The sequence below is a fragment of the Diadema antillarum genome, unplaced genomic scaffold, assembly GCF_040938485.1.
Source record: "Diadema antillarum isolate AM-2024a unplaced genomic scaffold, OU_Dant_1.0 scf00000136, whole genome shotgun sequence".
In the NCBI taxonomy this organism is placed as follows: domain Eukaryota; kingdom Metazoa; phylum Echinodermata; class Echinoidea; order Diadematoida; family Diadematidae; genus Diadema; species Diadema antillarum.
This window is the reverse complement of record NW_027271025.1, coordinates 570,777-642,865: the sequence shown is the minus strand read 5'-3', so window position 1 is coordinate 642,865 and position 72,089 is coordinate 570,777. Positions and strand designations below refer to the sequence as shown.

The window sequence follows — 72,089 nt, the reverse complement described above, 5'->3', positions numbered from 1 at the left end:
CTACTTCACTATTGTACGTATGCAAATACGCTCATTATATGCTAATTACGGTATTTGAGACACTTATATTATTTGAAATTTAAACTTAATGTTATGAATGGATTTCTCGATAGAAAACCCCTAAAAATTGTATTTTCCATGTTTTCGGGTTTCCTGTATTAAGATTAGCAATATGTTATATATTTTATGTATGCTAATTACGTAATTATGTTAATTAGGCTAATAAAAAAAGTTGCCCAAGGTTGACCAGGTGGCAACCAAGCTAAATCTAATCCAATGCCCTTCCAGAACACGATTCAACAAAAAAACCTTGTACTTAAAAACTTTTCCAGGTCATGTTCATGGTTTATGACACCGTCTACTGGACTACTAAGTTTCATTCAAATCCGTTAACAAATTATTGAGTTATTTTGCACACGGACAAACCAACAAACAACGGCGAAGAAAACATGAACCCCCCCCCCCCCTTGGCGGAGGTAAAAATCACAACACCAATGAGTAAAATGCCACTCACTCGATAACATTTATCATACGATGTACAGTAATATGCTGGCCACTTTAACGCTGTTGCTATGAAAGAAAAAATTGTCATAATTCTGATTTTCCAATCATCAGTGAGATGAGAATGAGAGCCTGGAGAGAGAGGTGGAGGGGAGAGGTGAGAGGGAGGGAAGAAAGGGAAAAAGAAAGAGAAACCAGAAATGTATTGATAACATTATTATCTATGATGCTTGACATCCCGCTCTCAGAAGCAAAGACATGGCACACAGGTAAACGTTATATCTACCTATTTTTTATCATTATTATTTCAGCAATGAATTGAGAATTATGCATACTAATGTAAACAGTAGTATTGAATCATTGTAGATTGACAATATTGTTTCTGCATATAATATAGGTCTACGTCACAGGCTGCAACTTGCTAGAATGTGTCTTGGCTCGAGTAAATCTCGCTCATTAACACTGCCCAAACGTATCAAGAACATTTTCATTTACAGTTTGTATTAGAGATGTTTCAAACTGGTGACATGATATATTTACTCCTGAGACTATTGCTCCGGTCTTATTTTCTCCAAGGACTTAGGATTATTGGGTTAACAAGGGCGCCGGAAGCGGGGGGGGGGGGAATGCCCCCAATATATATATATATATATATATATATATATATATATATAAGTAACAGAGCTGCAACAAAGTTCATGCTGTATTCACCAACGGTTTATTTCTTCACACAAATTTTCGGGCGTCTCGCCGCCCTTTCTCAAGTGTTGATACTGAGAGAACAATAACAAAATTAAGCCATAACAATATATTGCAACCGTGTTACTAAGGATGCGCGCTTTAACGCATCCATGCTAGGCATCCTAACACCCAGCGCGCATCCTGGCAACAGTACAATGTTACGTCATAATGAAATTACAATGAGTATAAAGCATACATGAAAAAACTTGGCACGACTGATACAGAAGTAATTCCTCTGAATACGCAGCTGCGGTGGTAATGTAAAAGCAGTGCATTATTTCTTTCAAAATTCAACATACACATAAATTAACTTTAATTCTAGTGTATAGATAATCTTTACATAATCTGAAATTATCATGATCAATATAAACATTCGATTTTTTTAAATCAAACTGAATCGTCACACTGATGGTTATGCAAAATATGTGCAAGCAGTTTACCATTCCTTTCAAACTTCAGCATACACATACATTAACTTCCAAATTCTGGTGAGTAGATAGTCTTTAAATAATCTGAGACTATAGCATGAATATGAAATACGTGAAAAATCATATTTTTCTTCTTTTGATTAAATAGATACGTCACAATACGTCTCGGAGTGGAAAAAAGACTGGTTCCAAGAAATGGTTAAAAGGAGCGTCAGCATTATATCACTCAAGCAATATAATGATAAGATCTATTGCAGCGGGGTAAACGGGAGAACATACAACAATAAGCGGCGCACCTACTTGTAAAAAGTGTAGTTCGTGAGCCATGATAGATCTATGTTCATGCCCTGTCCCTGGAAGCTTCGTGTGCGGATGATTGTTTTTAGTTCTTTCACGTGTCTTTCTTCAAATGCTTCCATGTCCTTGTATAAAATGCAACATTGCAGATCTGTTAGTGTGTGATTTGGTTTGTTGAAGTGTTGTGCGACTGGATGTTGTGTTTGACTTCTAATGATTGTGCTTTTGTGATTGTTGAAACGTTGTCTAAAATTTGTTGTTTCTCCGATGTAGACAGCCAGGGGACATTGCTTGCATGTAAGGCTGTATACTACATTCTTGCTGTTGCAGTCCCCTGACGTCGGATGGAGGGTGTGGCCGGAGCCAAGTGTGATACCTGTATCTGTGATTAGGTGAGCGCATATTTGACATCGTTTGTTTCCACATTTATGATTTCCAGTAGGATTGATTGTTCTGTTGACTCGAGATCGTGTAAGCAAACTCTTCAGGTTGCGTGGCTGTCGTTGTGCATGTAAGGGACGTGCTGTTAACTCGGGAGCTACCGATTGGACTTGTTTGAGAGTAGGCCATTCTTTCCTCACTTCCTTCATGAACTGTTGTGATGTGGGATGATATGTTGTTACAAAGACTTTGCGTGTGTGTGAGTCTTTGGGTTTCAGATTATCATGATGTAGTAAGGATGAGCGTCTTTTTGCTATCGCGCGGTCCCTACCTGCTTGCACAATGTCTAACGGGTACCCCGCTGCAACGAATTTTTGCCCCAGCTTCAAAGACGCATCCAGAAATTCCTTGTGATCAGAAATGATTCGTCTGTAGCGGAGCATTTGACTGTACACAATTGACCTCTTAATATGATTAGGATGGAAGCTGTTGTACTTAAGATACGTCTGTCTGTCTGTAGGTTTGTGGTAAACAGACGTGTTCAGCTTCCCTCCTTCTTTGCGGATAGTCACATCAAGAAAGTGTACTTCTGACCTAGAGCTGTCCATAGTAAATTTGATGTCGGGATGAACCATGTTGAGCTTGGAGTGGAACTCCGACAGCTGTTCGTCAGAATGGGGCCAAATGAGAAAAATGTCGTCAATGTAGCGGACGAACATGCTAGGTTTTAGAGTTTCTTTCGAGAGGAATTCTTCCTCGAGTACGGCCATAAAAATACTGGCATACGCTGGCGCAAATTTAGTACCCATGGCAGTACCCTGAGTTTGTAGAAAGCATTCATCATCAAATGTGAAGTAATTATGTTTCAAGATGAACTGGGCAAGACGACAAATGTCTTCTATGGGCATGTCAGAAGAAGGGTCGTGTTTGGTCAAAAATCTACGCAATGCATTAACCCCATCGGAGTGAGGAATGTTCGTGTACAGACTGACGACATCCAAAGTGACTAGAGTGCAATTTGGAGGAAGCTGAATGTTGTCGAGTCTATTAAGAAAATCACTGGTATCTTTTACATAGCTCTCGACGTTATGTAAGACCCCTTGTAGATACTTGTCAATGAAAGCCGACATCGGTTCAGTAAGTGAACCTACACTGGAAACAATTGGCCGTCCAGGCGGAATGATCTTATGTTCTCTCGATAACTCAGTAATTTCGGAAGTTTCCAAATCTTCAGCATTTTTGTCAGTGGCATTTGCTACCATCGTCGGAAGTTTATGGATCTTAGGTAATGTGTAAAATCTACTAGTTACCGGCTTACTTGGTAGGGTTGGGGGTACCACGTATCGACACCCTAAGGATCTGTAGCTTGTTTATTCTAAAAATATAATACAAATCCGCCTAATTCTTACCTCAAATATGCCATAAATACTGCAGTTTTGAATGTCGTGACCGTCTCGTTGATTATGAATCTCCGTTTTAAAATAGCGCAATTTTAGTGCGTGCGTTCCGTTTTCTTCGCGCAGCTAAAAAGGGAACCTTGCGATCGACACCCCCTCTCCTCCATAGGTATACACGTGAATTTCACAGCATAGGTATACACGTGAATTTCACAGGCCATAGGTAATACACGTGAATTTCACAGCCATGCGTCGTTACTGATCGGATGTGTAATTTTTAGCTTGGTTTGTTTGAGTTTGATTTTCGTTTCTTCGTTTTTATTGTTTTTATAGCTAATGACACTTAATCCCGCGCGTACTTTTTTGTTCTATACGCAAACAGCCATGATACGCAGGGTGTCGATGGGAAGGTGCCCTGTCGATAGGTGGTGCCCCAACCATACAAGTTGTTTCGCTTCTCTCTTATCGATGTGTTTCAGGTTATTACAAAGAGTCTCAGCTTCCTTCGTGAACAAGCTCGTAGGGTCACTGTCAAGCTTCTTGTAGAATCTAGTGTCGGACAGTTGTCTTTCCGCCTCGTTGATGTAGGTTTCTAGTCCGCTGGGGTAAATTACAGAATACCGGCAGCCAATCACGGAGAGCGCAAATCGCTCTGAAAAGAGCGTAATTACGCTTGCCGATAGCAACCATCTGAAATATTAATCCGATCTGCGATACGGTCCGTGATTCGGCTGTCGACGATTGCATTATTAGTTTACGTGTGTTTTCTTTGATCTGTGCGGTGAGAAGTGTGGTATCTTACGTTGTTCTCGGGGGTTTCGGGGGTGTCCCCCGAATAATGTAGTTCTAGATCCTGACGATGCTAGTCTAGACTAGCCGTTAAAATTTACCCGAATTTACGATGAATACTCACGTTTTTAGGAGTTGAGGATAGTCCGTATCCTAGAAATCGATAGCAATTTAGGTGAGACTAGAAAAACAATCACTTATCTAATTCTAAATTGCTGGTGCTAGCTTACAGTAGAGCTTACGCACTGTGTGGGTGCTCTTGACAGCCCACCATGTTGACTCTATGCAGTCGTACAACAGTGCAGTACCTACACACAACAGCTTATGATGCGTACGTGTGCAGTGGTAGCGCGTATTGAGACTGCAGAACGCGCGCATGTTTACTAGTACAGTGTACAATACTTGTAGCAGTTGAGTGCGCACATGTCTCTTGACAATACGCGTATACGCGCTGCCTGGCCAATCTAGTGTGTAGTGTGATTGATCGTGAATGACTTGTGTCGAAAAGAGATGAAGGAAGGAGGATGTCAGCTGTGATGACGTCATCAAGTTTAAAGTAGTTCCGCCAAAATCGGCTCGATTTTCTTTATCGACGATTTACTCGAGTTATCTTGATTTAGAGCAGTTTTCCTCCGAATTGTGTGGTCAACCTACTTTTTGACGGCCGTTCCGTTCCCGGGCTTTTTGGGGGCCCCAGACGACGGGAAAGACGAATTTCAGCCCTTCGGGCTGAAATTCATCTCTAAGGGAGAGCCGCCGGAGGCGGGGCCTTGGGCCCCGCCTCCGGCGGCTCTTATACGCACCAATATGCTAATTTATATGACGCAAAACCGGTATTCTGTAATTTCCCCGTCCGCTGTATCCTGGATGGTGACGGCTCCCCCTTTGTCAGCAGGCTTAATCGTGATGTCAGCGTTGTCACGCAGGGATCGGATGGCGTCTTGCTGCTTCCGTGATATGTTCGATGAGGGTTCCCGTTCAGTCTCCTTCAGCAGCTTGTCGAGGTGTCTCTCCACATTGCTCACAAACGAGTCGATGAAGGGGTTTCTTCCGCTGGGGACAGCAGGGCGTCGCTTTTGATAGACTAGTTTCCTCGTCGGCCTAGGTTGCGACGCTTCTTCTTCCTCTGCCACTGCCTCTGATTCTGGGCACCTGTTTGCCGCGCTGAGTTCGGTTCGGCGGATTTTTTGCGTGAACTGGAAAGTGTCGGCACACAGTTGCACTTTATCGAGTTGCCTGTTAGGGCAGAAAGACATACCGAGACCAAGTACGCTCTCCTCCCCTTCGGACAAAGTGTAACTCGATAAGTTAACAATAGGTCTAATTCCTCTCACTGTCACTAGCAGGAGATCTAGTACCTGTACCAGCAAGGAATGTTGACTCCTCGCGTAGTTTCTCCAGCTTTTTTCTTTTGCGGGCCATGCATATTCCCAGGTGGTTATTGTAATGCGAGTCTATTTGTGTAGTGACTCTTGTCGCGTCAGAGTTCTCGCTACGGAGGATGTTGATGAGTAGTTCTTTCTGCTTTCGTGATGTCTCCGTCAAACGCCCCTTTTTCCTCTCGTAGGAATCTTTGAGAGCGGCGTTTCTCAGAAGAGCTGAGGCCTTGTTGACGATGTTGGTAGCGCGCTGGCTGTTGTACGTTGATCGCATTGCAGGGGCGTCACCAGTTTTTTTGCAAGGGGGGTGCGTTTGGGCAGTAAATATAAACGGTGAGGTTTTTTTTATTTTTATTTATTGGCTCCTGTGTCATCATGCACGTTTACACATACTGATATTGTACATATTATACATGTGATTGTATACATACACGAATCTTTCGCTATGAAGGACTATACGGGTGTACATTATGTGACGGTGTGAGGTCCTCGGCGATGATTCATTCCGCTCCTTCAGTGCGGAGGGTGTGGCAGGGGGATACCCCAGGGGCGTCACCAGTTTTTTTTGGCAAGGGGGGTGCGTTTGGGCAGTAAATATAAACGGTGAGGTTTTTTTTTATTTTTATTCATTGGCTCCTGTGTCATCATGCACGTTTACACATACTGATATTGTACATATTATACATGTGATTGTATACATACACGAATCTTTCGCTATGAAGGACTATACGGGTGTACATTATGTGACGGTGTGAGGTCCTCGGCGATGATTCATTCCGCTCCTTCAGTGCGGAGGGTGTGGCAGGGGGATACCCCCTCCCACGGTAGGAACTTTTTGTAAAAACAAGAGTGTAAAAGTCGCGTTTACAGAGCATAGTGAAAATAAAAATACTATGAAGTACTATTACGGGGGTACATTATGTGACGGTGTGAGATACTCGGCGAGGGAGCGAAGCAACCGAGCGGGAGAGGGTGTAGAAGGGGGATACCCCTCCTACGGAGGGACTTTTTGTAAAAAGAAAAAAAAAGGAGAATTGCATAACAATTAAATGCGAGCGAGCGCAGCGAGCGAGCTTGAAAATTTTGATATTGTACAATCCAAAAATTGCGGTTTGTAGCTATATTTGTTCGCTTTGGAAATGAAGGGGGGCGCACTGGGCGCAACTGCTGGCAATTACTGGCAGCAACATGAGGATAATGGCATAACGATTAAATGCGAGCGAGCTTGAAAATTTTGACATTTTACAGTCCAAAAACTGCCGTTTATAGCTCTATCTTTTCGCTTTGGAGAAGGGGGGGGGGGGTGGCGCACCAGGCGCAACTGCTGGCAATTACTGGCAGCAACGTCAGGAGAATGGCACAACGATTAAATGCGAGTGAGCGAAGCGAGCGAGCTCGAAAATTTTGGCATTTCACAGTTTAAGAAATGACGCTTTTAGCTACATCTTTTTGCTTTGAAAATTAAGGGGGAGGTCGCACCGGGCACAACTGCTGGCAATTACTGGCACTAACATCAGGAGAATGGCAAAGCGATTAAATGCGAGCGAGCTTGAAAATGTTGACATTTTACAGTAAAAAAATTACCGTTTGTAGCTATATTTTTTCGCTTTGGAAATTAAGCAGGACGCACCGGGCGCAATTGCTGGCAGTTACTGGCAACAACATCAGGAGAATGGCATAACAATGCGAGCGAGCAGAACGAGTGAGCTTGAAAATTTTGACACAGTCAAAAAACTGCCGTTTGTAGCTATATTTTATCGTTTTCGAAATTGAGGGGGGGGGGGGCACATCGCGCACAACTACTGGCAATTACTGGCAGCAACATCAGGAGAATGGCATAACGATTATATCGTATGTATCACTTTAGTCAATCAATTTTCCTTACAACGTTTTTGTTACCCCAAGGTTCCACAATTATGTTTTCTCAAGTTACTTTGTTTTGATAATGCAACCTTATTCTATGTCAAAGAAAGTGATATGTTTATGTTCTTTTCGAAAAATGAAATAAAGTTTGAATTGAATTGAATTGAATTGGATTGAATTGATTAAAATGCGAGCGGGTGGAGCGAGCGAGCTTGAAAATTTTGACATTTTACAGTCTAAAAACTGCCGTTTGTAGCTATTCCTTTTCGCTTTGAAAATTAAGGAGGGGTGGCGTACTGGGCGCAACTGCTGGCAGTTACTGGCAGCAACGTCAGGAGAATGGCACTACGATAAAATGCGAGCGAGCGAAGCGAGCGAGCTCGAAAATTTATGCAATTTACAGTAAAAAAAATGTCGCTTTTAGCTTCATCTTTTCGCTTTGAAAATTAAGGGGGGGGGGGGCTCGAACCTGGCGCAACTGCTGGCAATTACTGGCAGTAACTTCAGGAGAATGGCAAGCGATTAAATGCGAGCGAGCTTGAAAATTGTGACATTTTACAGTAAAAAAATTACCGTTTATAGCTACATTTTTTCGCTTTGGAAATTAAGCAGGGCGCAGAGGGCACAGCTGCTGGCAATTACTGGCAACAACATCAAGAGAATGGGATAACGATTAAACGCGAGCGAGCGGAGCGAGCGACGTTGAAAAATTTAACATTTTACAGTCAAAAAACTTCCGTTTGTAGCTATATTTTATTATTTCTTCGCTTTGGAAATTAAGGGGGGGGCACACAGGGCGCAACTGCTGGCAATTACTGGCAGTAACATCAGGAGAAGGGCATAACAATTAAATGCGAGCTAGCGGAACGAGTGAGCTTGAAAATTTTGACACAGTCAAAAAAATGCCGTTTGTAGCTATATTAAATTTTTCGTTTTCGAAATTAAGGGGGGCGCACCGGGCGCAACTGCTGGCAATTACTGGCAGCAACATCAGGAGAATGACATAACGATTAAATCGTCTGTATCACTTCAGTCAATCAATTTTCCTTACAACGTTTTTGTTACCCCAAGGTTCCACAATTGTGTTTTTTCAATTTACTTTGTTTTGATTATGCAACCTTATTCTATGTTACCAGAGAAAGTGAAATGTTTATGTTCTTTTCGAAAAATGAAATAAAGTTTGAATTGAATTGAATTGAATTGATTAAAATGCAAGCGAGCGGAGCGAGCGAGCTTGAAAATTTTGACATTTTACAGTCTAAAAAATGCCGTTTATAGCTATTCCTTTTCGCTTTGGAAATTAAGGGGGGGGGGCGCACCGGGTGCAATTGCTGGCAATTTATGGCAGCAACGTCAGGAGAATGGCATAGCGATTAAATACGAGCGAGCGGAGCGAGCGAGCGTGAATATTTTGACATTTTACAGTCCAAAAACTGCCGTTTGTAGCTATGTTTTTCTCGCTTTGGAAATTAAGGGGGGGGGGGGGCGGTGCGCCACTGGTAGTCAAGGATGTCGGTTTATGTTCATGACTGGGAGAGGTATGACCAGCGAGGGGGCGTCGAAGTGACCAAGCGGGGGAAGGCCGAAGGATGTCCAAAATCTGCACTTTAGAGCATCCCCTAATTGTTTGTGTTTGTGTGTGTGTGTGTTTTATACATGGAAAAGTTGGGAGATAGCCCAGGTCAAGTCTTATTATTGGCAATGCAAGGCATTTTAATACAGACTATAGTATGTAAAGCAACACTCAGTGATCTAGCTTTGATATAACGAAGTGTAAGGTACAGAGGTGTACATTCTACATCACATTGCGCAACATTGCAACGACTCTAGTTTGCCGTTCGGATGTTCTGAGTACACTGCTCCATCCTGCTTATCATTCAGAATGCCAACAAGGAATCACGCTGAATCACAATCTTTTGTCGGCTCCGGGTTTTTTTAACAATGTTTCACACTATTGATGCCTCTTTAATTATGGTTAAAGAAATCTTAGAGAAAAAAAAAATTCTTGCTCACCCTTTCATGTCAATTTCAAAAGCAGTTTACCAACCTTTGAATTACCATTTTGATTTTTTTTTTAAACCAGCGGATTGGGGGGGGGGGGGGGGGCACGTGCCCCCCCCCCCCCCCCAGTAACACCACTGATTGGAGACCTTTAACGGGGGAGGGTTTGGGCGGGGTATCTCCCTCCCATGCGACGGAGCTTTTGCATTTTCTGAATTGATAATCCGTTGCACAATGAATGAAATATACCTTACGTATACAGTACGGGCGGTAGATAGTAAACACGTGATGTATGTATACTGCTGCCAGAGCCGGGGTGCGATTGTTTTTGTTTTTTTGTTTTGTTTTTTGTTTTGTTTTGTTTTGTTTTTTTTTTTTGTCCTCCTGGTGCAAAATAAAAAATATAAAAATTAAAATTAAAAAAGAACAATTATTTAGCGTTGAGGTCGCTCGCGACTGAAGCGTTTTTTTTTTTGTTTTTTTGTTTTTGTTTTAGGCTCTGAAGGGGGGTGCGTTCGCACCCAGCGCACCCCCCCTGGTGACGCCCATGCATTGGGTTCTTCAGACGAAATCCTTTCGGTATTAGGCCAAGTTTCTTCGTTGTAGAAAGGAAAAATATATCCGAATGTGTCTGGGCTAGTTTTGTCACAGTTCTCTCGGTTTTCCTTCGAGCGTGGAGGCAATTCGCATGTAGAATATCCATGTTGATAAGGTAGTCCACGTGTTGGCAAGATAAAAAGATAAGTAACAGAGCTGCAACAAAGTTCATGCTGTATTCACCAACGGTTTATTTCTTCACACAAATTTTCGGGCGTCTCGCCGCCCTTTCTCAAGTGTTGATACTGAGAGAACAATAACAAAATTAAGCCATAACAATATATTGCAACCGTGTTACTAAGGATGCGCGCTTTAACGCATCCATGCTAGGCATCCTAACACCCAGCGCGCATCCTGGCAACAGTACAATGTTACGTCATAATGAAATTACAATGAGTATAAAGCATACATGAAAAAACTTGGCACGACTGATACAGAAGTAATTCCTCTGAATACGCAGCTGCGGTGGTAATGTAAAAGCAGTGCATTATTTCTTTCAAAATTCAACATACACATAAATTAACTTTAATTCTAGTGTATAGATAATCTTTACATAATCTGAAATTATCATGATCAATATAAACATTCGATTTTTTTAAATCAAACTGAATCGTCACACTGATGGTTATGCAAAATATGTGCAAGCAGTTTACCATTCCTTTCAAACTTCAGCATACACATACATTAACTTCCAAATTCTGGTGAGTAGATAGTCTTTAAATAATCTGAGACTATAGCATGAATATGAAATACGTGAAAAATCATATTTTTCTTCTTTTGATTAAATAGATACGTCACAATACGTCTCGGAGTGGAAAAAAGACTGGTTCCAAGAAATGGTTAAAAGGAGCGTCAGCATTATATCACTCAAGCAATATAATGATAAGATCTATTGCAGCGGGGTAAACGGGAGAACATACAACAATAAGCGGCGCACCTACTTGTAAAAAGTGTAGTTCGTGAGCCATGATAGATCTATGTTCATGCCCTGTCCCTGGAAGCTTCGTGTGCGGATGATTGTTTTTAGTTCTTTCACGTGTCTTTCTTCAAATGCTTCCATGTCCTTGTATAAAATGCAACATTGCAGATCTGTTAGTGTGTGATTTGGTTTGTTGAAGTGTTGTGCGACTGGATGTTGTGTTTGACTTCTAATGATTGTGCTTTTGTGATTGTTGAAACGTTGTCTAAAATTTGTTGTTTCTCCGATGTAGACAGCCAGGGGACATTGCTTGCATGTAAGGCTGTATACTACATTCTTGCTGTTGCAGTCCCCTGACGTCGGATGGAGGGTGTGGCCGGAGCCAAGTGTGATACCTGTATCTGTGATTAGGTGAGCGCATATTTGACATCGTTTGTTTCCACATTTATGATTTCCAGTAGGATTGATTGTTCTGTTGACTCGAGATCGTGTAAGCAAACTCTTCAGGTTGCGTGGCTGTCGTTGTGCATGTAAGGGACGTGCTGTTAACTCGGGAGCTACCGATTGGACTTGTTTGAGAGTAGGCCATTCTTTCCTCACTTCCTTCATGAACTGTTGTGATGTGGGATGATATGTTGTTACAAAGACTTTGCGTGTGTGTGAGTCTTTGGGTTTCAGATTATCATGATGTAGTAAGGATGAGCGTCTTTTTGCTATCGCGCGGTCCCTACCTGCTTGCACAATGTCTAACGGGTACCCCGCTGCAACGAATTTTTGCCCCAGCTTCAAAGACGCATCCAGAAATTCCTTGTGATCAGAAATGATTCGTCTGTAGCGGAGCATTTGACTGTACACAATTGACCTCTTAATATGATTAGGATGGAAGCTGTTGTACTTAAGATACGTCTGTCTGTCTGTAGGTTTGTGGTAAACAGACGTGTTCAGCTTCCCTCCTTCTTTGCGGATAGTCACATCAAGAAAGTGTACTTCTGACCTAGAGCTGTCCATAGTAAATTTGATGTCGGGATGAACCATGTTGAGCTTGGAGTGGAACTCCGACAGCTGTTCGTCAGAATGGAGCCAAATGAGAAAAATGTCGTCAATGTAGCGGACGAACATGCTAGGTTTTAGAGTTTCTTTCGAGAGGAATTCTTCCTCGAGTACGGCCATAAAAATACTGGCATACGCTGGCGCAAATTTAGTACCCATGGCAGTACCCTGAGTTTGTAGAAAGCATTCATCATCAAATGTGAAGTAATTATGTTTCAAGATGAACTGGGCAAGACGACAAATGTCTTCTATGGGCATGTCAGAAGAAGGGTCGTGTTTGGTCAAAAATCTACGCAATGCATTAACCCCATCGGAGTGAGGAATGTTCGTGTACAGACTGACGACATCCAAAGTGACTAGAGTGCAATTTGGAGGAAGCTGAATGTTGTCGAGTCTATTAAGAAAATCACTGGTATCTTTTACATAGCTCTCGACGTTATGTAAGACCCCTTGTAGATACTTGTCAATGAAAGCTGACATCGGTTCAGTAAGTGAACCTACACTGGAAACAATTGGCCGTCCAGGCGGAATGATCTTATGTTCTCTCGATAACTCAGTAATTTCGGAAGTTTCCAAATCTTCAGCATTTTTGTCAGTGGCATTTGCTACCATCGTCGGAAGTTTATGGATCTTAGGTAATGTGTAAAATCTACTAGTTACTGAAGAGTTTGCTTACACGATCTCGAGTCAACAGAACAATCAATCCTACTGGAAATCATAAATGTGGAAACAAACGATGTCAAATATGCGCTCACCTAATCACAGATACAGATATCACACTTGGCTCCGGCCACACCCTCCATCCGACGTCAGGGGACTGCAACAGCAAGAATGTAGTATACAGCCTTACATGCAAGCAATGTCCCCTGGCTGTCTACATCGGAGAAACAACAAATTTTAGACAACGTTTCAACAATCACAAAAGCACAATCATTAGAAGTCAAACACAACATCCAGTCGCACAACACTTCAACAAACCAAATCACACACTAACAGATCTGCAATGTTGCATTTTATACAAGGACATGGAAGCATTTGAAGAAAGACACGTGAAAGAACTAAAAACAATCATCCGCACACGAAGCTTCCAGGGACAGGGCATGAACATAGATCTATCATGGCTCACGAACTACACTTTTTACAAGTAGGTGCGCCGCTTATTGTTGTATGTTCTCCCGTTTACCCCGCTGCAATAGATCTTATCATTATATTGCTTGAGTGATATAATGCTGACGCTCCTTTTAACCATTTCTTGGAACCAGTCTTTTTTCCACTCCGAGACGTATTGTGACGTATCTATTTAATCAAAAGAAGAAAAATATGATTTTTCACGTATTTCATATTCATGCTATAGTCTCAGATTATTTAAAGACTATCTACTCACCAGAATTTGGAAGTTAATGTATGTGTATGCTGAAGTTTGAAAGGAATGGTAAACTGCTTGCACATATTTTGCATAACCATCAGTGTGACGATTCAGTTTGATTTAAAAAAATCGAATGTTTATATTGATCTTGATAATTTCAGATTATGTAAAGATTATCTATACACTAGAATTAAAGTTAATTTATGTGTATGTTGAATTTTGAAAGAAATAATGCACTGCTTTTACATTACCACCGCAGCTGCGTATTCAGAGGAATTACTTCTGTATCAGTCGTGCCAAGTTTTTTCATGTATGCTTTATACTCATTGTAATTTCATTATGACGTAACATTGTACTGTTGCCAGGATGCGCGCTGGGTGTTAGGATGCCTAGCATGGATGCGTTAAAGCGCGCATCCTTAGTAACACGGTTGCAATATATTGTTATGGCTTAATTTTGTTATTGTTCTCTCAGTATCAACACTTGAGAAAGGGCGGCGAGACGCCCGAAAATTTGTGTGAAGAAATAAACCGTTGGTGAATACAGCATGAACTTTGTTGCAGCTCTGTTACTTATCTTTTTATCTTGCCAACACGTGGACTACCTTATCAACATATATATATATATATATATATATATATATATATATATTGGCTTAACGGTGCACCATGTATTCTTTCTAAGGTAGGCCTATATTGGCCCTGAAAAGGGCCTACCTAATCCCGACGTTTCGGCAAGCATGGTCTCGCTGTTCTCAAGGGAATGTTCTACCGCCACTGAAGCCTTCAAAGATTTCATCATATTATTTACAATTCGATATATCAATTCAAAGTCCTACCATTTCCGTTTATATTGCTTCTCTCATTTCATTTGTTTGGATTTGACAGAAGATTCTTCATTTGCCTCCATTTCGTCCTTTATTTTTCAGCCTTTATTGATCTTTTGAGCTTCAATGAATATTATTGAGATCGCAGGTTTATTTTTGCAACTCAATTCATGTTTTTATTGTGTTTAATTTGTCTATTATTCGATATTATTGTTTCATGGAAGAACACTTACTACGCATGAATGATATTATCTCGTTCATTTTTGCAATTTTTACTTTTGTGCCTTGGAAGAGAAATATAAAGATGTTCACTCATGTGTTAAGTTTTCCTTTTTATTGACCTATCAGGTTGATACCCAGTTAAGTTACCTTTCATATGGTATATAACACATTAACTTTTAATCAAATATCTATTCAAAATGCAAACTTTAAAAAGTGTTTACTTTCTCTTTTTGCTGAGTATATTATGCTAGTACCAAAGATTGTACACTCCATGGAGTGTACAATCTTTGGTACGAACTGCCAGTGCCACTCCCGCGCGCGAGCGCAGCATGCAGTCATGGTGTGCAGAAGCGCACGCAGTGCGCTTCACTGCGTGCGCTTCTATAATACAGTAGTCGTTGATCCGCAGTTGTAAGCAGCCTGGCCATCCACCACTACACTGGCCAAGGAACTGACTGGTTGTGGGCCGCGCCGGCGGGGTCCGGAGGTGGTGTGGGAATCCATCACGAGATCATCACAGCATCAGTTTACTTTGGAGTATGGTATTGAATCTAACGTTAGAACTACATTGTAATCTAGACCGAGCTTTGCCTTTGAGTATCCGGTGGAAGTTCCAGAATGGCATCTCTTCTCGACATCCGGCTGAAAAAAGCCAACAAGATATATAATGAAGGTGTAAGTATATCGACCAAATTATGAAATGTCGACATGCATTTTGCAGGTGTCTTTCCACCACTGTTTACCTACAACTCCATACACTCACTGCACTACCGACAGTATACTAAGAGTAAGGGTACCACCTATCGGCAGGGTACCTTGACATCGGCACCCTGCGTAATCATGGCTGTTTGCGTATAGAACGAAATGTACGTGTGGGATTTTTCTACAATAAAAACGAAGAAACGAAAATCAAACTCAAACAAACATTACCCCACAGACTAACAAACCATACTAAACACGTTTAAATTACACATCCGCTCAGTAACGACGCATGGCTGTGAAATTCACGTGTATTACCTATGGAGGGAGGGGGTGCCGATCGTAATAATAATACCCATAAGCTGCGCGAAGAAAATGGGACGCACGCACTAAAATTGCGCTATTTTAAAACGGAGATTCAGAATCAACGAGACGGTCACGACATTCAAAACTGCAGTATTTATGGCATATTTGAGATAAGAATTAGGCGAATTTGTTTTATACTTTTGGAATTTAAACAAGCTACAGATCCTTAGGGTGACGATAGGTGGTACCCTCTCATACTTGTAGTAGTATGGTTGGGTGTTCATAATACCGGCCACCTAACGTTTTTCTATCAATAGACAGGGCTGCACACTGGCGCCGGTCCGACGGTCAAAGACCGGTAAAAGTCACTGTCGGACCGGTAACTTTTCAGGAAATCCACAAGTAACCAGTCCGACATGACCGGTAAAAACAAAAGCATTGGTGGGGTCAGTATATAGAAAGAAAAAGAGCAGCCCCGATCAGGCAGAAACAGAATGCAAGATATCGCACTGTTCAACAAGATTTACGCAAGTTTTCGTTTATGTCTACCGGTGCAATTTGTACAGTAAATATTAGCTTTGAGCACTAGCAGTCGACCAGTTATTCGCGCTCGCTTCCGCATTAGGCGCTGCTCACGCACTGCCATGCAATGCAATACATGCAAAGCATGTACAGTGTAACTGCTTTTCGTTTGCTTGCGATGGGCGGTCATGCCAGACAAGAAACATTGATAGAAGCGCACGCATTTCTGGGTCATTTTACTCATGATTTTTTAACGCAAGATCGATCCGATCCCGGCTTCGCAGCAGCGTGGCAGTTATGTTATAACTAATTTACTTGTGTCGATTTTTAGAAAAAGTAAAATGATATTCGATATTCAGCGATACAGTAAATGGATCTGACTGCGTTTATTTTCATTTTACACAGTCATTTCACAAATGAATATTTTCATTCGTTCAGAATGGTCTCATAATGAAGATAGGCGCAAAAAGGATCACGAAATCGGCCCTTCCGCGTACTTTTTAAAAACGCATGCACAAAATGTGAAGAGATAATACTAGGGAGAAAAAAAAAATAATGAAATCATCGCAGTCCCGCTTACATATTTGAGGTAGAAATCGTCCCAAAAAGGATCATGAATTCGACCGGCCGCGTCGTATCTTTCAAAAGCTTACTTACGAAATGTGAAGAGATTATAGAGGAGAAAAAGCAAACAAATAAAGGACACATTTGGTGAGTGCATCATAAAAGATAACAGCCGAATAACAATTCATAAAATCAACGCAATCCCGTTGAAATTTGAGGAAATAATAGGCGCAAAAAGGATCTTGAATTCAGTTCTGCATGCCGTGTTGGTTATCCAAAACGAATGCACAAATGCGACGAGATTATCGGGAAAAAATAAAAAACACATTTTTACCCTTCTGGTGCGTGCATTAAAAGATTACATCCGAAGTTATTCATGAAATCGCCACAATCCCACCGATATTTGAGGTAGAAATAGGCGCAAAAAGGATCGTGAATTCGGCCGTGTCGTATACCTTTTAAGAACGCATGTACGAAATGGGAAAAGATTAGCGGGGAAAAATAAAGGACACATTTTCACCCCTTTTGGCGCTTGCATCATATAGATTACAGCCGAATAGTAATTCATGAAAATTTCGCAATCCCGTTGGAATTTGAGGAAACAATAAAAGGCGCAAAAAGAATCTCGAATTCGGCCCTGCATGCAGTGTATAATTTTGAAAACGCATGCACAAATGCGAAGAAATTATCGGGAGAAAAATAAAGAACGCACTTTCAACCCTTCTGGTGCATGTATCACAAAAGATTACAGCCGAAATAATTAATGACATATCGCAATCCCGCTGATATTTGATGTAGAAATAGGCGCTAAAAGGATCGTGAATTCGGCCGCGACGTGTAGACATGTACGCAATGCGAAGTGATTATTGGGTGAAAAATACAAGACACATTTTCAACCCCTTTTGGCCCGTGCATCATGAAGATTACAGCCGAATAATAATTCATAAAATCATCGCAATCCCGTTGAAGTTTGAGGAAACGATAGGCGCAAAAGAATCATGATTGTTGGCCGTGTCGTGTATCTGTTTAGAACGCATTTACGAAATGCGAAGAGTTTATCGGGGAAAAATAAAGGACACATTTTCAACCCCTTTTGGCGCGTGTATCATAAAAGATTACATCCGAAGTCATACATGAAATCATCGCAATCCCGCTGATATTTGAGGTAGAAATAGGCGCAAAAAGGATCGTGAATTCGGCCGTGTCGTATACCGGTACCTTTCAAGAACGCATGTACGGAATGCGAAGAGATTACGGGGAGAAAAAAAAAAAAGAACGCATTTTCAACCATTCTAGCTGGTGCGTGCATCACAAAAGATTACATCCGAAGTAATTCATGAAATCGCCACAATTCGGCTGATATTATTTGATGTAGAAATAGGCGCTAAAAGGATCGTGAATTCGGCCGTGACGTGTAGGCATGTACGCAGTGCGAAGTGATTACTGGGTGACAAATACAGGACACATTTTCAACCCCTTTTGGCCCGTGCATCATAAAGATTACAGTACAGCCGAATGATAATTCATGAAATCATCGCAATCCCGTTGAAGTTTGAGGAAACAATAGGCGCAAAAAGAATCATGATTTTTGGCCGTGTCGTATATCTTTTAAGAACGCATTTACGAATGCGAAGAGTTTATCGGGGAAAAATAAAGGATGCATTTTCAACCCCTTTTGGCGCGTGTATCATAAAAGATTACAGCCGAAGTAATTCATAAAATCATCAATTCCGTTGATATTTGAGGTAGAAATAGGCGCAAAAAGGATCGTAAATTCGGACGTGTCGTATACCTTTAAAGAACGCATGTATATAATACGGAATGCGAAGAGATTATGGGGAGAAAAATAAAGAACGCATTTTCAACCATTCTAGCCGGTGCGTGCATCATACAAGATTACAGCCGAAGTAATTTATGAAATCGTCACAATCCCGCTGATATTTGAGGTAGAAATAGGCGCTGAAAGTATCATGAATTCGGCCATGTGGTGCATCTTATAAGAACGCACAAGTTCACGAAATTCGAAGAGTTTATCGGGAAAAAATAAAGGACACATTTTCAACCCCTTTTGGCGCGCGCATCAGAAAATATTACAGCCGAAGTAATTTATGAAATCGTCACAATCCCGCTAATATTTGAGGTGGAAATGGGCGCAAAAAGGATTGCGAATTCGGCCCTGCATGTCGTGTACCTTTCAAGAACGTATATGCACAAATGCGAATAGATTATCGGGAGAAAAATAAAGAACCCCTTGTAGCGCGTGCATCAGAAAATATCACAGCTAAAATAATTCATAAATCGTCGCAATCCAACTGACCACCAAGAGCAAGTTCGTGCGCCGATGTTTAGAAAAAGTCACAAACGCATTTGATACAATCTGATTTTGTTCATTACCATTTTACACTGTAATTCACGAACAAACATTCTATTTTTTCCTATCTTTTTTTTTTAATTTCTTGTGCAACAAATAATGCAAGTTTTACACAAAAAAATATTAATCTGTAAAGTACATGGGTGGGGGGGGGGGGGGTAAAACGTCCATAAAAAACAAGAAAATAAGTTTGCAAGTCATTTAATGTTTTTTTTAGGTTGTCGTTGTTGACCGGTAAATTTTCTGTTCGGACCTGTAAAAAATGGTAAAACGGAGCATTTACCGGTCCGACAGAGACAGGTTTGACCGGCAGAAAAAATGGGTTAGTGTGCAGCCCTGCAATAGAAACGTGAAAAAGCTCACAATTTGCCTGAAATTTTACTCACGTGTGGAGAAAATACTCCGGATTCACAAGCGCGCACTGAAAATGCGATCCGAGGTACGCGCTCTAGATGGCGGCTTCGAACGCGTGGGGTGTCATTTTTTCCGCACTCAGTTGCCCTGCTCATTTCAGCCGACCACCCTGACAATACGTATAAAGGGCACTTAAATGCGTTTTTTTCGACAGGCCGCTGTTTTTTTCTAGCCGTCATTTTTCCACCAATAATATTTGAATATATTTTGAATCCTTCGATATTACTTTTGAAGGACTGTTTGATGAATTTGAATTGATTTTCATTAGGAAACTTTTCATCGTAATTGAAATAAATTAGATGAGTCGGTTTGTTTTTTCACATTCATTTCTCGTTTCTGCTTCAACTCGTACGGTCGTAGCGGGCGACAAAATAATTATGTCATGTGTATGTATGTGTAACGTGTGTGCACGATCGTACAAGCGGCGGTGACAATTTTGCGGGCAAAATCGTCAAATTTATTACGGAAGGATACTCTATATCTAACAACGAGTCAGCAAAGGTAGGCCAGTGCCGGCCTAGTTTAAATATATGTAAGTTAGTTACACGATAAACCTTATTCGATTTTGCTAAATTTCGGTAATTTAGAGGGAATACTTAGTTGTTTTCGCCACATTTTCCTCGGTAGCGTAGCCCAGTGAAGAATCGAACACCGTTGCGCGTAGTCCCATGCGTACGTTTTCTTTCTGTACGCGCAATGCCATTATAATGCGCGGACGGTCGTTATGGACCCGGTCGGTGGGTTGAACACCTACCATACCGTGTATCAATCATACTAACGTAGGTAGGAAGCTCATAACATATGGGTGCTTACACAGATCTACATGAATTTGAATAAGCTCCGGGGAAAGAGTTTCTTTATTAGAGTGCAGATCTAAAACTCTACCTAGCCTAACCTTGCTTGCGATACGCACGTATGCACGAACTCACTTTTGAGTGGCTGTCCCAAAAGGAACTCTAATTGCCAGCTCCGGTTTGTAGAGTCTGAGACAGTACCACTACCAGTGGTGCAGTAGTACTGCAGTAGTAACGCCACGGTTACTAAGACTAAAGAGTATAGATTAGCTGGCAATCATGCACTTAGACAGAAAGATCCGTCTGTCCGGAGAAGTCTTTCATTTCATTTATTTATTTTTTTATTAGTGGAAAATTGAGCAAAGAAAATGGGATTCTATTTGGAGTCGAACCCGAAACCTCCACTGCTAGCCCGGTGCTCTACCGACTGAGCTATAGAAAGCCCTAGTTCAGTGTTCGTCCCAGAAACCCTAAATTCTCAATGCTCGAATGGTCAGAAGCTATAACAGTGTTTTTGTGTGTGACACATACGTATACGCACTTGAACCTGGCATAAAACCGAAAGATAATTCAACTTGGGGATAAATGCGAGGGATCACCGAAGTGATGCAGCTTTTGAGTATGTAACAAACGCAAGCAAAAACTGACCAGAAAGGAATTTATTTATTAGTGGAAAATTGAGCAAAGAAAATGGGATTCCATCGGGATTTGAACCCGAGACCTCCGCATTTTTGCCCGTTTACAGTGAAATGAAGGCCGAGCTCGGCCGCGGCTGAACCCGGCCTTTTCACTCACTGTAAATGGGCTCTAATATTTGGCAACAAGCATTATATGTTTAACCAATTTAATGAATTGTGTCAAAACTGAGATGGTAAAGAATTCCATACGTCTGGACCTGTGTGTTGAAGTGATTTTTAGCTTAAAAAGTTCTGAGATTTATTACAGGCCCAGCGATACGGTGCAATTAACTCACTGATAAGTGATAAGAGGCCAAAGCTTTTGAATTCTTAACGGTCATCAAAGCACTGTGTGGAGGGAAGGAAAAAAAATCTCGAAAGTTCACCTCCTCGTATCACCCTTATTTTACCCCCAAATCCTTTGAAACTTCACACAAATATCTAATATGGATATATCATCCTTCATATGATTTTTGGGCGAAAATGCTGATGTATCTTTCAAGATATGTGTATTTTTCTGTTTGAGTCGACCGTGGGAAAGGGTTACAATTTTTTCCAGACATAAGTCTGCGCCTGCATGAATATGCAGTGAATTAACATATTACTAGTCTGTATACACCAGACCCATACCTGCGAAGTTTTGTGTTTGTGCAGTTAGTAGTTAGGTGAAAATAAGAGCAAAAAGACAACCGAATTTAAGAGAAAATACTGGACATGCACAACTAGATCATCCTCCTGCGCATGTGTTCTCTACTGGTCAGTGCACGCTTAGCCAATCATCGGTGTCCGGTTTGGCGCAATGCGACAGGGTTCGGTTTTCAGTCCACAGGGTGGTGAGTGGGCAAGAGAGGAACCTTGCAATGTGCTGCAACTGTTTCATGCGGCACACAAACCGATACATTGGACTGCGTACTGCTTACGCTATGGATTTTACGTGGATCACAAGTGACAGTGATCTCAATTTTTTCCAGACATAACCGTGCGCCAAATGATACAGAAAAAGATATTTGGAACTCGGTATGGATATACTACCATAAGTCATATACTGAAGTTTCATTTTTGTGCAATGAAGGAAAACGTGAGAAAATAACACTTGTTTTGAGACCAAATTTTCTGTTTTTGAAGCTAAGTTTTGACATTATTTTCACATGTTTATCCTCAATAAAACCCCAAATAACTGACATTACGAGTTAGAGAATACTTTCTTCTTCAATTTGCTGTATAGATTTAATCATTTGATGGCTTCTGAGGTGAGATATTGTGATTGTCCTGCAAAACTTCCCCAGTGGTTTTGCGTACACAAGCTGTTTACTTTATGCAAATGAGGCTTCGAGCTCATATGCTTTTGCCGAGTTAATTGCACTGTATCGCTGCGCCTGATTAGATGAATATTGGAGATGTTTCTTGTTGGGTAAGAGTGAGTTTGTTTATTGAGTTTGAAAAGGCCTTCAGCGCAACTTCTTGTGGCACTTCAGTGGCATTTCTTCAGGTGACAATGAAATATTAAACACAAAAAAATGGTCTTCAGCTCAACTTTCTCATTCCACTTCCGGGTTTCTTCAGTTGGCAAGCAAAAAAACAAACTAACAAACAAACAACAACAACAACAAAAAAACAAACAAAGAAAAACAAAATGGTCTTCAGCACATTACCGGGCTCAAAGGTTAGGGTTTTATTCTGTTTTCTTTTATTTTTTTCCTACTGCCACTTCTTGGGTAAAAAATGGGGGGGCAAAGTGGTGACACCCTACAGTTGTATATGTATTCCTGTGTACAGGTGCAAAAAAGTGGTGAGGGGAGTACACACTGAGAATTTTAGGAAAACAAGAAGGTAACAGTCTGTAAGAAATTATTGTTGTTAACTTTCAAAATCTTATGTTATTGAAATATTGGGTCCTTGTTAGCTCTATGATTAGTTCCAGCACAGATATGCATAGCTTTCTTTTGGAACTGTATGAAGTTGCCCAGACAATATTGCAGTAGACATGGCAGATACTGATTGAGTAAGGCAGTGAGTAAATGAGTGACTTTAGTCCGGATGATTTTCAGATTTTTACATTTGATAATCTATAAATTAGACATACTGAGGACAGAGTTTCAGAATTTGCGATAATTGGGATGAAGAATAAGAATATTTTCAAAATTTAGAACAAATTGCAATGAACAAGGATGATGACATGGCAGAGTCACCATAAGAATGCATGAGTTGGGGCTCAAGGAAGCAGAACAAAAGAAGAAGGCATGCATAGATTATACACAGGTGAACTCGCAAGCAAGCGGTATTGTAATGGAATTACACTGCTACATTTCTCAAATATGTGAACCTCCTAAGTCATCATCCTTGTTCAGTACAATTTGCTTAATAAGGTTTTTCAAAGTATTGTTTCTCTTCTCAAGAACCACAATAAATTCCACAAATCTATACATGGAGTTGTCGAGTTATGTACTACATCATGTGAAATTATGAAAATCGTCTAGAATGTCCCTTTAAACAACATAAAAAGAGTTTTCATCGGAAGATAATATTGTAATTTATGTAAAGCACCCATGTTGTATGCTATGGGAGTAGATATGTCTGACATGATCAGACCAAGGAGGTTCGAGAGAAAGGAGTCACAACCATCTTATTGTCCCCGCCGAACGAGTTCGAGCAGGGGACTATGAAACGGGCTCCGTACGTGTGTGTGTCCGTGTGTCTGTCCGTCCGTGCGTCCGTGTGTCTGTCCGTGCGTCCGTGTGTGATCAAAATGTTCAAAATGCTACTCCTTCGCCATTTCTAACCCGATTTCGATTCTGTTTGCTTTATATGATAGCACTACATGGGAGCTTCAAAACTTCTACACAGAATTTCAGTTGTGACCTTTGACCTTGACCTTTGACCTGTATTGTACATTTTGCTTCAAAATGCTACTCCTTCGCCATTTCTAACCCGATTTTGATTCTGTTTGCTTTATATGATAGCACTACATGGGAGCTTTGAAACTTCTATACAGAATTTCAGTTGTGACCTTTGACCTTGACCTTTGACCTATATTGTACATTTTGCTTCAAAATGCTACTCCTTCGCCATTTCTAACCCGATTTTGCTTCCGTTTGCTTTATATGATGGCACTAGGTGAGGGCTTCAAAACTTCTACACAGAATTTTGACCTTTGACTTCATTGACCTCTGACCTTGATTTTTGACCTGTATTGTACATTTTGCTACCAAATGCTACTCCTTCGCCATTTCTAACCCGATTTCGATTCCGTTTGCTTTATGTGATGGCACTAGGTTAGGGCTTCAAAACTTCTACACAGAATTTTGACCTTTGACTTCTTTGACCTTTGACCTTGATTTTTGACCTATATTGTACATTGGCTACAAAATCCTACTCCTTCGCCATTTCTAACCCGATTTCGATTCCGTTTGCTTTATGTGATGGCACTAGGTGAGGGCTTCAAAACTTCTACATAGAATTTTGACCTTTGACTTCTTTGACCTTTGACCTTGATCTTTTTACCTATATTGTACATTTTGCTACTAAATGCTACTTCCGGCGGGGACATATATTACGCACCGCGTAATTTCTACTTTTCCTTGTTTCAATCTACTTTTGCTAGATGTTCGATGCCGCTGCTCAAACATATTTGAAGCATATGCCAAACAGGATCTGCCGCGCAGATAGGAAGACAATTGACCTATGTCTCATTGCATAATCACCAGCCACTTTTAAAGGAAGATATGTGTTTGTGATGGTAATTACTTTTCGCTACCCTTCTTATGAAAGGTAGGTGGTACAGACAGGAGGATGCGCGAATAAACAGATTGTGCTACGTATCAGGTAAAAATGAAGACTGTACCATCTGGGATCATGTTGCCAGAGTCACAAGCATCAGCAATATGGGTATAGTAGATAGCAAGGGTAATTAGTAATGAGGAGTACCCTGAAATAGGTCTAGGGCAATTACCCCCTGGACAATTACCCCACATTATTCCCCTGACCCTAACCCTAATCCTAATCCTGAACCTAATCTTAACCCTAATCTTTACTCTAAAATTATCACTAACTAGTATTTAGTCGGGGGGGGGGGGGGGGGGTGGTAATTTCCTTGGGAGTTAATTGCCCTGATACACCTGAAATGACCAAGTAATATTACTATCATTGTGTACTATTTTCTCATATTTTTGTCCAATTATTCCTGCTGGGAGAAACCATGAACTGCTGGCATGGACAGAAGGAGAATGGAATATCTGTCATACTTTCTTAATAATGTTGCCATTGATCTGGCTGTAAATGTAGTAAGTGTGAACATTTTCAGTATTTGCCTGGGCAACTGATGGATGATGGATAGGATCCCATCTTTACACAGAAAGTGGCTTTTAATGTGTGGAGAATGACAGCACACATTATCCTAACTTTCAAGTTATAGTGCTAAATATGTAACACCAATTAAATCAAACTATGTTATGCAGAATGGACAACAATCTGTTGAAGAACTGATCATAGCATATTTGTACTGTATGTTGCAAAAACTTATCTAGAGTTTTTATCTACATGTGAGAGTGGTTATTTTCAATAATTATTTTTTGTATGTGACTCATTATACTTTCAAGAGTGTTAGCAAAGTTTGTTGTGCAACTTTTTTCAATGTAGGAGGTTCTCGCAGGTGTTATTGTGATTCAGACCAAAACTGAGTTCCAACATCAGGGAATCACACTCACTGCTGATGGATCTGTCAACCTTCAGCTCAGCAGCAAGAGCGTGGGGCTCTTTGAAGCCTTTTACAACTCAATCAAGGTAAAGCAATATGAAGGAGTAGCCTTTGTGCCAGTGGTTTCCTTATTTGTGGTATGAATTGTGCTTATTGTGCTAATTGAATCCAGACGTTGCAACCGTTTGAAGGCCAGATTGTCTAAGGTTGGTTTTCTCAGTTTTCTCACATGAAGCATGTAACAGTGTACAGTGCACTCCCGTTATAACAAAGTCCTCGGAACTGGCTGTTTTCTTTATTTCTTTGGCTGAATAGTACAGGACATATGTATATAGCTGCTAATCTTTTGACCTGAATTTTTACTTCGCTTTAATGACCATTACTAGTAATAATAATAATACATACATACAATTTCTATAGTGCCATTTTCCATTCTGACTAAATGCACAAGGTGCTTTACACCACAGCAGAAAGACTGAAAATATGTATACCATAAAAGAAGAAGAAGATGAAAAAGAAGCATTTTGTTATAACTGTGTTTGTTATGGATCAGTCTATCACTGTAACGTCTTATTCATGCATTTGTATCTTCTCATTTTGATTACTGTAATTCTCTTCGTGTTGGCCTCCCTGCTTTTAGTATCACACCACTACAAAGAAATCAAAATACAGCTGCTAGGCTTGTGACCCTCACAAAAAGATCTGATCACATTACTCCAGTTCTCCAGTCCCTCCACAGGCTCCCCATACATCAAAGTATCACTTTTAAAACCCTTCTCGTTGTTTGTAAGATATGTAATAATCTTGCCCCATCTCATCTCAAAGACCCGATTTCTCTCCACTCCTTTACTTCCACCTATTCTCTCCGTTTTTCCTCCACTTTGCAACTATCCCATGGTCCACGCACCAGTACCTGTTATGGTGATAGGGCTTTTTCTGTTGTTTCTCCATCTCTTTGGATCAAACTCCTTCTTTGTATCCAAAATGCAGAAATGTTGATATGTTTAAATCATTGCTGAAAAGTTTTATTTACCCAATCCTAATCATTGTTGTTATAAAGTGTTCTATTTTGGTTTCATTTTTTCCCCATATTAATGAGCTTAGAAACGTCGGTATAAAGTGCTATACATGTATAAGTGTTATTTATTATTGTTATTATTTGTTATAATGGGAGTGCACTGTACATAGAAACCAAACAGAAAACAGTCACCAGTTTGAATTTCTTTTTCTTTTAATGATTACACTGACATGGAATGTTGCTAATGACTGCAGGTTTGAAAGACACTGTTGATGATTTCTTGATAGCAGCTGCCATTGCATTAGAATTCCTCATTTGTTCCACATACAATAAGAGGTAAGTTGGTCCATGTGAATGGACCCTTGCCTTCAAAGCCTATTTGCTTAAAGCTGCATTTTTACTGGCAAGATTCCCCATCATGTATTTTGCTGGATAAGGGTAGGGTCTCTCAAATTTAGTGAGTTATAATTCTAAAGCAAAAAGCTTCCACTTTCAGCATTTTTCTTTATCCCATAGATTTTGCTTGGTGACCTTTTGTTGGTTTTGTGATCCAGGTACACTTTCATTTTAGTCTTAAACTGCTTGTCTCTTATGTCAAATATGTTTTCAAAGAGTTATTGAACAAGTGGAGTACTTTTCAAATATATTGGCATATATGGTACCACCATTTGGATCTATAGTATGATTTTAAGTATGATAGTGTGAATGTAAGGGATTACTGCCACTGTTAATCCTAATGTGATTTATCTTTTCTTTCTGGTGGAAATTCAACTGGCAGCCAATTCAACTGTTGAGTGTGTCCCTGAATGCAGCAAAGCCCGGAAAGATACCTGCTGGAAAGACAGAGATTCCTTTTGAAGTGCCCCTCAAAGCCAAATTAAACAGAACTCTCTATGAAACATACCATGGTGTGTTTGTCAATGTGCAGGTGAGACTTGTTCCTTCTTAAAGGCCGTGTCACACCTTTGGGAGCAAGCTACGTGGGCTTGTTACGAGTAGGGATTTTCCAGCAAGCAGGAGAATTTTCTGCGGGCGGACAAGAATGTTTGCGAGTTTCGCACTTGTGTCTTACATGCTAGACATGTGTTACTTACCTTCTACTTGCGTGTATTCCATGTGACCTCCATGAGAGCTTTGAAATCGATCTGTTTTCTGTTACGAGCGACTTACGGGTACTGCGAAGTACCTGCGTTGGAGTTGCCTGCGAGGTGCTGCCGGTAAGGGTCTCCTACTGCATGCAACTCTGCAAGCGAACCCCCATGACTCACTTGGAACAAGTTTTGAACATGCTCAAGGCCTTGTTGTACCATGTCTGGGGAAGTTTTGCGGGTTGACTTGAGGGGAAACAAGTTTGCTACCCGGAGCTCTCCACAGTTGGTCCGCACCTGACAGTACCTAGCGCGTATCTCATGTGTAGTTGCCCGGAGGTGCGCACGCAAGTCCGATTTACCCACAGCCAAGTTTTAAGCATGACCAAAACTTTTTCCGGGTGAGTCGCGGGGATTGCCCGCAGAGGTCCATGCAGAACGCCAGTAGGAGGCCCTTAGCGGCAGCACCTGGCAGGCAACTCCTACGCAGGTACTTCGCAGTCCCTGTATGCGGCCAAGATAATGATATTCTGTGGGACTTCTGCCATTCCTTCAGAGGAATTCCTTCACTGAGTTGTCAGCTCCCACGCACCTGGCACTCAGGTCACACAGTACTGTACGAGCTGAAATTTTCGCGGTGGTTTTATTTTCGCGAATCGCCTTTGGACCGTGAAAATAACAACATGTGAAAATAACAACGCGCGAATACTAAGTTCAGTTAGACCCTCGCAACCGCGAAATTAACAACACGCGAAAATGTCCTCCAAGTAGCAATTCGCGAAAATATCTGTACGCGAAAATTTCAGCTCGTACAGTATACCTGCAAGTAGAACTTAAGTAGAACGTGTCCAGCAAGTAAGACACATACACTGACTCGCCCAAATCCTTGTCCGCCCTCAGAAATTGTCTGGTATGCTGGAAAATCCCCACACGTAACAAGCCTGTGTAGCTTGACTGGAAAGTGTGACAGGGCCTAAAAATCTGTAAAATTTTTGAAACATACTGTATATTGTGAAATCGGACGATTTTCAGCATGTGCTTGGTGGAGGTCTGTGATCTCAGAGTGCTTTTCTACATGTAGTTTATACTTGTCTGACCTTTCTGTCGGACCAGTAGGAAGGTACCCAGTTTTTCCATTTGTTACCGGTCCATTCCTGAAAAAGTGTATGGTCTGACAGTGATTTTTACTGGTCAGGGACCGTCGGACCAGTACCAATGTGCAGCGCTGCCTCAAATATATTCAATTACCGCCCTATTTCTACTCTGCCTAACTTTTCAGAGATACTTGAAAAAATTGAGTACAACAGAGTTGATAATGTTTTCACATGCAATAAATTGCATAATCCTGATAAGTATGGTTTTCATGAAGCCCATTCCACTGATGCTGCTGATTACAACTCTCATATTACAAAACTGAATACTGTATTGTGCTTGACAAAGTCGTGTCTGGGCAGCAAGATGATTGCTATGCGTAACAAAGATATTGCAGATTACATCTTAATCCACTTCACACATCAACATTCTGGTTGTCTGATTCTGGTTCTGGGTGTCTTCTTGACACTATCACAGCAGATTTTTTTGTTTTTGTTTTTGTTCATACAGTTTCATTTCATATCTGTGTAACTATGTTTTTTTTTTTCCGTTTTTTTTTTTTTCACAGTATACCTTGAAAGCAGAAGTGAAACGATCCCTTCTTGCCAAGGATTTGGCCAAGACCATTGAATTCATCATAGAGTACAAGGCACAGAAGGACAAGGCAGAGCTCAAACCAGTACCATTCCATATCACACCAGAGTCACTGCAGAATGTCAAAGATGTAAGGCCTTTTCTAGCTCTGTCATGCATTGCATGTAAACTTGGTACATTTTTAGCTTCTTCTTGAAAAAGTCATGACAGATTTTCACCAAAGTTGGCAGGTGCCATCCTTTGGGTGATAGGATCTCAGTTTGTTCACATTGGCACCATACTCCTGTAGGGGCCCTGAGGGGGCACAGAAGCCCCCAATTTGAAAAAAAAAAAAACTGTGAAAATCTTCTTATCTAGAACCACATGTGCTAGAATTGTTATGAGTACACTGGAGACTGTAATTTCAACTTTGTTTTTGATGGAATGGGGGGGGGGGGGGGGCACCAAAATCCAAGCCCCAAGGGGGCACCAAGTTGGGGCCCAATTTTTACATTTTTTTCTTCTGAAAAATGCATGGTCGCTGTACATTTTCACCAAACTTGGCAAATGTTATCGTTAGGATGATACATTTTTTATTTGTATAAAGAGGTGCGATGCTCCTGCCCCCCCCCCAAAAAAAGTTGTGGAATCTGTATACATTTTTTTCTCCAGAACCATGAGTGATAAAATCTAGTTAATGCTACAAGTAAGCATATCAGTGACTTTAGTTTAAGGTTTGTTCATGGCAGATCTAGGGTTTGCCCACCCCCCCCCCCCCCCCTTTAGGGTTGGGGAAGGGAATACCAAATTGGGATTCAATTTTCATCTTCTTGAAAATGCATTAGGATACATCCACAGCAAAAGGGTACTTAATCAGGGATGTTAGGTCATTTTATGTTTCCAATGTGCATTGCCCCCAATGCAATATGTGACCGTGCACCTCAAAACGAACATAAAGTCGCACACACTGATTTTGCGTGAGGACTGAAAATAAGTGAAATGGGTCAACCTAGCCGAACTTGACTTTTTCATATTTTCTGAAAGAACTAGTCTTCTTTGATATTATGCTAAAATTTGGGATCATAAAACGGGCAGGAAAGTGTGTTTTTTAGCAGTTTATCTCGAACATTTTTTTGTAGAATAGTGTGATTAGGTGTGTCTTTAGAATCCATTTTTCATTTCTGAAAAACCTTGTCCACACTCTTCACCTTCGACTCTAATAACTTTTGAAAGGATAGTGCTACTGCTTTGAAAGTTGGCATTATTTATGGACAGAATGTGTCAATGAGGCATGCTTAATTTCAGTTTAATCTGATAATCCCTTCATTGTTGTTACTCTGGTGGTTTACTTCCTGTTTTTTGTCCCATTCATTGCACAGCCAGCACGGTTTGGTAAAGATTAAGCGCTTGAATAGACACTGTACTTCAGAGCCTCTTTTCTCAGTTCCCACTTTTCCTGTGTTTGTGCATTCTTTCCAATATTTAGATAGGTTAGGAGAGTCTATTTGAGTAAAGTTATATATCATTTTAAAGCTTAAAGTCTGCTCTTTCAGAATATGGTCTCAACTTAAAATTCATGTCTGGCGACTTTTTGTTTGTTTTGAGGTGCAGTGTCACATATTATCTTTCAAAACACTTTAATAGAGGATAACTTTGCCCCAAAATTTCTTCAAGCAAGCAATCTATTAGAATTTATACAAAATGAGAACTTTTGGGTGAACATATGTAATGCTAGACTGACATAGATTTACTCACATATGAAGGTCAAAATGATAAATGTTCATTGAAAATTTGTATTTTTTTTTCAATTAAATGATTCTAAGAAAAGATAATAACGGCCTGTAAATTCTATTGAACATTGTGTTTACTGGTATACCATTTGAAGGCTTAAAAGTGATAAGTTTAATAGTAATCCCCACTTTGAGAAATAACAAGTCCTTTGTTATATTGTGCTCTGTCATAGCATTCTTATAACTTGATTCCAAGATGGAACTCTATTGTCTAATGAACTGAAGAACATTTGTATGCCAGTTGAAAACTTAAAGGGAGGGTGATGTATGCATCTACTCTTGGATGTAATATTCTCATTTAGCTATTAAACATGATTTTTTCCCCTTTTTTTCTGGCACAGAGAACTGCATTACCAAACTTCAGCATCAAAGGCCGACAAAACATTCTTGGATCAGCACCGAATGAGTACAGCTGTTCACGCCATGTTTGCCAACTCCAACTCTCATGTCCCGAATGGACACTTTTATTACACCCCACCCTGGTTTCACCAAGGCACATCACGGTTCTCCGTCACAGTCACTATAGGTCACTTTACTTTGAAGGCGTCCCTATAGGCAATAACCTGAATACAACATCACCCTTTTCTTGTCTCACCTTAAACCTTAAAGAAAACAATTTGATATATTTCTTCATGTCAGAAGTTTATATTTTGCCTAAGTTACATGTATTGTTAGCTTTCTCCGCAGTACAGATATCACTGCTTAATACCTTCCAAGGTATTCCGATGATTCAGATTCTTTCGAAAAAAAATATATATATTTGAGTGATTGAAACGGTATGGCATCCACATACGATAAATCTGGAGAGTTAGTGTTCAAGCAGATATCTACTACCCGGAGTTTACAAAGAGTAACATAAACTCTTTCATGTAGGTAGGCACGTCGCATGTCCACAACCAAGGGAAGGGCACGGTTTGCTCTGAGAATGTTCTCAAACAGTATAGGCCTAGTGAATGGTCTGCACATGAATGCTTCCTATAGTAAATTTCTACAAATATTAGAGTCGGCGAGCAATGTACACCACAGTACCGCTGATGTTAATGTTTACTGTCGTCGTATGGTACATTTTGTGTTAGTGCTCACCGGTGCTGAAGTCCATAATTCACCTTCTTATATTTAAGACAACAGATTTCAGAGAGAGAATTCCAGATGGCGGGAGCAGGCCTGTTTTGATTAACAATGAACCTTGCACTCTGCCCAAATACAGTAAACTGTATCACAACGTCAGTATCATGCATGTACGAATCATGCATGTACGAACAAAACACTCAACGATTGGCTGATAGAATTGGCTGATAGAAGATAGAAGATTGGCTGATAGAAGACTACGTAAATTTATTCTCACTGATATAGCACCACTCGCAAATTTCAAATAGCTACCACGAGTTGTGTTCGTTCCTTTTCCTTCTTTTTTGTGTCATGTTATTCAAACATTATGTCATGTTATTCAAACAAAGCACTCAACAATTATACTAAGTGTATGAGGCCGATGCAGCGGCTCACACAGTCAATTATTCATTTTGGTTGAATTGATTTTAAATATAAACAGTGCGCTCATTATACGTTTATGGGATTGAATGGCAATGATTGAACTCTGAAGTTTACTGCCCAACAGATTTGGTATATATATTGATTGGAAGTAAGCGTCTTCCTGTACATTTTCTTTCTTTCTTCTACATCTGCTCTAATATTCGGCAAATGGAAAATTGTTTTTCTCGTAATCTTAGACTACCATATCCAGCACGAGATGGCTTGCACTATGCTACGACTGGAACTTAACCTCTGACTTCATAACACGTTTAAATTATGTGATTGAAAAGTAATGATCTAATTTACTGTTCAACAGATTTGGTCTGTTTACTGGTAGGAAGAATGTTTCTTAATTCCTCTATTTTTCCCATTATGTCCCAATACTCGGCTATTGGAGAAAAAACATGTAAAATGTGATATGCTTTTTATCGCAATCTGTGATTATAGTATATCCGACATGAAATAGTCTGTACTGTGTTATGACTGAAACTATTATAACCTTTTGTCTTTTTTCTTCACAATTCCATGAAAATGATAACAAAATTATAATTTACACGTAATGCGAAAAGAAGTAAATCGCAATAATGTCTGTACTTTGATTGCAAAGGGATTTTTCAAGGGTGAGGGAGGGAGGGTGGCTGCGGGTAACATCTGGAGAAAACGGTCTAAAGAAGACATGTATGTAAGTAATTTTTTATTGATTATGTATCTTTCTGTGTGCTTTAAGTACGCACACGACACAGCGATTGATATTCATTTCAACTTAGATTTTGTTATGTGCTCAGCAGTGTTTGCATTTTGCCTTGACATACATTCCATGTACGCAACATCAAAATCTGTCTTACCTGGATATATTAATTTGATTTTTCACAATTCTGCCAAGTGCATACTTATGAACGTACGTATAACCACTCGTATGTTTAGATTTGAACTGAGAACTGTATTACCATATCCACTATGTAAAGAACCAGTACTCGGTATACCTTTTTACATTGTTCTATGCACGCTCACTGTGCTTTCTCTCCTGGCGAAATTCACAAAAATTTACATAACAGTGTTAATGAACTTCCTATTGTGTATGCAAAAATGTGTTATGCCGGTGCTCTCGACCGCTATCAATTTGTCATCAGCTTTGAGCAATCTGTCATCCTTGTGTATCCAAAAATGCATTATTCCGGTGTTTTTGACCTCGCAAATCAATTCACTACCTGTTCTCAGCTATTTGTTATTGTACATGCAAAGACGTGTTACCACGGTACTTCCGACTCCTCTCAGTGATTTGTTATCAATGTTTATGCAAAAATGTGTCATCCCGGTGCTTCTGACTCCTCTACGTAATTTGCCTCCTACCCTCTGCAAACTGTTATCATTGTGTAGGCATAAATGTGTTGCTATGGTGTTTTTGTTCACCCCCAATTATTTGTTGTCTGTTTGCTCTGGCATTCGCTTCTCTGAACTCTTCAGTGCAATTCTGGCCTCATATAGCCTAGCAACAACCTCATTCCCTACTTACTATACTGGTGCAGTTACCTTTGCATTTTTGGCATGCATTGTTTTATGTATGGCCATTGGACATTCTTTTCCCATATATTATCAGGGTGAATGTTCTCCCACTTGTCTCCCTATAAAACCAAGCAGCAGATGTGTTTTTAAGAAGTTATTTCCTGTTTACAGCCTGTCTTCATATTCACCTGCCTTGTATCAGTCACAATGATGAATTCAAATACTACTGTAAACTCGAATGCCGCATCAGTTGCCACCCTTTATCCTCAGTCATTTGCTGATATGACACCAGTAATTTCAGTAGACAGCGAAGAGGGTGAGGATTCCGACATCGTCACTTTCTTAAATATGCAAACTCCTGAATTAAGACTGGATTTTGACTGTAGCGATACAGCAGTCCAAAATGTATTCACTCACTACCACACAGAGGATGAGCTTACTTCACTCACTCATACCGACGAAAATCAACTGTTTATTTCACATTTTAATATCAGAAGCTTAAATAAAAACTTTGATCAATTTCTTTCTTTTGTGAGTATATTAAAATCCAAATATAATATTATCGGGCTCAGTGAAACTTGGTTGAAGGAGACATCACCCTCTTCGCTGCTTACTATAGACGGTTTTAAACTCATAACAAATAATAGAACATGGAAGAAAGGTGGGGGAGTCGGATTTTATGTGTCACAGAATTTAGACTGTGTCTTCTTAGAAAAATACAGCGTGATGTCAGATACATTTGAGAGTGTATTTATCGAGGTCAAAACTTCAAACAAAGGTAATATTATAATTGGGGAGATTTATCGACCCCCAAGCTCAAACCCTGCTGAATTTTTAGAGTTATTCTGCGGCCTTATCTCGAACACTTACTTTGACAGTAAGACATGTTTTGTCATGGGTGATTTTAATCTCAATCTCCTTAATTACAGTGATAATCACTTATGCGCAGATTTTCTTAATCTTATGTTGTCGAAATCATTTATTCCCCTTATAAGGAAACCGACTCGAATAACTGATGATGTATCTACTCTTATTGACAACATTTTTGTAAATGATTCATTTTCTGACATTACATCTGGCATAATAGTTTCTGACGTTACTGATCATTTCCCAATTTACGCCCTTGTGTCCAGTTTATGACTGCTAATGCTTCTCACACCCATAACCCAGGTATTCGTGTAATGTCGGAATCCAACCTTAATAAACTTAGGGAGAAATTAAGTTCAGAGGATTGGTCCACCGTATACAGTCAAAGCGACATTGATTTAGCCTTTGAAAATTTTATGAATATTTTGATGGCTAATTATGATTCTTGTGTTCCTCTCCGAAGACCTCACCATTCTAATTATAAAAAAGTACCACGACAACCATGGGTTACAAAATCTCTTCTCAGGTCCATTAACCGCAAGAATAAATTTTTTCATAAGTATCGTAAAGATCCATCCCCTTTAAACAAATTAAGATATGTTCGTTATCGGAATATATTGACATCCATAATACGTATAGCCAAGCGAAATTATTTTTCCCGACAGTTTGTTAAATATAAATCTGATGTGAAGAGTACGTGGAAGGTGATTAATGAGGCGCTCAAACATAAAAACAATACTGATCCTCCTAAATATATTTCAGTGGACGGCCGCCAGATTAACGACCCGGTCAATATGGCGGAATCTTTCAATGATTATTTTGCAACTCTTGGTCCACATCTTGCCAGTAAAATCCCGAAATCATCAACTGAATTTTATAGATACTTAGGTAATAGGAATTCTCAATCAATATTTTTTTAACCTATTGCTGAAGAAGAAATTATAGATATTATTAAGAATTTGAACGATAAAAAAAGTTCAGGATATGATGGAATTACAAATTTTCTTTTAAAAAATGTTTTAAACGAAATCATTACTCCTCTCACATACATTTTCAATCAATCCTTATTTAATGGCAAAGTCCCCAATAAGATGAAGGTCGCAAAAGTTGTCCCTATCTTTAAGAAGGGACAGAAAGATTTGGTGAATAATTACCGACCAATTTCTTTGTTGACTTCAATCTCTAAAATTCTCGAAAGGGTGGTTTACACACGATTATTAAAATTTCTCACAAATCATAACATTCTGTCGGATTCTCAGTTTGGTTTTAGAAAACATTACAACACAACCCATGCTTTACTTACTTTTATAGACAAGGTAGCTCATGCTATAGATAGTTTTGAACATACAATTGGAGTTTTTCTTGATTTTTCTAAAGCTTTCGACACGATAGATCATGAAATCTTGTTTTATAAATTGTGTCACTATGGAATCCGCGGTACCCCCTTAGAATGGTTTAAGAGTTATTTAACAGAAAGAAAGCAATTTGTTAATATCAATAGCCATGATTCGCAATTAAAGCCTATTTCATGTGGAGTCCCGCAGGGCTCCCTCTTGGGCCCACTTTTATTTATAGTATACATAAACGATCTTCCAAAATCATCGCAAATTTTGTCATTCATTTGTTTCGCCGATGACACAAGCTTGTTTTTTTCACATCGAGACCCTAATGCATTAATGAATATGATGAATACTGAGCTCAGGTCCGTGCAATCCTGGATTTATGCGAACAAATTGTCCTTGAACATAGAAAAAAACTCATTATATGGTATTTAGTAATTCTTTGAATGTTGTTCCATATGATATCAAAATAAATGATTTATGTTTAAAGCAGGTTAATAACACAAAGTTTTTAGGGCTTTGGATTGACCAAGAATTATCCTGGAAAACTCATGTTAATTTTGTAAGTAAAATTTTGTCTAGAAATATTGGGATCTTGAATAAGCTAAAACATTTTTTTCCTGTTCATATTTTGCAGAGTATATATTCTTGTTTAATATCTCCACACTTCAATTATGGAATTTTGGCGTGGGGAAATGCAATTCACTCATTACTAGATTCCCTTCTCCGTATTCAAAAGCGTGCAATAAGAATCATAAACCACGCCGGATATTTTGCCCATACCAATTGTTTTTTCCATCAAAACAGAATTCTGAAAATTTCAGACTTATATTATTATAATCTCGGAATTTTCATGTATAAACTAACAACTAATGAATTACCATCTGTTTTTATCCACATGTTCAAAAGGAATCGTTCTATCCACTGTTATCCCACTCGCCAGAGTGACGCCTATCACCTTCCCCGTACTCGCACTATTTTTGCAAAGAAGACAATTATATTTACTGGACCCAGATATTGGAATGATCTCCCTCTAGATATCACTTCTTCCTTATCTTTATTCACCTTCAAACGCAAATTAAAACAGTTATTACTTAGTGGATACACACTACCAAGCCCTTAGCAACCTTTTTATGCTCCCAGTCTTTTGTCCTTGTCCGCAGCACCGAGTTACTTAAGTTATTTCATGGTACCGATACATCTTTTAATAATACAGCATTTTTTGTTATTCAAACACTGCGAGATTTGTATGCAGTCTGGTTTGTGCGATATCTATGTGGTTCATTAGTTTATTACTCATCTATTTTTTTTTTTGTACTGGTGTAATTTTAGTTGGTCAAGACAAACATATCCGTTCTCCGTGTAAAGTTATATGCCTATGAACTCGGGAACCTACAGTTTTACAAACTTTAAAGCTTTTATGTAGGCCCCATCATATTTCTTATACTTACTAGTGACATTTTCATACGATGTGACCATGTACATTTGTGTCAAGTATATTTTCTTTTTCTTTTTCTTCTACAATCAAAAGACATGATTGTATATATTTTGTACTCTTGTTTTGTTGTCAATAATTTTGTAATGTCATCATTGAGAAAATGGAAATATGAAATAAATTTGAACTGAACTGAAATGATAGGCCCATTGTTCAAACTTTTTCGGACAAGAAAAAAAAAAATCATCCGGGGAATCCCCGCATTGCGTAATTGCAGGCCTCAGGATACTTGCGTTCCATCGAGCGGCGTCAGCCTCGTTCTGTACTCCGTTCATATGGCATTACTCTCCAGACGCCCATTACACATCTCAAGGGATATGGAGACTATCGCTCATAGTCTATAGAACTCCCTGCCATCTTTTCTCTGTGAAATTGACAAACTGGAACACTTCAAAGCCTCCCTCAAGACTCACATTATTCACTAGGCATTCAATTGCTACTCGATCTCTTGAAGGAGTCTGCGCCTTTGAATATTTCTGCAACAGATATACGTGTATGTCGCTACACATATACTGAGGATCATCATCATCTTGATACTTTTTTGTTTCTTAGGGTATTTGCTTCGTTTTCCTTTTTTTTCTTTGCTGCACTTTTCATAATGTTTCGTTGCTTTTGCTGCTACCTGACACTTGTTCATTTCTTTATTATTGTATTTGCACTTTGTATGTATTTCTGCTATTTTTATATTGTTCACGGATTTGCAGAAGAACAGCTTTGCTGAAACAAATTGCCGTGATTAAATAAAATGAAATAAACTGTACTGAACTGATCATCTCTCGCTGAACATCTCTACCCCTTACATGTGAGTCACCTGATGCCGGCTGAAGTCAAAGCAGAACTCTGACTTCTGGTGTGTATGTTTATAGGCACATACTATAAATAGCGGGAGTAACGGAACTCAGTTTCCTCAGATCAATTACGAAAGGAGCTAGACTGCACTGCGGATTGCTAAAGCTATTAAGTAGGAGTGAACTGAAAAGTGCGTAGCTCTCTCACAAGAACAAGTGAAAGAATGGGATTGACTCCTTTGAAACAGCAGTTATGTCAGACACGTTTTGATCACATCTTCCTAGAGAGCCCCAAGAAGAATAAGAGTAAAGACGAACGCGGATCAAGACATAATGGAGAGATCTGCCTCACATATTTCACACCAGTACGTATAAGCAGTTGTGTCAAACCCATTGAGATACTGAATACGAAAATCAGAGTCGACTCAACTACTGTACAACATGGAGATGATCACACTAGGCCAAACGAGACACATAGAACTCGCTCAAACATTTTGACTTCAAACTTTGATTGATGCCTTTTGGATGCCTCCGAAACGACACAAAATCAACATTAGTACACAATCTAAGGGTATATCACCGAGTAAATATTTTGCTGAAATAGTGGTCATTGATAGTCCTAAAAAAACATACAATGGGAACCTCCTCAATGATAACTTTAAAAATAGTCAATCAATCCAAATACAGTTTCAGGGTATGAAACTATAACTCATTGCCCACATCTTACAGAAAACCCCATTCGGTTTGCTTCAGCGGTCAACGAGAAATGAGGAATTTTGTTGAGCATGTCAGGAATCTCTTCCCTCCAAGTTCTGTCTATTGTGTTCACACACAAGAACATCCAAGTGCTATACTTGGAAGAATCAGCCTCATGACATGCTTTACAACAATTCACATTTTTCTGTGACCGCTTAACCAAATTGAATAGAGTTTTCTGCAGAATAGAACTAAGATGTTACATTTTAAGACCCTGAAGAAGCAGTTAAACAGTTTAATCATATTGGATGTTATCAACGCCAAAATCTGATTGTATTTTGTCGTGTCGTCATAATAGCGGAATAATTGTATCTGCTCTCTCTGCATCCATGAAGAGACTTGAAAAGTACCATTAATATTACACAAAGTGCTTGTGTTTCACAGGGCAAATAAAGCCCATGAATTTCTGCAATAGAAAAACAAGACCCATGAGTTTTGTGGCGAATTTCCGGGAATCGCCTAGAAGAATGGAAAATGATTTGGCAGCCATTTCGTTTATGCAAATTAATGGGCTTGCACTATAGAATGACGTTTTATAGGGAACCGTTTTTTTTTTTTTAACTCTACATACATTATGCAACTAAGAAAAAAGTAGTATTTTACTCTAAAATTTCCCTAGCAGTCACATTATTCAAACATCCCATTAGACCAAAATAATCATAGCCGTAGATTTTTTCTTTGTTTTTCGGGGGTTGAGAGGGCAAGGATACCTGTATAAAAGGTCGAAGAGTTAACACGCAATCGAGGCAAGCAATGTTGTCTGTAATCATAGGATCACTATCCCCTCGAGCAAGATGAAAAACACTCTGTCCCTCGGATAGGACATAAATAGAGATCCCGTGTATGAGAGAGGCACAACTCATGCACGCAAAAGATCCCGCTTCATTCATTCATCGCAAAGAACAGGGTGTTTAACCCAGTAAAGTGGTTCCACCTCACATCCAACTGGACACCAAGGAAGACCAGCTTAGTGTAGCTGAATATGGGCTATTCAGCCATCTTCTCAGAAGGAAATGAACAAACAAACAAACAGGCTGCTTTAAATAGCATTTTGGGAATTGAAGTGTAAAGGTCTGGTGCATACTTTTAGTAAATTTTGTTAATTTGTATATATACATATATACACTGTATGTGTATACTATATGTACATATATAATTATATATATATATATATATATATATATACACTCAGCAAAAAAAAAAGTAAACACTTTTTCAAGATTATATTTCTCATAGATTATTTGGCTAAAAGTTGATGTATTATATACCATATCAAAGATAATTTAATTGGCTATCAACTTGGTATGTCAACAAAAAAGGAAAACTTTATACATGAGTGAACACCTTTGTTTTTCTCTTCCAGGGCACAAAAGTAAAAATTGCAAAACTGAGCAAGTTGTCATTCATGCGTAGGTGCTCTTCCTTATAACAATAAGAATAAACAACACATTTAACACAAAACAAAACACGAATTAAGTTGTAAAGTAAACCTATGATCTCTATGATATCTTTTAAGCCCAAAAGATCAAGGAAGGCTAAAAATGATGGAGGAAAATGAAGAATATTCGGTCAAATCGAGATTCAAATGAAACATGTAACACTTTCTTTTTGCACGACCCTCTGTATTTCAACTCCCACCCTATCAACTTTGTGTCAAACTATAATGTATTGTAGATCATATTCTATCAGTAAAATTGCTAACTTTGAGTAAAAGGTAGCATTGCTTATCACATTCTATCATATTATTCTAATCATTTGATCGAAATAAGGCTGAATATTTGACACACTGTATATAGTTGTTTCATTAAGCCGTTTTGACATCCTCACACTTGTCAAAATCGCAGAGAGTGAAAGTATTCAAACACTAATGAAGACTATAGTATCCCATCGTTTACGTGAAGTAGCCTAAACTCTTTAATCATGTTGCCATATCACTTTGTCTTCAAGCAATCAAGGAACGCGCAGTTTGCTGTTTTCAACATTGGATATAGTCAATATAACATTCGGTAGATCGTTCTTCATGCAACACCTTATTTCTACGAATGTTCTTAAGTAAGTGAGAAAAATCAATTTGATGTACGTACCACAGCACCACTGGCGCCATTGTTTATATCAACGTATCATTCATTTCGTGTTAGTAGGCCTACTGACTCACCGCAACTTAGATCCATAATACACGTTCTTTTGATGCATGGGTACAACAACGGCTGTAACGCAAATAACCGCCACCTGAATACGATCTGAATGCACTGTGCTATGCACGTCTGCCTAAATACCTCGATATCTGCTATGATATCATATAAAACATGAACGATCAAAGTACAGCAACACGTGGCAGATAAATGGGCTATAAGTGTCGGAAGTCTGCACCCTTGAACAAAGTAACAATCCGGAAAATTCTGTCATTGCTCAATTTCTGGCTGAACAGTCCCTTTTCACTCAGTTACCAGTCTACAAAGCCAGACCAGCCAAGCCAATTCAAAGTGCACCAAAGTCGTCCATTTCGTACCTAAAAGGGCTGCTCTTGGGTGCAAACTTTCTTTGCTTGTGGATTGTCATTTGGGAATCTCAGTAAGCATTTTACCGCTCTGGAAAGCAAAGGATTAAGCGACGAGTGTCACAAAAGAATGGATGACAAAGTCATTTCTGTTAAAGTCTTTCTGTCATGCTTTTTGTTTTTAAACTTGAAAAAGCATTCAAATATCCCCGCTCCCTGAGACGTATTCGCAAGAGCAGGTGTGTAGGACCCCGTTTACAGTGCGGGCCCGGCCTCAATTGTGCGGCCGAGCCCCGCAATTTTGTCCGTTTACACTGCTGGGCTCGGCCGCGCTTTTAATCAAAACCTTTCAATATTTTGTCGTAGTGGCGCTCTGCTTGTAAACAAACCCAATTTGGTATTGTCTGGTTTTCACACCCTTTGCCAACTGAATACCGCGGCGACGAATTCGCCGTTCGGGCAAAGGCCTTTGTCGAAGGAAAAAATCCTTTGCAGGACAAAACCACCTTAAACTATACTAGTTTTCGACGTTGAGGGGGTTAATATCCTGATAAGTGAAATAGTACAGGCAGAGGGTTTGGAAGCCAGACTAAAATTGGCCGCGCATTTGGCCCAGTTTGCGTTTACACTTAGACCCCGTTTACAGTGCGAGGCTCGGCCGCGGCCGAGCCGCGGCCGTGCCCAGCCCCGCTTCAGTGTAAACGCGCAAAAGGCCAAATGCGAGGCCAAAATTGGCCTCGCATTTGGCCTCGCTCTGGAGGTGGTCTCGGCCGCGGCCGAGCCGCGGCCGAGCCCGGCCTTTTCTTGGTGTAAACGCAAGCTGGGCCAAATGCGCGGCCAATTGCGCGGCCAATTTTAGTCTGGCTTCCAAACCCTCTGCCTGTATCTTTCGCTATTCAGGATATTAACCCCCTCAACGTCGAAAACTAGTATAGTTTAAGGTGGTTTTGTCCTGCAAAGGATTCTTTCCTTCGGCAAAGGCCTTTGCCCGAACGGCGACTTCGTCGCCACGGAATTCAATTGGCAAAGGGTCTGAAAACCAGACAATACCAAATTGCATTTGTTTACAAGCAGAGCGCCACTACGACAAAATATTGAAAGGTTTGAATCAAAAGCGCGGCCGAGCCCGGCAGTGTAAACGGACAAATTGCGGAGCCCGGCCTCGCAATTGAGGCTGGGCTCGGCCGCGGCTCGGCCGCGGCTCGGCCCAGCCCCGCACTGTAAACGGGGTCTGAGAAAAGGCCGGGCTCGGCCGCGGCTCGGCCGCGGCCGAGACCACCTCCAGAGCGAGGCCAAATGCGAGGCCAATTTTGGCCTCGCATTTGGCCTTTTGCGCGTTTACACTGAAGCGGGGCTGGGCCAGGCCGCGGCTCGGCCGCGGCCGAGCCTCGCACTGTAAACGGGGTCCGAGGCGAGATTTTCCCCAGGATAGCCCCTACAACAGAATACATATCAGAATACATATAAGTCGTTCGTGTCGAGTACCGGTACAAAGCCCCATCTTTTCAACATTTGCAGGCTTCATTATGTCGTTTTTATTGTAATTACTGTTCGCCTTCACTAATTGTTAAAGATGAGAGGTACTCAGTGGTTAAAGCATGACATGCTCTACCGGTAAAGACTGCCTCTTTTGAGAGATTTCAGTCGCCTACCGTTTTTTAAAGAAATCTACTGTTTTTTGCTAATCTGTCACCTAACCAAATAATTAAGCAAACTGAGATGAAATACAAGTCAATACACTGTCCGTGTCTAATACAGTCAATCCTGTCTTATATTACCACTGTCTATATTTAACGACCACAGATAATTTCCCCACAACCAACTTATGAACTAAAACGCCTGTGTATAGCAACCGCCTATTTTGTCGCCCAACATGAGGGATAACCAAACTAATTAAGTAAACTGAGATGAAATACAAGTCAATACACTGTCCGTGTCTAATACAGTCAATCTTGTCTTATATTACCACCTGTCTATATTTAACGACCACAGATAATTTCCCCACGACCAGCTTATGAACTAAAACGCCTGTGTATAGCAACCGCCTATTTTGTCGCCCAACATGAGGGATAACCAAATAATTAAGTAAACTGAGATGAAATACACGTCAATACACTATCCGTGTAACTCACTTTCGTCGTATTGTCTTCAGAATGTAAATGTAGTGTGTATCATGCTGTATTGCTTTATGTTTTGTTCTTGCATCGGTATATGTGTTCATCTCATTTTTTTTTTTATAAATATGAAATAATTTACCACCCATGCATTTTTTTAAATTGATTTTCTGGGTCGGCCAGATTTTAAGGAAACTTAATTCCTCGTTGGCTGCTTCCCTTCAGCTTTATAAAGTTATGTTTTTTTTTCTCTGTGTCTGTCATGACTGTTCATCAATGTCTTTCTCTGTTGTTTTTATGCTGAATAAATAAATTCAATTCAATTCAATTCAATTCAATAACATTGCTGCAACAACAGCCTGCATCAGTGACATAGCTGTGAACAGTCATTCTTATATCCCCGTCACAGAATAGTATTATATATAGCACGAATCAAGCAGAAGTGACTCGAATGAAAGATTTTCAAAATTCGTGCCACATTCGGGAAAGAATTTAAAATTCCTACAGTTTGTTGAGAATTGTTGTTCTAATACTTGGAACAGCTTTGTATCGAATCATTCTAATGTGATATTCCGTTTAGCTCTCGAGTGTGGTTCGAATGTAGTTGGAACACAATAGGAATATTAAGAATGCTATTAAAATGCAGTCAGAATATTTCAAAAGCACTTCGAATGCCGTACGAATGCCGACCGATTGTAGCTGCTCGAAGTCTGGTTAGCAGGTCTGAAAGCGTCCCGAATGAAGTACATTGTACAAATTTATCTCGAATGCAGTCAAAAGGCTCCGGGAATAGCTAATAAACATGATTTGAATGTTCAAGAATTCAAACAGAATGCAACGCGAATATTTAGAATGTACTCATAATGTAAAACGAATATTCCATGATGTGCATCAAGAATCCCGCCGGAATGGTCTGCGATAAGGTTTCAAGTACTGGTGAATCGAGCATTTTCATGAGTCTCAGCCCAGCCATGATAGAGTATGGACCGTTTGGACCATGTTGCTTTGCTGCAGATTGCTGTCCTGAGCACGACCTACTTGATAGAGAGACGTAGAGAAGGCAAAGAGAAGGAACAGATGGAGAAGACCCTGAAAATATCGCACTCAACCATGGCCGCCAGAGGAGAGCAGGAGGCTGTAGAGACATTATCCCAGGCTAACGGAGAAGCTTAGAGTTGAAATCCTAAGCCCTTCTTTAAAAACTTCAGGATGGAGCCTGTTATGTTCGATGAGTGGGGCCAAGGATACAGAAGCAGGAATAATAGATGAGGAACGCACTAACTCCGGGCTTTAAGCTGGCCATCACGGCGCAGTTCCTGGCTTCAGGTGACAATTCAATTTCAATATCAATTCTATTTTGGAGTCAAAAGGGGCCTGAGCTTTCGATCCTAGCAGAATCTTCGTCAGAGGCAAAATGACAAACAAGCAGGGAAAGCAATCACATATAAGGACTTCACACAACAGGAACAGAAGTGGGAGTGAAAGAGGGCTAGGAAGGAGACTGAACTGGAACAAAGCAATAAAACAGTTAAAACAATTAAAACAGAACAGAGAAGACAAAGAGGATAAGGAGGATCACGTGGGCGTGATGCAACAGCAGAAAATGAACTAAATGTGGCAAAAAAACTGCTGAAAACTGCCTATCCAATAAAGGCGAGCCAATGGAGTAAAATGGAGTCAAAAGGGGCCTGAGCTTTCGATCCTAGCAGAATCTTCGTCAGAGGCAAAATGACAAGCACGGAAAGCAATCACATAATAAGGACTTCAATCATAATACGTATAAGGACTTCAATTTTATTTTCGTATTTCTCGATGCAAAATACTTAAAATATAAGAATATATTATAATAATAGAGAATGTCCAGCTTGGATATAATACCCAAAAAATACAAAATAGCGGTCGATGTGTCTTTATCAGAGTAAAAGAATGCTATTTTGAATATCAGTATTCATGCTTATGACAAACTGTTCTCTTTATGTTTGTGCCTACTTAGATCGTATTAATGTTATGTATAGGACGATCCTATTTTCCTTTGTAGACAACGTTATATTAAGAGACAACGATAAAATGTGTAACTGCAATATTGCAACAATCTCCACAGTCAAATTGTTCTATACTGCCCTCTACAGGTGCCCTCGTGGACTCAAGCAACGGACAACACGCTCACCCTTTCATACGCAATTCTATAGACACAGCATTCAATTCAATTAATGATGATGACTTTTTTGATTTGGCAGGACCTTCTTTTGAACAAAACGAATCAAATATCAATCAAAATGACATTTTTTTTGATAATTATGTTTCTGACAGTTTTAATTCATCGCCGCAAGAATTAGACTATGATTTTGACACAGAGAACCAATTGCAAAGTCCGTCTTCTGAATATCTTACTCAATCCCAATTTACCAATGTTGTCAAGGAATATGATAGTACTACTTTTTCTCTTTTACATTTTAATATTAGAAGTATTAATAAGCATTTTGAAGAATTGAGGTTATTTTTAAATAGTCCCATCATGCATAATATCTCGGCGGTAGGTTTAACCGAAACCTGGCTCTCTCATGACTCCAGTCTTCCCTTCGCTCTCGACGGGTACGATTTAGTGGTTAATAACAGACAAAATAGGGTAGGTGGAGGCGTTGCCATATATGTTAAACAAAATTATGATTATGTAGTCCGCGATGAGTTCACCAGTATGACTGATTTTTTTGAGTCTTTATTTATTGAAATCACAGTTCCAGGCAGCAAAAATATAATCATAGGTGTAGTATATAGACCACCAAACGCGAATACTAAATCATTTTTAGATTATTTTTCGGATCTGGTTAAAAACCCACTTTTTATCAACAAAAATTGTTTTATAATGGGTGATTTTAATATAGATTTGCTAAAACAGAATAATATGTCGCAAGATTTTTTGGAAATATTTTTGTCTGCCTCTTTTTTACCCTTAATATCTAAACCCACACGTATAGTTAATGAATCTGTTTCTTTAATTGATAACATTTTTTGTAACATTCTTCCTCCTCCTGATTCTTTTATAGTACTCTCAGATATCACCGATCATTTCCCCATCTCGACTGGTTTTTCTTTAAATGGAACAGTTAATAATAAAAACAACAATATATTTAAACGAAGAATTACTCATGAAAGTATAGCCAGGCTAGGTGCTAGCTTAGACACCGCAGACTGGTCCTGTATCTTTGATACAGATGATGTTAATTTGTCTTATGAATATTTTATGAAGATTTTTATCCAACATTTGGACATTTGTATTCCAAAACGTAGAGAAAAATCAGCTAATTACAAAAAAAAATACCCAGGCTCCCATGGATTTCAAAATCGCTCCTGCGTTCAATAAATAGAAAGAATAATTTATATTACAGATTTAAAATGAAACGTACTGAGCAATCAAAGTTGAAATACACTAGTTATAAAAATACTTTGACGAAAATTATACGAATAGAAAAGAAAAAATATTATACTAATCAGTTACAATTTTACAGGCATGATATGCAAAATACATGGAAAGTTTTAAAGCAAGCCATGAATATATCAAATGTTAAGTCAAATATTACAAAAATTAGATTTGATGGTGAAATTCTTGAAGATTCTCAACAAATTTGTGATGTTTTGAATAACCATTTTTCTTCAATTGGGGAAAGCCTGGCAAGTAATATTCCTCCCTCCACAAAACATTTTTCCGAATTTTTGGGTCCCCCAAATTCTAGTTCAATATTTTTTAATCCAACATACACTCAGGAGATAATTAATATTGTCTCTGATTTCAGTTCCAAAAAAAGTGCTGGACACGATGACATCAGCAATTTTCTTTTAAAGGGGGTAATATCGTCAATTGCGGATCCCTTAGCTCATATATTTAATCTATCCCTTTTTAATGGCACCTTCCCCGAAAGTATGAAAATAGCAAAAGTCATCCCCTTGTTTAAAAAAGGTGACAAATTAGATGTAAATAATTACCGACCAATTTCTTTGTTAAGTGCATTGTCAAAAATTCTTGAAAAAATTATTTATAAAAGAACTATTAATTTCTTTAAATTTAATCATATATTTACGAATTCTCAATTTGGATTTAGGGAGAAACATAGCACCACACATGCATTATTGAGTTTTATAGAAAAAGTGGCACATGCTATCGATAAATCTTCTCATTTGATAGGTTTGTTCCTGGACTTCTCCAAGGCCTTCGACACCATCAATCATGATATTTTACTTAACAAATTACACCATTATGGAGTTCGTGGGAAGGCCTTGGAGTGGTTCAGGAGCTACCTCATGAACAGGAAACAATATGTTTCTTTAAATGGTTGTAATTCACAAATATTAAATATTAAATGTGGGGTGCCACAGGGAAGTTTATTAGGTCCACTGTTGTTTACTGTTTACATAAATGATTTTTGTAGATCATCAGATGTTCTTTCTTTTATTCTTTTTGCAGACGACTCAAATCTATTTTTTTCACACAATAATCTTTTTACCCTTGTTAATACAATAAATTTAGAATTAGAAAATGTTGCCCAGTGGATAAAAGCAAATAAGCTATCTCTTAACCTTCAAAAAACAAAATATATGCTCTTTAGTAATTCTACTGAGGCATTACCTGTTGATATTGTTTTAGATGGTACTCCACTCGAAAATGTCTCCCATATAAAATTTCTTGGAGTAACAGTTGACAATAAGCTGTCCTGGAAATTTCATATTGACAGTATATGTAAAATTATTTCACGTAATATTGGTATAATTAATAAGCTTAAGTTTTGTTTTCCTTTGTCGTCCCTGCTCGTATTATATTCATCCTTAATATTGCCACATTTAAGTTACGGTATTCTCGCGTGGGGAAATACATATAAAACATTCTTAGATAAATTACTTTTATTGCAAAAGAAATCACTCCGTGTTATATGTCATACTGCATTTTTGTCCCATACTGACCCACTATTTTATGAGCATAAAATATTGAAAATTAATGATTTGTATTTGTTTAATCTAGGACAATTTATGTATAATTATAATAAAAATAATCTCCCAAATATATTTGAAACAATGTTTCAAAGAAATCAATCCATTCATAATTATCCAACACGGCGATCAAATGATTTCCATTTGCCATTTCTGAGAACTTTGTTGGCTCAAAACACATTTATTTACGACGGGCCAAAGTACTGGAATTCACTTCCCAGTAACATTACTACTGCTCAATCTCTGAATTTCTTTAAGAATAAATTAAAACCATTTTTATTGAAACTTTACAACATCCAACAGAGTTAGTTTCCCTTTATCATCTCAGTCAAGTCATCATTTTTTTTTTTTTTTTTACATAAGTCCTCCTATTAAACTATGTCCCTCTCTGTGTTCTAAATATAACGATGTGGTTTTTTTTTCTCCTGCATTCTTACCAACATAACTACGTATAAAAAATGTTTTGCATTACATTCAATCCAGCTTGTATTTTATCACTTATTTTACATTATGAAATCCAGATTGCTTGCGTCCACGATGGCACATGCTGTAGTTCCCTCTTTTTTCTCCCTTTTTTTCCTCTCTTTTTTTCCTCTTCTTTTTCCTTTCCTTTTCTCTCTTTTTCCTCTTCCCAATCATTTTGATGTCAGTTGACATCGGTTCGTTTATTGTGTTTTATATTGATGTTTTGTGTATTTTTCTGAGGGTCCCATATCGTACAAGCTTTGCTTCTTAGTGGGACCCTCCACTTCCATCCTCATCCTTAGTTGACTTGTATTATACGCTTTATGTATTTAACAAAGATGTAATCACATCTACTTTTCACTTTCATAATTTTCTTATGTACCTTTTCAAGTTTTGTTCTGTATCACAAATGTCCTGTGTATACGCAATGTACATAAAGTTCTTTGTTCATTTTGATGGAGGTGAAAATAAAGTTGAAAGTTGATATAGAGAAATACAATTTTACCTACTAAAAAGCAAAGCTTGGTGTTTATAGGTCCCAACAAAAAGCCTAGTGTGGAGAAGATGCGCGGGCCTGTTGCGAGTAGGGATTTTCCAGCACGCAGGAGAATTTTCTGCGGGCGGAAAAGTATGTTTGCGAGTTTCCTACTTGTGCCTTACTGCTAGACGCGTGCTACTTGCGTGTATTCCGTGTGACCTGCGTGAGAGCTTCGAAATCGACCCGTTTTCAGTTACGAGCGACACACGGGGACTGCGAAGTACCTGCGTGGGAGTCGCCTTTGAGGTGCTGCCGCTCAAAGGCCTCCTACTGGTGTTCTGCGTGTACCTCCGCGGGCAAACCCCGCGACTCACCCGGAAAGAGTTTTGCATGTGTAACCCCACCAAAATTTGGGTTACTAAGATTTCTCCAGAAATGTCGTCAGACTAGATACCTACTTCCTTGGAAGACCCATGGTCACTGTTATCACCACCCCCTCCATTCATCCCTCCTCTGACGTCCGTACCCCACCTGTTTTCCAACAACCCCTCGACCAGTGTACTAGTAACCCCCAAGATTAGTCTTAAGATTTCCCCTTCAGCCTTTGACCCCAATAGCCAATGTCCAATTGTAAGCCTGTGTGTATTGAGACTGGTCAAGCCCTGTGAAACGCCCCTGCTGGTGTTAGACTATGTAGGTGTAATAAAACTCAAGGATGGAGCAAGCTAGCCAGTCTAGGGATATTGTTTTAAGCACCCCTCCCTTTTGTTGGTGTGTAGGCACATCAAGAGAAACGAAAGGACCATGTCTCAGAAGAGGAAGGTCATTCTTGCTAGGACAAAGTAGTAGTTGCTTTGGGATTTAGGGACAGTGTCCTACCATGGGCAAAGCCTATACAGAGTGGACTGGTTCTAACTGTAGACCAACATTTTCTGTGACAATGACGTAGAGTGCACGTCTAGCCCAAATTCTGCCCCCTCCTATTCCTTTCTTCTCACATACCCCCCCCCCCCTAATTTCCAATGAACTGTTTAGGCTAGCTTTGCGTGTGCCTTAAAGTAGAGTAACTCCATACATTACTAGATTTACTTTGCTCGTGTTACCTTTTATATTACAGATACTGTTGTGCTACTATGATCAATGGCTGAAAGGATATGACTTTTTGCAAGATTATTATTTGATATGTCATGTGTTCAGAACAAAGTGTGATCCACGCACTTCAGCATAAGAGATATGTATGTGCAGTGGTTATGTTTAATACATCATTTATGCAAATGAGATATAATTATGTCTCTATATTCTAATTGAGTGCTTTTATGACTTATGCTATACGATTTGTCTAGTATGTTAACTAGATCGGTGTTTGCATGAGTATAAACAATGTGTTATATAGCTATGCTGGTTAGGCAGCAGCTCTAGTGACCAAGGTCACAGGAGTGCAACTTTAAAGCCCTGTAGGCAGAATGCTCGAGAGTGACTGGAAAGCCTGTCGTTACTGCCCTTGGTCAATGTTAAGACTTTGTCTGGCCAAGTGGATGGTCAGTACGTCAGTAATGTTCCTGGAAGTCAAGGGGAATGAGTGACCTCTAGCCAATGAGGCAGACTTTGAATGATGTCATAGAAACATGAACCAATGAAATTTCTGCTGGTCAGTTAACTTCCTGGAAGTTTCTGATTTTCTCGAGAAAGTTTGTAATATTAACATTTTACAGAGAGACAGAAAATTATAAAAGCCCATAGCTTTGGAGCAAATAGGCATATCTGCTTCCTGCCAGCGCTTTGAGGCCTGCACCCACTTTGCTTGTTACATCGACTGTGTGATCCAGAAAGTTTTTTCACACATTTATCTGCTGAGAGGTTACCACAAAACACTGGTAGACCCCCACAAGCATCAGCTGTATTGTTATATACAATTTTTATGTGCCTGTGATACAACTGGTTGTGGCACGTACATCCACTGACTGCCGTGTGGAGCAACTTGTAGTGAAAACGAGTGTTGGCTCTTTTGACTAGGTAAGTCATTGTATTTCTCATGTTATGTATTGCATTGGAGAGTGTTTGTAGTTATGAACCCCAATCCATAGACATGGAGGTTGCTTGTTAAGAAGAAGACTCTGATATCATGTATATAAATTCCGAAGTTATCATATGTTATGCCAAAAGTATTGATGATTGATGATTGTTGCTTGTATATTATTTGAAGATATATTGCAATGCACTTCAAGGTATTTGCGCTTCGAATGTTTTATGAATGGACATGATTAGGCATACACTCAAGTTCATTATTAGACAGATGAAATTGGGAAACTGACTTGGCATTAGAAGTCAGATTTTAATTTGATTACATACATATTGAAATGCCCGGTAGACCCTCACACTCAGAGAAAGTGAGGCTATGCTCGTAAACATTGAGGTCTACAATGTGCAGCACCCCCCCCCCTCGTCTGAACTGACAGATTTATGTCCACTGACCGTTCCCTGTGAGTGACAGAGGTCACTGCACTATTGAATTGTGGAATGTTTAACTCTAGAGGGGGAGGACTAGCCACTAGATGTGAAGAACCTTGCAAAGAACTAAATGTGAGGAATAGTTGTGCCATTGTGAATATAAAAGGGTTATACATTCATGCTCTTTAGAATGTATACATGTTAACTGTACATGCGTGGTAAGGTGTACAACTGCTCAGTGTAATTATTGTGTGCGTGGAGCATTATTTCCACTCAAACTATAATATTTGAATCGGAGTCACAATATTTGTCGACCCCAGATGAAGCAACTATACTGCCAGTCGATCAGATAGATCAAAGCTTTATTTGTGGCAGCAGTGTTGGATATAATTCAGGATGCTGAAAATGTTTAACTGAAGAGAAGTTATTCTGACCGTATTTAGCACCTGTATGTCAAAATGAATTGACAAACATTTGAATGTATGTGACTGGAATTTGTATCTGTATTGTCTAATGCACTCATATATGTTTATGAGGCATGTATATGTAGAGACAATGTATCAGATCAGATTTTGGAGTGGACTTCCATACTCCTGAAGAAATATTATTGATTAGAAAGACACTATATTAGGAAAGTCCTGTGTCTTATAAATTCTTTTGACTAGATACATATTTGGACGAGAGCTTTGGCCAGCCTTTGCTTGGTTCAGCGTGACTGACGGCTACTGAGCATTGCATCAGCTACCGTGTACGACTGGTTTGCGACTACTCTGGGCTCGTCGACAGGATAACCGGCGAGAGAGACAAAGAGACAGCAACGAGTCGAAATATCGTCATACACTGGCAAATATTTAATTATGCTAATGTAACAAAGGTTACATTTGAGTCTGTGAACATATTGAATTGAATGATGTACTTTGTTGAACGACAAACAAGTTAATAAAGTTTGTCATTGGATTATTTTGTCAAAACTGAATCCCAGGTGTGATATTCTTTATTTATGAACTCGGGAGTGTAACATTCGGGTTACATAAATTGGGGGCTTGTCCGGGAACTATAATTGTTTCTTAATTGTATAATTGCATTTGTTTGGTGACACATGTTACCGAAACTGAGTCTTGGTTATCATTGTTGATTGTTACTGTTACATTCACCATTTTCGTTCTATTGTACCAAAGAGCCAACACTCGTGTGCAGGAAACAAAGCGATGGCAGGTAAAAGTTTGAAGCAGATTGGTCAGGATTGGTGCAAGAAGGAGGAGATTAGAGTAGAGAATGCCCTCCTACTTGCAACAGGTATAAAGACTGTGCCAACAGAGGTGTTTGCACTGGCACTGTCAGAGTTATATCCCACATTACTTGAGGTGTTAAGACGGGATGATCCCGATACAGGGGAAACATTGCTCCTGTGTGAATTCGAAGATGCAGTTGCTATGTTAGGATTACAGGCACAGATTGTCATTCCAGTAGATGGGGAGACTATGTGCAGAGTAGTGAGGTTAGACGGTTTAGGACCAGTCAGAGGAAATAGGGTCAGTGTCAAGGACCTGAGGGAGAGAGGTTTAGTTAGGGAATGGAGAAAAGCAGGACGTAGAGCTCAGGAAGTCCAGTCTCAAGACATCCCTACTACTAACAACCTTCCACCCCCTTCCCCTGGTATCAGTGAACCATCCATGTCCTTCCCTGATCGAGACATCCCAATTTTAGCAGCTTCACTAGCACGGTGTGGGCTGACCACAGGGTATCGGAAACTGCGATGCTTCTCTGGTGCAAAGACAGCAGCGCGTGATGAGGATAGCTACCCCATCTGGATAGAGCACGTTGAGAGCCAGATGGAGGAGTGGCAGACTCTGGATGATGCTGAGCGGCGCAAGCGCATTCGTGAGTCATTGCGTCCGCCTGCGTCAAGCATCATTACAGACCTTAGGCGTGAGAATCCCCAGGCCTGCTCTGCAGACTACCTCAGGGCTCTGGATCTGGCTTTTGGCGATACTGACACAGATGATGAACTGTTTGTCAGATTTCATCAGACAGTCCAGGCTGAAGGTGAGTCTCCCTCTGAGTATCTTTCTCGCTTACAGGAAGTCATGCGCCATGTGGTTAGGCGGGGAGTTGTCAAGCCACATGACGCCAACAAGGTGAGACTGCGACAATTCATCAGGGGCATCCTCTACCATGAAATGCTCCTAGTAAACCTACAGCTCAGGGAGCGCCTGGAGAAACCACCATCCTTCCTGGAACTCCTGTCTTCAGTGAGGAAGCAGGAAGAAGAGGAAAGGGTGAAGAAATCTCTGTCTGCCTCGAGACCCCCCGTTAGCCCAAAACCAAAGCAGGCTGCCCACCGTAAGGTAGAGCCCTCTATTCTGCCACCCCACGCAGCCCCTCAACCCCATGTCCTTCCCCAACCAGCACCTCCACCAGCACCCCAACCCACCAATAATCCCCCCAAATCTCAGTCGTCCCAGCAGAGTAATACTGGTGTTGTTTGCTTCAAGTGTGGAGAGGAGGGCCATATCAGTAGAAATTGCCAAAATTCTGTTCCCCCTGACGTACTGAGTAAAAGACTTGTCAACTACATCCTTGGCAACCAGGGAAACGAGAAAGGGCGCCTGGGAAGGGGAAACCAGGGGCCCCAAAAATAGATTCTCCCCCACTTGTTTCTAAAGTTGAGGTTTCCAAGAACGATGTTCCTGAAGGTTTAGTAGGAGATGCTATCAACCCAAAATGTTGGATAGATGGAAAGGAGACAAAATGCCTTCTTGATAGTGGGTCTCAGGTCACTCTTATACACAAGAGCCTTTTCGACACACTAGATAGGGAATTGCATGGACTGAGTGACCTAGTCCTGTACCATGGAGGAGATGGGACTATGCCCTATCTGGGTTGGGCTTACGTCAACATAGGTTTTGAACGGTCATTTGCTGGCACAGGGACTGAGTTTAGTACATTGGCTCTTGTAGTACCAGACCCCCAGCGTCCCTGTGACCATAGAGTGATTATTGGCACTAATTCAGGACTTTTCAGGCACTGTTTTGAATCTTGTAGGAGGATGGCTGGAGCACGCTTTGCCCAGTCATTGCAGATAAGTGCTACCTGCAGGGATATCTACGCCAGCATATCGAAACAAGAGAAGGTGTCCCCTGATGGCAAATTGGGCACTGCTAGGACCAAGAAAGGACATAGCACGCAAATACCTCCCCACTCCAAATTGGTAATGACCGCCCAAATTAGGAATCCCCTGAAAGAAGAAATGACTGTTTTCGTAGAGTCCAATCCCCACAGCAGACTTCCAAGTGGGTTACACATAGCCCCAGGAGTACAAAAATTGTCAGGTGGTGCGATTGGAAAGGTAAGGGTGCTGGTGACCAATAGTAGCCCTGAGTCTATCACTGTCCCTGGCAACTGCCCAATAGTAGATGCCTATGTCCCCGACAAGTGTTTCCCTACCCCTAGTAGTTTTCCTACCCAGCCTCACAGTTACACCGAGGCAACCCATTCCCAAGTAGGTGCTAATGTAGGCGATAACACCCCTTCCCCTCAAGTTGACGTTAGTGAGCTGCCCATCAATTGGGGCCCGATTTCCCCGGAGTGGAAAGAAAGGCTGCTCAATCAGTGCAGGCAGAGGAGTGATGTGTTCTCCAGGCATGAATTTGACCTAGGCAGTACAGGCTATGCGGAGCATCAGATTCGTGTTAACGATGACACACCATTCCGTGAGAGGTCTCGGAGGGTGCCTCCCTCTGATCTTAGGGACTTGCAGCAACATCTTCAACAGCTGTTGGAGAACAACATAATTAAGGAGTCTAAGAGTCCCTATGCCTCTCCAATTGTGCTGGTTCGGAAAAAGAATGGTACTTTGAGAATGTGCGTCGACTACCGTACACTCAATTCTCGTACCATTCCCGACCAGTACACAGTGCCCCTGATACAGGAGGCCATTGATTCCCTGAGTGGCAGTAAATGGTTTTCTGTTATCGACTTAAAGTCGGGATTCTATCAAATCCCGATGCGTGAATCTGACAAGGAGAAGACGGCCTTCACTTGTCCTTTGGGGTTTTACCAGTTCGAGCGTATGCCCCAAGGGGTGAAGGGAGCACCAGCAACCTTCCAGAGGCTGATGGAGAAGTGCATGTCAGGTCTGAACATGTTAGAGGTGTTGGTGTACATGGATGACCTGATAATCTTCTCCAAAACGCTGGAGGAAATGGAGGAGCGCCTGGCTAGGGTACTGGATAGGTTGCAGCAATTTGGCTTGAAGGTGTCCCCAGAAAAATGCCAATTTTGCTGTCAGTCGGTTAGGTACCTTGGTCATGTAGTCTCCGAGGCTGGGGTACAGACAGACCCAGACAAAGTGGCCGATGTAAGAACCTGGCCCAGGCCACAGACAGTGAGGCATGTCAAGTCTTTCTTAGGATTTGCTGGCTATTACCGGCGATTCATAAAGGACTATGCCAAGATTTCCCGTCCTTTGAACGCACTTACAAGTGGGTGCGTTTACCCCAGGAAGCGAGGACGTCCACCTCCAAAGAAAGATCCGAGCCCGGATGCACGAAAGGCAAGTGACCCCCTTGGTGATGCTTGGACTGAGGAGTGTGAGAATGCTTTTCAGGCTTTGAAGCATTGTCTGGTCACAGCCCCAGTCTTAGCCTTCGCAGACCTGTCAAAGCCCTTTGTGCTCCATGTTGATGCCAGCCGTGATGGACTGGGTGGTGTCCTGTATCAAGATCATGGAGGTAAGCTTCGTCCAGTGGCATATGGAAGTCGGGGACTGTCCCACAGTGAGAAGAACTATCCAGCCCACAAGCTGGAATTTCTTGCTCTAAAGTGGGCAGTTACCGACAAGTTCAGGGATTATCTGTATGCAGCAAAAGGTGCGCGGGTTATGACTGATAATAACCCACTAACATATGTCCTGACATCGGCAAAACTCGATGCCACAGGACATAGATGGCTTGCTGCACTTTCCTGCTTTGATTTTTCCATCCATTATAAGCCAGGAAAGACGAACATTGAAGCAGATGTACTGTCACGGAAACCACATCCTCCCGGCCTCGACAAGGAGTTTGAGGCTCGCTAGCAGTGCAAGATTAGTGATCTGGAGGCAAGGCTGCATGAGACGTCAGACTCAGGTGAGAAAGTGTCCACACTCTCTGCCTTCTGTCAGACGCATTATGTTTCAGCCAACTCTCCTCATAGAAGCCAGCCATACGTTGAGACCCTGTGTGCCAGTGCAGAGTCTATCCCAGGTCTGTATGCGAAGGGCTCAGACCTGAATGTAGTAGACTGGGCACAGGCTCAAAAGGCAGATCCGCAACTGAAACTAGTCAGGGATTATGTTGAACGTGGGGAGAGGCCACAGTCTTATACCGGCCTTTCAAGAGAGGCTGCCCTGATACTCCGCGAGTTCGACAGGCTAGTTCTGTGCAAAGGAGTCCTCTACAGAACTTTCACTGACTCCTTAGGGAACCGCCATCACCAGTTAGTATTGCCTGCCCAGCGCCGTGTCGAGGCAATGAGGGGCATACACGACAGTGTTGGCCACCTTGGAATCGAGAAGTCCATAGCGTTGGCTAGAGACAGGTTCTACTGGCCAAAGATGAGTGCTGACATTACGGAGTGGGTCAAGCATTGCCCTCGTTGTATAGCAAGAAAGACTCCTCCAAAGCCAGCAGCCCCATTGGTGAGTATTCACACAACCAGCCCCCTGGAGCTGGTTTGCATGGACTTTCTCTCCCTAGAACCAGACCGCTCGAATAAGAAGTCTATCTTGGTAGTGACGGATCACTACACACGATACGCACAAGCCTTCCCAACGAAGGATCAGACTGCTGCCACTGTCGCCAAGGTCCTGTGGGAGAACTTCTTTGTACATTATGGTCTGCCCCAACGCCTTCATTCTGATCAAGGTAGGGACTTTGAGAGTAAAGTGATCCATGAGCTGTCAAGGCTCCTTGGCATTAAGAAATCAAGGACAACTCCTTACCATCCCCAGGGAGACCCTCAGCCTGAGCGTTTCAACAGAACGCTACTGGACATGCTAGGGACCCTGGAGGAGGAGAAGAAGGCAAATTGGAGCAAGTACGTAAGTGCACTTGTACACGCTTACAATTGTTCAAGGAATGACAGTACTGGTTTCTCACCTTAGTTCCTCATGTTCGGTAGGGAAGCTAGACTGCCTGTTGATCTGCGATTTGGCACAAGCCCTGACAATTTCACTGGGACTGACCACGTGAAGTACGTCAGTGGTTTGCGCGATCAACTTACGCGGGCGTATAAACTTGCGTCAGCTGCATCCAACAAGTCTGCCAGTGCCAACAAGGTCCGCTATGATGCGAAAGTGCGAGCCAATGGCCTGAAACCTGGCGATCGCGTCCTTGTCAGGAACGTTGGACTGACTGGTAAGCAGAAATTAGCTGATAGATGGTATGCGAACCCTTATGTCATCACAAAGCGACTCAACCCTGATATGCCGGTTTACGAAGTTGCACCTGAAGACGGGATTGGTAGGACACGCACCCTACACCGCAACCTTCTCCTACCCATAGAGTACTTGAATGAGGCCCCAGCCCATAACTCAGAGACCCAGAGACCAGGTAAGAAAAGGAATCCAGCTGATCGGACCCGTTCCAAAAGGTCCATTGCCCCTCCGAGTGAGGAAGAGTCTGATAGTTCAGACTCAAGTGATGAGGGGTGTACGCAAGCACATTAACCGCCCACATTCAGTACTTAACGTAAATGCGCCAGAGTTTGTCCCCTCCCAACCTCCCAGTATTCCCTCTGAGACTACCAGCGAGACCCCTGAACAGGTCAACACAGCTGATGTAGTGAGTGACACAGGTGTTTCCGGCGGTTCCGTTTTATCCCCTGACCCCACTACTGAGGAGACATCAACCGACTCAGACTTAGAGAACCAGGCTGGCAGTGACATCAGCATAGATGCCACAAGTGCATCCAGTGGTTCTGGTAGAGCAACACCGGATGATGCAGTACCCGATTTGAGAGGGGAGAGCATGGAGGAAGAGAGTAGACACACTAGCCCTTTACCCCCAGACGCAGAGTCCAGAGGTAACGCCCCTCATACTCTAGCAGAGCCCGAGGTTGAGCAAGCGCAAAATGCAAAGCAAGCAATCGATTCAGAGCCTGCCCCGCAATCCATCAGGCGCTCAACTCGCTCTTCAAGGCCGCCGCTACGCATGCAGTACGATACCCTTGGTGAACCCTCTGGTGCTAGGCAAGCAACTTCATCAGGATTTTTTGCTGACCTTAAGCGTAAGATCTTTGGCTTTGATTAATCAAAGGTTCACAGGAGTGAACCCTGGTTTGAAAGGGGAGGATGTAACCCCACCAAAATTTGGGTTACTAAGATTTCTCCAGAAATGTCGTCAGACTAGATTCCTACTTCCTTGGAAGACCCATGGTCACTGTTATCACCACCCCCTCCATTCATCCCTCCTCTGACGTCCGTACCCCACCTGTTTTCCAACAACCCCTCGACCAGTGTACTAGTAACCCCCAAGATTAGTCTTAAGATTTCCCCTTCAGCCTTTGACCCCAATAGCCAATGTCCAATTGTAAGCCTGTGTGTATTGAGACTGGTCAAGCCCTGTGAAACGCCCCTGCTGGTGTTAGACTATGTAGGTGTAATAAAACTCAAGGATGGAGCAAGCTAGCCAGTCTAGGGATATTGTTTTAAGCACCCCTCCCTTTTGTTGGTGTGTAGGCACATCAAGAGAAACGAAAGGACCATGTCTCAGAAGAGGAAGGTCATTCTTGCTAGGACAAAGTAGTAGTTGCTTTGGGATTTAGGGACAGTGTCCTACCATGGGCAAAGCCTATACAGAGTGGACTGGTTCTAACTGTAGACCAACATTTTCTGTGACAATGACGTAGAGTGCACGTCTAGCCCAAATTCTGTCCCCTCCTATTCCTTTCTTCTCACATACCCCCCCCCCCCTAATTTCCAATGAACTGTTTAGGCTAGCTTTGCGTGTGCCTTAAAGTAGAGTAACTCCATACATTACTAGATTTACTTTGCTCGTGTTACCTTTTATATTACAGATACTGTTGTGCTACTATGATCAATGGCTGAAAGGATATGACTTTTTGCAAGATTATTATTTGATATGTCATGTGTTCAGAACAAAGTGTGATCCACGCACTTCAGCATAAGAGATATGTATGTGCAGTGGTTATGTTTAATACATCATTTATGCAAATGAGATATAATTATGTCTCTATATTCTAATTGAGTGCTTTTATGACTTATGCTATACGATTTGTCTAGTATGTTAACTAGATCGGTGTTTGCATGAGTATAAACAATGTGTTATATAGCTATGCTGGTTAGGCAGCAGCTCTAGTGACCAAGGTCACAGGAGTGCAACTTTAAAGCCCTGTAGGCAGAATGCTCGAGAGTGACTGGAAAGCCTGTCGTTACTGCCCTTGGTCAATGTTAAGACTTTGTCTGGCCAAGTGGATGGTCAGTACGTCAGTAATGTTCCTGGAAGTCAAGGGGAATGAGTGACCTCTAGCCAATGAGGCAGACTTTGAATGATGTCATAGAAACATGAACCAATGAAATTTCTGCTGGTCAGTTAACTTCCTGGAAGTTTCTGATTTTCTCGAGAAAGTTTGTAATATTAACATTTTACAGAGAGACAGAAAATTATAAAAGCCCATAGCTTTGGAGCAAATAGGCATATCTGCTTCCTGCCAGCGCTTTGAGGCCTGCACCCACTTTGCTTGTTACATCGACTGTGTGATCCAGAAAGTTTTTTCACACATTTATCTGCTGAGAGGTTACCACAAAACACTGGTAGACCCCCACAAGCATCAGCTGTATTGTTATATACAATTTTTATGTGCCTGTGATACAACTGGTTGTGGCACGTACATCCACTGACTGCCGTGTGGAGCAACTTGTAGTGAAAACGAGTGTTGGCTCTTTTGACTAGGTAAGTCATTGTATTTCTCATGTTATGTATTGCATTGGAGAGTGTTTGTAATTATGAACCCCAATCCATAGACATGGAGGTTGCTTGTTAAGAAGAAGACTCTGATATCATGTATATAAATTCCGAAGTTATCATATGTTATGCCAAAAGTATTGATGATTGATGATTGTTGCTTGTATATTATTTGAAGATATATTGCAATGCACTTCAAGGTATTTGCGCTTCGAATGTTTTATGAATGGACATGATTAGGCATACACTCAAGTTCATTATTAGACAGATGAAATTGGGAAACTGACTTGGCATTAGAAGTCAGATTTTAATTTGATTACATACATATTGAAATGCCCGGTAGACCCTCACACTCAGAGAAAGTGAGGCTATGCTCGTAAACATTGAGGTCTACAATGTGCAGCACCCCCCCCCCCCCTCGTCTGAACTGACAGATTTATGTCCACTGACCGTTCCCTGTGAGTGACAGAGGTCACTGCACTATTGAATTGTGGAATGTTTAACTCTAGAGGGGGAGGACTAGCCACTAGATGTGAAGAACCTTGCAAAGAACTAAATGTGAGGAATAGTTGTGCCATTGTGAATATAAAAAGGTTATACATTCATGCTCTTTAGAATGTATACATGTTAACTGTACATGCGTGGTAAGGTGTACAACTGCTCAGTGTAATTATTGTGTGCGTGGAGCATTATTTCCACTCAAACTATAATATTTGAATCGGAGTCACAATATTTGTCGACCCCAGATGAAGCAACTATACTGCCAGTCGATCAGATAGATCAAAGCTTTATTTGTGGCAGCAGTGTTGGATATAATTCAGGATGCTGAAAATGTTTAACTGAAGAGAAGTTATTCTGACCGTATTTAGCACCTGTATGTCAAAATGAATTGACAAACATTTGAATGTATGTGACTGGAATTTGTATCTGTATTGTCTAATGCGCTCATATATGTTTATGAGGCATGTATATGTAGAGACAATGTATCAGATCAGATTTTGGAGTGGACTTCCATACTCCTGAAGAAATATTATTGATTAGAAAGACACTATATTAGGAAAGTCCTGTGTCTTATAAATTCTTTTGACTAGATACATATTTGGACGAGAGCTTTGGCCAGCCTTTGCTTGGTTCAGCGTGACTGACGGCTACTGAGCATTGCATCAGCTACCGTGTACGACTGGTTTGCGACTACTCTGGGCTCGTCGACAGGATAACCGGCGAGAGAGACAAAGAGACAGCAACGAGTCGAAATATCGTCATACACTGGCAAATATTTAATTATGCTAATGTAACAAAGGTTACATTTGAGTCTGTGAACATATTGAATTGAATGATGTACTTTGTTGAACGACAAACAAGTTAATAAAGTTTGTCATTGGATTATTTTGTCAAAACTGAATCCCAGGTGTGATATTCTTTATTTATGAACTCGGGAGTGTAACATTCGGGTTACATAAATTGGGGGCTTGTCCGGGAACTATAATTGTTTCTTAATTGTATAATTGCATTTGTTTGGTGACACATGTTACCGAAACTGAGTCTTGGTTATCATTGTTGATTGTTACTGTTACATTCACCATTTTCGTTCTATTGTACCAAAGAGCCAACACTCGTGTGCAGGAAACAAAGCGATGGCAGGTAAAAGTTTGAAGCAGATTGGTCAGGATTGGTGCAAGAAGGAGGAGATTAGAGTAGAGAATGCCCTCCTACTTGCAACAGGTATAAAGACTGTGCCAACAGAGGTGTTTGCACTGGCACTGTCAGAGTTATATCCCACATTACTTGAGGTGTTAAGACGGGATGATCCCGATACAGGGGAAACATTGCTCCTGTGTGAATTCGAAGATGCAGTTGCTATGTTAGGATTACAGGCACAGATTGTCATTCCAGTAGATGGGGAGACTATGTGCAGAGTAGTGAGGTTAGACGGTTTAGGACCAGTCAGAGGAAATAGGGTCAGTGTCAAGGACCTGAGGGAGAGAGGTTTAGTTAGGGAATGGAGAAAAGCAGGACGTAGAGCTCAGGAAGTCCAGTCTCAAGACATCCCTACTACTAACAACCTTCCACCCCCTTCCCCTGGTATCAGTGAACCATCCATGTCCTTCCCTGATCGAGACATCCCAATTTTAGCAGCTTCACTAGCACGGTGTGGGCTGACCACAGGGTATCGGAAACTGCGATGCTTCTCTGGTGCAAAGACAGCAGCGCGTGATGAGGATAGCTACCCCATCTGGATAGAGCACGTTGAGAGCCAGATGGAGGAGTGGCAGACTCTGGATGATGCTGAGCGGCGCAAGCGCATTCGTGAGTCATTGCGTCCGCCTGCGTCAAGCATCATTACAGACCTTAGGCGTGAGAATCCCCAGGCCTGCTCTGCAGACTACCTCAGGGCTCTGGATCTGGCTTTTGGCGATACTGACACAGATGATGAACTGTTTGTCAGATTTCATCAGACAGTCCAGGCTGAAGGTGAGTCTCCCTCTGAGTATCTTTCTCGCTTACAGGAAGTCATGCGCCATGTGGTTAGGCGGGGAGTTGTCAAGCCACATGACGCCAACAAGGTGAGACTGCGACAATTCATCAGGGGCATCCTCTACCATGAAATGCTCCTAGTAAACCTACAGCTCAGGGAGCGCCTGGAGAAACCACCATCCTTCCTGGAACTCCTGTCTTCAGTGAGGAAGCAGGAAGAAGAGGAAAGGGTGAAGAAATCTCTGTCTGCCTCGAGACCCCCCGTTAGCCCAAAACCAAAGCAGGCTGCCCACCGTAAGGTAGAGCCCTCTATTCTGCCACCCCACGCAGCCCCTCAACCCCATGTCCTTCCCCAACCAGCACCTCCACCAGCACCCCAACCCACCAATAATCCCCCCAAATCTCAGTCGTCCCAGCAGAGTAATACTGGTGTTGTTTGCTTCAAGTGTGGAGAGGAGGGCCATATCAGTAGAAATTGCCAAAATTCTGTTCCCCCTGACGTACTGAGTAAAAGACTTGTCAACTACATCCTTGGCAACCAGGGAAACGAGAAAGGGCGCCTGGGAAGGGGAAACCAGGGGCCCCAAAAATAGATTCTCCCCCACTTGTTTCTAAAGTTGAGGTTTCCAAGAACGATGTTCCTGAAGGTTTAGTAGGAGATGCTATCAACCCAAAATGTTGGATAGATGGAAAGGAGACAAAATGCCTTCTTGATAGTGGGTCTCAGGTCACTCTTATACACAAGAGCCTTTTCGACACACTAGATAGGGAATTGCATGGACTGAGTGACCTAGTCCTGTACCATGGAGGAGATGGGACTATGCCCTATCTGGGTTGGGCTTACGTCAACATAGGTTTTGAACGGTCATTTGCTGGCACAGGGACTGAGTTTAGTACATTGGCTCTTGTAGTACCAGACCCCCAGCGTCCCTGTGACCATAGAGTGATTATTGGCACTAATTCAGGACTTTTCAGGCACTGTTTTGAATCTTGTAGGAGGATGGCTGGAGCACGCTTTGCCCAGTCATTGCAGATAAGTGCTACCTGCAGGGATATCTACGCCAGCATATCGAAACAAGAGAAGGTGTCCCCTGATGGCAAATTGGGCACTGCTAGGACCAAGAAAGGACATAGCACGCAAATACCTCCCCACTCCAAATTGGTAATGACCGCCCAAATTAGGAATCCCCTGAAAGAAGAAATGACTGTTTTCGTAGAGTCCAATCCCCACAGCAGACTTCCAAGTGGGTTACACATAGCCCCAGGAGTACAAAAATTGTCAGGTGGTGCGATTGGAAAGGTAAGGGTGCTGGTGACCAATAGTAGCCCTGAGTCTATCACTGTCCCTGGCAACTGCCCAATAGTAGATGCCTATGTCCCCGACAAGTGTTTCCCTACCCCTAGTAGTTTTCCTACCCAGCCTCACAGTTACACCGAGGCAACCCATTCCCAAGTAGGTGCTAATGTAGGCGATAACACCCCTTCCCCTCAAGTTGACGTTAGTGAGCTGCCCATCAATTGGGGCCCGATTTCCCCGGAGTGGAAAGAAAGGCTGCTCAATCAGTGCAGGCAGAGGAGTGATGTGTTCTCCAGGCATGAATTTGACCTAGGCAGTACAGGCTATGCGGAGCATCAGATTCGTGTTAACGATGACACACCATTCCGTGAGAGGTCTCGGAGGGTGCCTCCCTCTGATCTTAGGGACTTGCAGCAACATCTTCAACAGCTGTTGGAGAACAACATAATTAAGGAGTCTAAGAGTCCCTATGCCTCTCCAATTGTGCTGGTTCGGAAAAAGAATGGTACTTTGAGAATGTGCGTCGACTACCGTACACTCAATTCTCGTACCATTCCCGACCAGTACACAGTGCCCCTGATACAGGAGGCCATTGATTCCCTGAGTGGCAGTAAATGGTTTTCTGTTATCGACTTAAAGTCGGGATTCTATCAAATCCCGATGCGTGAATCTGACAAGGAGAAGACGGCCTTCACTTGTCCTTTGGGGTTTTACCAGTTCGAGCGTATGCCCCAAGGGGTGAAGGGAGCACCAGCAACCTTCCAGAGGCTGATGGAGAAGTGCATGTCAGGTCTGAACATGTTAGAGGTGTTGGTGTACATGGATGACCTGATAATCTTCTCCAAAACGCTGGAGGAAATGGAGGAGCGCCTGGCTAGGGTACTGGATAGGTTGCAGCAATTTGGCTTGAAGGTGTCCCCAGAAAAATGCCAATTTTGCTGTCAGTCGGTTAGGTACCTTGGTCATGTAGTCTCCGAGGCTGGGGTACAGACAGACCCAGACAAAGTGGCCGATGTAAGAACCTGGCCCAGGCCACAGACAGTGAGGCATGTCAAGTCTTTCTTAGGATTTGCTGGCTATTACCGGCGATTCATAAAGGACTATGCCAAGATTTCCCGTCCTTTGAACGCACTTACAAGTGGGTGCGTTTACCCCAGGAAGCGAGGACGTCCACCTCCAAAGAAAGATCCGAGCCCGGATGCACGAAAGGCAAGTGACCCCCTTGGTGATGCTTGGACTGAGGAGTGTGAGAATGCTTTTCAGGCTTTGAAGCATTGTCTGGTCACAGCCCCAGTCTTAGCCTTCGCAGACCTGTCAAAGCCCTTTGTGCTCCATGTTGATGCCAGCCGTGATGGACTGGGTGGTGTCCTGTATCAAGATCATGGAGGTAAGCTTCGTCCAGTGGCATATGGAAGTCGGGGACTGTCCCACAGTGAGAAGAACTATCCAGCCCACAAGCTGGAATTTCTTGCTCTAAAGTGGGCAGTTACCGACAAGTTCAGGGATTATCTGTATGCAGCAAAAGGTGCGCGGGTTATGACTGATAATAACCCACTAACATATGTCCTGACATCGGCAAAACTCGATGCCACAGGACATAGATGGCTTGCTGCACTTTCCTGCTTTGATTTTTCCATCCATTATAAGCCAGGAAAGACGAACATTGAAGCAGATGTACTGTCACGGAAACCACATCCTCCCGGCCTCGACAAGGAGTTTGAGGCTCGCCAGCAGTGCAAGATTAGTGATCTGGAGGCAAGGCTGCATGAGACGTCAGACTCAGGTGAGAAAGTGTCCACACTCTCTGCCTTCTGTCAGACGCATTATGTTTCAGCCAACTCTCCTCATAGAAGCCAGCCATACGTTGAGACCCTGTGTGCCAGTGCAGAGTCTATCCCAGGTCTGTATGCGAAGGGCTCAGACCTGAATGTAGTAGACTGGGCACAGGCTCAAAAGGCAGATCCGCAACTGAAACTAGTCAGGGATTATGTTGAACGTGGGGAGAGGCCACAGTCTTATACCGGCCTTTCAAGAGAGGCTGCCCTGATACTCCGCGAGTTCGACAGGCTAGTTCTGTGCAAAGGAGTCCTCTACAGAACTTTCACTGACTCCTTAGGGAACCGCCATCACCAGTTAGTATTGCCTGCCCAGCGCCGTGTCGAGGCAATGAGGGGCATACACGACAGTGTTGGCCACCTTGGAATCGAGAAGTCCATAGCGTTGGCTAGAGACAGGTTCTACTGGCCAAAGATGAGTGCTGACATTACGGAGTGGGTCAAGCATTGCCCTCGTTGTATAGCAAGAAAGACTCCTCCAAAGCCAGCAGCCCCATTGGTGAGTATTCACACAACCAGCCCCCTGGAGCTGGTTTGCATGGACTTTCTCTCCCTAGAACCAGACCGCTCGAATAAGAAGTCTATCTTGGTAGTGACGGATCACTACACACGATACGCACAAGCCTTCCCAACGAAGGATCAGACTGCTGCCACTGTCGCCAAGGTCCTGTGGGAGAACTTCTTTGTACATTATGGTCTGCCCCAACGCCTTCATTCTGATCAAGGTAGGGACTTTGAGAGTAAAGTGATCCATGAGCTGTCAAGGCTCCTTGGCATTAAGAAATCAAGGACAACTCCTTACCATCCCCAGGGAGACCCTCAGCCTGAGCGTTTCAACAGAACGCTACTGGACATGCTAGGGACCCTGGAGGAGGAGAAGAAGGCAAATTGGAGCAAGTACGTAAGTGCACTTGTACACGCTTACAATTGTTCAAGGAATGACAGTACTGGTTTCTCACCTTAGTTCCTCATGTTCGGTAGGGAAGCTAGACTGCCTGTTGATCTGCGATTTGGCACAAGCCCTGACAATTTCACTGGGACTGACCACGTGAAGTACGTCAGTGGTTTGCGCGATCAACTTACGCGGGCGTATAAACTTGCGTCAGCTGCATCCAACAAGTCTGCCAGTGCCAACAAGGTCCGCTATGATGCGAAAGTGCGAGCCAATGGCCTGAAACCTGGCGATCGCGTCCTTGTCAGGAACGTTGGACTGACTGGTAAGCAGAAATTAGCTGATAGATGGTATGCGAACCCTTATGTCATCACAAAGCGACTCAACCCTGATATGCCGGTTTACGAAGTTGCACCTGAAGACGGGATTGGTAGGACACGCACCCTACACCGCAACCTTCTCCTACCCATAGAGTACTTGAATGAGGCCCCAGCCCATAACTCAGAGACCCAGAGACCAGGTAAGAAAAGGAATCCAGCTGATCGGACCCGTTCCAAAAGGTCCATTGCCCCTCCGAGTGAGGAAGAGTCTGATAGTTCAGACTCAAGTGATGAGGGGTGTACGCAAGCACATTAACCGCCCACATTCAGTACTTAACGTAAATGCGCCAGAGTTTGTCCCCTCCCAACCTCCCAGTATTCCCTCTGAGACTACCAGCGAGACCCCTGAACAGGTCAACACAGCTGATGTAGTGAGTGACACAGGTGTTTCCGGCGGTTCCGTTTTATCCCCTGACCCCACTACTGAGGAGACATCAACCGACTCAGACTTAGAGAACCAGGCTGGCAGTGACATCAGCATAGATGCCACAAGTGCATCCAGTGGTTCTGGTAGAGCAACACCGGATGATGCAGTACCCGATTTGAGAGGGGAGAGCATGGAGGAAGAGAGTAGACACACTAGCCCTTTACCCCCAGACGCAGAGTCCAGAGGTAACGCCCCTCATACTCTAGCAGAGCCCGAGGTTGAGCAAGCGCAAAATGCAAAGCAAGCAATCGATTCAGAGCCTGCCCCGCAATCCATCAGGCGCTCAACTCGCTCTTCAAGGCCGCCGCTACGCATGCAGTACGATACCCTTGGTGAACCCTCTGGTGCTAGGCAAGCAACTTCATCAGGATTTTTTGCTGACCTTAAGCGTAAGATCTTTGGCTTTGATTAATCAAAGGTTCACAGGAGTGAACCCTGGTTTGAAAGGGGAGGATGTAACCCCACCAAAATTTGGGTTACTAAGATTTCTCCAGAAATGTCGTCAGACTAGATTCCTACTTCCTTGGAAGACCCATGGTCACTGTTATCACCACCCCCTCCATTCATCCCTCCTCTGACGTCCGTACCCCACCTGTTTTCCAACAACCCCTCGACCAGTGTACTAGTAACCCCCAAGATTAGTCTTAAGATTTCCCCTTCAGCCTTTGACCCCAATAGCCAATGTCCAATTGTAAGCCTGTGTGTATTGAGACTGGTCAAGCCCTGTGAAACGCCCCTGCTGGTGTTAGACTATGTAGGTGTAATAAAACTCAAGGATGGAGCAAGCTAGCCAGTCTAGGGATATTGTTTTAAGCACCCCTCCCTTTTGTTGGTGTGTAGGCACATCAAGAGAAACGAAAGGACCATGTCTCAGAAGAGGAAGGTCATTCTTGCTAGGACAAAGTAGTAGTTGCTTTGGGATTTAGGGACAGTGTCCTACCATGGGCAAAGCCTATACAGAGTGGACTGGTTCTAACTGTAGACCAACATTTTCTGTGACAATGACGTAGAGTGCACGTCTAGCCCAAATTCTGTCCCCTCCTATTCCTTTCTTCTCACATACCCCCCCCCCCTAATTTCCAATGAACTGTTTAGGCTAGCTTTGCGTGTGCCTTAAAGTAGAGTAACTCCATACATTACTAGATTTACTTTGCTCGTGTTACCTTTTATATTACAGATACTGTTGTGCTACTATGATCAATGGCTGAAAGGATATGACTTTTTGCAAGATTATTATTTGATATGTCATGTGTTCAGAACAAAGTGTGATCCACGCACTTCAGCATAAGAGATATGTATGTGCAGTGGTTATGTTTAATACATCATTTATGCAAATGAGATATAATTATGTCTCTATATTCTAATTGAGTGCTTTTATGACTTATGCTATACGATTTGTCTAGTATGTTAACTAGATCGGTGTTTGCATGAGTATAAACAATGTGTTATATAGCTATGCTGGTTAGGCAGCAGCTCTAGTGACCAAGGTCACAGGAGTGCAACTTTAAAGCCCTGTAGGCAGAATGCTCGAGAGTGACTGGAAAGCCTGTCGTTACTGCCCTTGGTCAATGTTAAGACTTTGTCTGGCCAAGTGGATGGTCAGTACGTCAGTAATGTTCCTGGAAGTCAAGGGGAATGAGTGACCTCTAGCCAATGAGGCAGACTTTGAATGATGTCATAGAAACATGAACCAATGAAATTTCTGCTGGTCAGTTAACTTCCTGGAAGTTTCTGATTTTCTCGAGAAAGTTTGTAATATTAACATTTTACAGAGAGACAGAAAATTATAAAAGCCCATAGCTTTGGAGCAAATAGGCATATCTGCTTCCTGCCAGCGCTTTGAGGCCTGCACCCACTTTGCTTGTTACATCGACTGTGTGATCCAGAAAGTTTTTTCACACATTTATCTGCTGAGAGGTTACCACAAAACACTGGTAGACCCCCACAAGCATCAGCTGTATTGTTATATACAATTTTTATGTGCCTGTGATACAACTGGTTGTGGCACGTACATCCACTGACTGCCGTGTGGAGCAACTTGTAGTGAAAACGAGTGTTGGCTCTTTTGACTAGGTAAGTCATTGTATTTCTCATGTTATGTATTGCATTGGAGAGTGTTTGTAATTATGAACCCCAATCCATAGACATGGAGGTTGCTTGTTAAGAAGAAGACTCTGATATCATGTATATAAATTCCGAAGTTATCATATGTTATGCCAAAAGTATTGATGATTGATGATTGTTGCTTGTATATTATTTGAAGATATATTGCAATGCACTTCAAGGTATTTGCGCTTCGAATGTTTTATGAATGGACATGATTAGGCATACACTCAAGTTCATTATTAGACAGATGAAATTGGGAAACTGACTTGGCATTAGAAGTCAGATTTTAATTTGATTACATACATATTGAAATGCCCGGTAGACCCTCACACTCAGAGAAAGTGAGGCTATGCTCGTAAACATTGAGGTCTACAATGTGCAGCACCCCCCCCCCCTCGTCTGAACTGACAGATTTATGTCCACTGACCGTTCCCTGTGAGTGACAGAGGTCACTGCACTATTGAATTGTGGAATGTTTAACTCTAGAGGGGGAGGACTAGCCACTAGATGTGAAGAACCTTGCAAAGAACTAAATGTGAGGAATAGTTGTGCCATTGTGAATATAAAAATGTTATACATTCATGCTCTTTAGAATGTATACATGTTAACTGTACATGCGTGGTAAGGTGTACAACTGCTCAGTGTAATTATTGTGTGCGTGGAGCATTATTTCCACTCAAACTATAATATTTGAATCGGAGTCACAATATTTGTCGACCCCAGATGAAGCAACTATACTGCCAGTCGATCAGATAGATCAAAGCTTTATTTGTGGCAGCAGTGTTGGATATAATTCAGGATGCTGAAAATGTTTAACTGAAGAGAAGTTATTCTGACCGTATTTAGCACCTGTATGTCAAAATGAATTGACAAACATTTGAATGTATGTGACTGGAATTTGTATCTGTATTGTCTAATGCGCTCATATATGTTTATGAGGCATGTATATGTAGAGACAATGTATCAGATCAGATTTTGGAGTGGACTTCCATACTCCTGAAGAAATATTATTGATTAGAAAGACACTATATTAGGAAAGTCCTGTGTCTTATAAATTCTTTTGACTAGATACATATTTGGACGAGAGCTTTG

General features: G+C 41.4%; 3 protein-coding genes across 3 annotated transcripts; all 3 read left to right on the top strand.

The window, feature by feature from the left end:
* The first annotated feature begins 15,252 nt into the window (after positions 1-15,252).
* Positions 15,253-45,421, top strand: LOC139720992 (vacuolar protein sorting-associated protein 26C-like). Its single transcript, XM_071632323.1, has 6 exons — positions 15,253-15,432; positions 25,740-25,883; positions 27,594-27,743; positions 29,564-29,719; positions 31,700-31,783; positions 45,263-45,421. Exons 1-6 carry the CDS (start codon positions 15,376-15,378, stop codon positions 45,419-45,421), a joined length of 750 nt encoding a protein of 249 aa, XP_071488424.1. The 5' UTR covers positions 15,253-15,375.
* Positions 45,422-53,827: 8,406 nt separating this feature from the next.
* LOC139720977 (paraneoplastic antigen Ma3-like) lies at positions 53,828-55,403 on the top strand. The gene has a single exon (XM_071632307.1). The coding sequence runs from the start codon at positions 53,828-53,830 to the stop codon at positions 55,259-55,261; it is 1,434 nt and encodes a 477-aa protein (XP_071488408.1). The 3' UTR covers positions 55,262-55,403.
* A 7,816-nt stretch (positions 55,404-63,219) lies between these two features.
* Positions 63,220-64,795, top strand: LOC139720976 (paraneoplastic antigen Ma3-like). The gene has a single exon (XM_071632306.1). The coding sequence runs from the start codon at positions 63,220-63,222 to the stop codon at positions 64,651-64,653; it is 1,434 nt and encodes a 477-aa protein (XP_071488407.1). The 3' UTR covers positions 64,654-64,795.
* The last annotated feature ends 7,294 nt before the right edge of the window (positions 64,796-72,089 follow it).

Bases quoted from the DNA above. Each gene is read 5' to 3' on its own strand.
- LOC139720992 (XM_071632323.1), top strand. From the start codon at position 15,376: ATGGCATCTCTTCTCGACATCCGGCTGAAAAAAGCCAACAAGATATAT. The intron at 29,720-31,699 runs GTAAGGCCTTTT...TTTCTGGCACAG, and splicing joins CACTGCAGAATGTCAAAGAT to AGAACTGCATTACCAAACTT. The intron at 31,784-45,262 runs GTTTGCCAACTC...GCTTTGCTGCAG, and splicing joins AGTACAGCTGTTCACGCCAT to ATTGCTGTCCTGAGCACGAC.
- LOC139720977 (XM_071632307.1), top strand. From the start codon at position 53,828: ATGGCAGGTAAAAGTTTGAAGCAGATTGGTCAGGATTGGTGCAAGAAG.
- LOC139720976 (XM_071632306.1), top strand. From the start codon at position 63,220: ATGGCAGGTAAAAGTTTGAAGCAGATTGGTCAGGATTGGTGCAAGAAG.